The 65349-nt window shown below is 46.4% G+C and overlaps 1 protein-coding gene across 4 annotated transcripts; it reads left to right on the top strand.

Annotated features, from left to right (window-relative positions):
- Nucleotides 1-5888: 5888 nt before the first annotated feature.
- Nucleotides 5889-44369, top strand: C1QTNF12 (C1q and TNF related 12). 4 transcript variants are annotated; one of them, XM_084651965.1, is made up of 9 exons: nucleotides 5889-6008; nucleotides 6757-7236; nucleotides 22950-23069; nucleotides 24735-24846; nucleotides 26134-26315; nucleotides 31958-32066; nucleotides 33729-33819; nucleotides 42619-42697; nucleotides 44035-44368. In XM_084651965.1, the coding sequence occupies exons 2-9, from the start codon at nucleotides 7066-7068 to the stop codon at nucleotides 44131-44133; spliced, it is 963 nt and encodes a 320-aa protein (XP_084508091.1). In that variant the 5' UTR covers nucleotides 5889-6008; nucleotides 6757-7065; the 3' UTR covers nucleotides 44134-44368. The 4 variants fall into 4 exon arrangements, with proteins under 4 accessions (XP_084508091.1, XP_084508090.1, XP_084508089.1 ...); XM_084651964.1 differs by having other exon boundaries at nucleotides 5889-6185; XM_084651963.1 differs by having other exon boundaries at nucleotides 5889-7236.
- The last annotated feature ends 20980 nt before the right edge of the window (nucleotides 44370-65349 follow it).

Genomic DNA, 65349 nt, shown 5'->3' with positions numbered 1-65349 from the left:
AAAATGCATGTTTTTCTATAGGACCTTTTTTTTGGGGGGGGGAAAGGGAACATTGGGAGAAAAAGCTGGAGATGTTGGATGGACAGGAAAACTATTTCTAAGGCAAAGACAGCTGACTTTTTGCCACTGAGAAAACAGGTGCTGACGACAACATCCCCACTTAAATATAATGACTAAACATCTGGCATACTATTTTTAATGATGACTTTGGAAGAAAAGATGTTCAATAAACCAATTTAGAAATGACAGGTGCTTGGCTTCAATCTGGTGGTTTATTTGACATAGGCTGTTCAGGTGCACTAACCTCTACAAAGTACAGGAATTAATGTTTAGCAGCTACTTTAGTTCAGTGAATTACTCTGCCAAAAGTAGTGTGTGTGGCTGGCATCTCAAATTGTTGCTTTCCTCTGTACATTAGTGGAGCATCTCATGTTTGTTCTTCATGCTCTACTGTAACTAATCTGGTTTTAAAATGCAGAAATGCCAGCTCATATTGCTGATGCACGTTTAAATCCTGACGAGGAATAACTACAAATAAACGTAAGATTGAGCAAACTAGTGTCACATCTGCATCTCTGAATGCCAACAGTGTGTAGCCTGGTAAAGGTAAGGAAGAAATAGCTTCTTGAGGCTGGGTTTGGGAGAGAGAACTGCATTTCAACTTTGTGCTTCATTCATGTTTAGTCAATTCATGTCAGCCCGAACACTTCCCTGTGAAAACTTCTAATAAACCATATATTTTCCAAGTCCAGCTAATACCTTGTTCCTCTAGTCCATTTACGCCTGGAGGTGCCTCAATTCCTATGCAAACTTTATTCATCAATATCCTGTCACCACTGCAATGCAGCCACCTCTGTGGTTGGAGCACAGCATCCAGCTAGACATACCCATCAGTCTTTCATCTGAGAAATGAATGAAATGGTGCAATAAGAAAAAGGACAATGAGTTCTAATTTGTCTTCCGTCTGAGGCAATCCTTCTGTTGAGTGAGGGATAGCGTAGGTTTAGATACTGAGCAGAGTGGTCCTAGGTGACTAAAAATAAAACTTGAAAGCTTGTCTCTCGCCCACAGACGTTGGTCCAATAAAAGAGGCTACCTCACCCGCCTTATCTCTCTGAAAACACAACTTTCTCAGTCTGAAACAAAATATTTCATGTTCCCAGTATTCCCTCCTGCATCTATAGTAGATGGCTATTTCCATCCTCAAGTTATGTGCTAGGTAAAACAGGTTAATGGCATCATGTCACATATCTTTTAATTCTACTCTATAGAATTTAGCAGTTTGTAATAATGGGCTAATTCTAATATGTTGCATTTGTTACTCGAGAAAATCCATGGAAGTCAATACATTTGATCTGGATTCACACCAGTAAGACACTGTGGTCCATTTGTATCTTCCCCGGTTTCCTTAAACTAGTTCTTTCCTCTTCAAGATATCTGCATTCCTAACTTTTGTCCAAAGAATTGTATAAAGACTAGAACAGCATATGTGTGTGCAGAGCACTTAGCCCTGGAGTGCTTCTGAACTTGGTTGTTTAGAAGGACAGAAGCACCCATCACTTCGGCTGCCCTAAACAAAGGATCCAGAGCCTGCCAGTACTTGTGAATTTAATAGATAATGCATCCGAGACATTGAGTCCAATAGCCACGGCCCAAACATAAGGCCTGCTTCTGAGGTGAAATACATATTCATAACTATATCACTTGTTGTAGCCTCCCAAAATTTTGGGTCTTGTGGGAGGATAACCCCTCATGTCATTCTTCAAAACTACCCCTCTTTGCCACAAATGTGGGGAATAATTTTCCTTTTGCTGCAGCTGTATGAATGCTTAGATGTGAATCTAGCCAGTAGGGGGCATTGGTGACACACAACTAGAATCATAACATGGCAAGTTTCAGTTGCAGAAAGTCAGAGAGAGGAAGTAGAGGATGTGAGAAATTGATCTCCGCCTGCCTCCCTGCAGCAGAGAGGAAGAAAACCGTTAGGATAAGGAAGTTGCAGATACCAAGAACTGTTCCTGTTTGGTAAGGACAGTCTCAATTTTAAGAAAGACATAATGGTTTCCTGCAGTCACACTGGAAAATCCATCTACTTCATTGCATTTCAGAGGGGCTAAAAGTGTGTCCATCTTCTACATTCCAATTATCCCTGCTAATAGCTTTCACCTGTTGGCATCTATGGAACCAAACAACAGCAAAGGAACTGGTAGGGAAGGAAAAGTGTGCCTCACTCTAAATTCCTTGTTTGTGGGTTGTGTGTCCTTCCATCAAAAGCCCAGAATTTTTTTAAAAAGCCATAAATCATAAAAATAACATTCACCAGATGCTGAAACTGTTCCCGTTTATCAGAGAAATCTCTGCTTAGATAATTTTTTTTTAATGTGTAATACTCCAGGAGATGGGAACAGATCTTTTGATGCTATTCTGGTTTAATGAGTAAATGTTTACAAAGGGTTTTTAACCCCTTCCCCTCTTATTACAGGATTGTTCCAGTTTGGTTAATGGTCCAGTGAAGATGGAAAGACTCAGTGGGAGTTGGACTGGGCCCTAAATATCCCGCCCCATAAGTCCCATTTCCATAATGAACCATTCTGACCTGTTGTGTAATTATGTATTTAGGGTGTATGCTGTAAAATAATTGAGAATTTTTCTTGATCTTACAGTAGCTTTGAAATAGAAAGAATTTGGCAATTTCTCATTCTTGCAAGATAATAAAAGCTATCAGACTATGCGATTCATTAATTGCTTGCCAATGGTCCCTTTATTTTTTTAATTTAAATCACTTGTTTTTAAAGTTACTTGGGAACAAACAAAAGCACCTTTCCCTATTGCTCCTATAACCTTTAAAAACATTCCATTGGATTTCGTTGTCTTCAAAATTAGTAATAAAATAAAAACAGGGAGCCCTTCACTGAGATTCTCTAAGTCCTTTTCCCCATGCCAGATTCCTGATCGTGTTTTAAGGGCACAGAATGAAAAGAGAAACTCGAGAGTAATGCCAAATATCATAAGATTGAGTCTTGGCTTAGATGTGCCTTTTGAATTGTGGTGCTTTAGTCACCGGATGGCACTGTAACACCATCTAGGTCTTTCTAAATGAGATCTGGAACCAGATGGGTGGAGAATATAAGGGTGTTTATGTTAGAAGCAAAAAGAAAAGGAGGACTTGTGGCACCTTAGAGACTAACCAATTTATTTGAGCATGAGCTTTCGTGAGCTACAGCTCTGTAGCTCACGAAAGCTCATGCTCAAATAAATTGGTTAGTCTCTAAGGTGCCACAAGTCCTCCTTTTCTTTTTGCAAAGACAGACCAACACGGCGGTTACTCTGAAACCTATGTTAGAAGCGTACAAGGGATCCATGGAAGGAGACTTCCCGAAATATTGAATGTGGGGTATTCTGTCATGCTAAAGTATGTTATGAAAAGTGATTGCAGTAACCGAAACCCTTGACCTTTCTTTGAAGCTGCTGTTTGTTTCAGACTTTCTATAACCCTTTGACCTAGGACTGTGAAGCTGCTTGTGTAAGCACCCAAATTGTGACTGGGTTTAAACAATGGGATATGGGCATCGGTAAGCCAAAGACCTCAGCTTTCAGGGCTGATCCAAGTTGTTCTCCTCTAGATCTATATAGTCCATGCAGCAACAGTGTAACCTGGCACCTGCAGAAGTGTATGTATGGGGCCCACTAGCGCATTAGCATATGGAAAACAGGATCATTAGTACCCAGGCCTAGCGTCTAGGCCCCATTGACTATATCTGGAGCAAACAGTGCCTGGGGGATTCCAAATTTCTTCATATCTTTTGAGATTTGGAAATTGCCACCCTGTCATTGTTGGCAAGATAAAGTCACTTTGGAAGTAAAGGTGAATCACAGAGGTAAAGATTCATGAGAGTCGGGGGGGGGGGGGGGGTGTGGTGTGGTGTGGTGACCAGAGCACATGACTGTACAATTTCCAAAGGGGGTAAAGCTGGGAAAAATTCTCCCTCTCAACTAGTTTGGGTGGCTTTAATATTCAATAACATACGCGTCTGACAATGCACGTTCTTAGCTTGTTGCTTGCTAGCTATGTTTAGCTCTGCTATTTCTAAATTCCCCAACATTTGAGAAGCTAATGCGGCTTGCTCCAAATCCTCACTGTTAGAAATCCCATAGATAATGGCTGGGGACTGGGAGCCAGGGCTCCTGGCTTCTATTCCTGACTCTATGTACCAGTGCGTGGCTCCCTTCACTCTTGTGTGTGAGTTTCCCCCAGTGTAACATTGGTATAATGCTGCCTACCTCGTGGGTATGAGGCTTTGTGTTTTCAGGTGCTTTGAGATCCTTGGCTGGAAGGTGCCACGAGCTGCAAAGCGGTTCTGTTTGGGTGGGTGGCCTGGTGTTGCTTTGCGTGGACGCTGTCCTATGTCTGCATGGGTGCGCAAGGTTTGTGCCCTGGAGCTGCTGGGGTGCTCTTATACTGAGTGGGGCAGGCTGCTTGTGTCTCTGCATCAGCAAGAGAGGTTGGATGGGGGGTGGGTCACCTTATTGTGGAGAAGGGCATAGGCCATTAGTAGGATCTGTTAATGATTTGGGGTGGGAGGGTAGGATTCCTTCTCCAAGCCCCTAGCGGATTTCCCATGGGCATAGGGTGCCCTCAGCATGTGGCGCTAGGGATGAGAAAGGGGACACTGCGTGCAGCCCAGCACAGCCCGCACCAGCGGACTAAAAAAGAAATCGCCCCACTCCAGCCTCGAGAATGTCATTTCTTGCCATGGTGTGTGGATCTGTCAGGGCTGTTTAGCTGCAATATGACAGATTGTCCTATTAATGTGTCATCAAGTGCACTTTTACAAATTCATGGCTTGTCTACAACTAACCTGAAAAGGGGGCTTAAGTATGAGAAGGCGCCAAAGAAAGTTAAATATTATTAACAAATAAGACTGCCACATAGTTTTGATGGAATGTGAGCTGGGGGGGGGAGGTGATAGGTTGTTAACTGTTTAGCTTCTCTATCTCTGTGTTTCAAAGATCTGGGTTTGTGCTCCCAGCTCTGACACTGACTCACCCTCTGATTTGTGGGTGGGTGGGGAGGAGAATGTTGCTTTTATGCTCTCTGCCTCAGTTTCCCCATCTGCAAAGTGGTGAGTAAGGATCCTGGCCAACCTTTGTAAAGGTCTTTAGGATCTGTGTTTAAATGTGCTGTGCAAGTGCTAAGTTGCATTACTTGGAGGATAATCTCAGTCATGAAAGGGAGTCAAACTCAGGAAAATGGAAGTGCCTTGTACTCTAGTGGATAGAGCAGAGGACTGGGAGTCAGGGCATCTTGAATTTTATTCTTAGCTCTGCCACTGCCTTGCTGGGCAACTTTGTGCCACTTCACTGGTCAGTCCCTCAGTTTCCCTATCTGTTAAAAAAAAAGGGGGGGGGGTTGTTATTCCCTAGCTCGCATAGCATTGGTTAACACAATGTGTCCACACACCTACGCCCAGTGCTTCGAGATCTTCCTCGGGAAGGCCATGGGGAATGGCCACACGGCCTTTATTTAAAGGCACGGTGAATGTGAGGGGGTTTGGAGAAAAACGTTTGCATGGAGTGAAGTTGAATCGAGAGGAAAAGAGGAGCCCTGACATCTGGATGTGTGTCTGTTGTGATGCTGAGTTCAATTGCAAGCCACATACTTCTAATGCTGCCACATTCCCAGGGGCAGTTTTGCGATTTTTCTGAGATAATGAAGGGGAGTGTGGTGAGGGGTGCTGATTTAAATCTCCCTGGCACAAGGGCCAGGTCCACTTACAGGGCGTCTCTAATAGGAATGTGAAGAGAATAGGCTTGACAGCTCATTAGAATGTGATCCCGCCCCCTTGTTTTCTTTTTTTTTTTTTTGTCTCTTCAAGTGGATGGAAACACTCAGGAAAGAAGTACTTATTTGCTGAGGTAGAGCAAAGGCTGAGGAGGGCTTTGCCAATTTGCAGCTGGAAAAAGGAGCACGGAGAGAAATCAGAGATGATCGAAACTTAGAGAGAGAGGTACCTGAAATCTTGCATGGGGTGGAAAGGAGCTAGGAAAGGAGACACAAGACTCCACATCCTGACAGCTGTTTACAACATTGGAACTGATTGCTCGTCCTCTTATTAAAGCCAACGAAAGACAAAGCCAGACAGGGTTTGGCTTGGGACAAGTTTGTCTGCTCCTAATAGACCTAGGTATCTCGGGTTCCTTGTCTCTCCCAATTTTAACTCTTGATGCATGCGAGAGATCAATTCTCTCCCTAGAGGACTGAGTCCTTGGTTGGATTCTGACACGTTCTGCTTCTCCAGGAGAAGAGCAATTGTAGCAGCTTTGGGTTTTCGTTGTCCAGCATTGATGAAAGAAGAGAGAACCGATGGGGGCTGGTCATTAAGGAAGGGGTCCAACAACTAAGCTGAGGATGGGCGGACCCCATTGAGGCACCCTTTGAATGGTGCATAAGGGTTTAAATGACAGAAGGTGAAATCTCCCATTGAAAAGGAACAAACCCACAACCCCCCTCCTGGGCTCATGTGCTGTCACTTCTGGCCTGAGCTACAGTTGCCCTGAGCCATTTGACTTTCTAGGTTTCATAGTTGAGTGAATTTTAATTGAGATCTGAAGACTTGGTGGAGGTGGGGGTGGGGTAAAATTTTTAAGGCAGAGTTGGGGGGAAATCTCCACGACAGTTTCCATTTATGAAAGCTCTGCGGGGCTGAGCAGACTGACTTCCTTCTTCCCCCCCCCTTTTGCCTGATCAAACTGCAGCTGTGGATCAGAATCTGCAAACAAATAGATCCATGTCGGTTCAATGTATCCAACTTGAACAGAGGATCTCTCCAGAGACAAGCGCGTTGGTGCGTGCTGATTTGACATCATCTACCAGAGTGGATCATCTTCAACAGCAGTAACTTCAATAAGAAAGAAAGAAAGAAAGAAAGAAAGAAAGAAAGAAAGAAAGAAAGAAAGAAAGAAAGAAAGAAAGAAAAAGAAAGAGCCATCTGTATTTATTATTTCGTTTTGCTCCTGGAGAGTATTCAGCCTCAACCCAACACCCCCTTCTAGGAAAAAGCCAAAATGAGGGGCTGGATCTGGCTACTTGTGGCAACTTTACTGTGCCAACAGCTCTCTCTCTTTAGAGTGATGGCAGCAAAGAAAGAGAGAAAGAAGATGAAAGAGCCCAATCAGTATACAGAGCCCTTCAATGCGACCCTGTCCAACAGTGAAGAACTGCACGGGCATCCCAAGGTATGTATTACAGTAACCCATGTGTAGTCAATGCACTGAGTAGTTTCTGGATGTAATGTGTGGTTGGATTATTTTTTCATTGATCCACCCAGTCTTTTAACAAAGTCCCTTCCTCTTGCAAGAGAGAGGTGTTTAGAATATTCTTTCTGTGGCATGATTTCTCATCCCCCCCCCCCCCCCGCACGCCCTCAAATGACCAGAATGCTAGGGATGATGATGATTTATTACTTTATTTACTTGCATTACTAATGTGCCCATCCTGGTAGTATCTGATCATTTATTAAGGCACCTGGTTTACGGGAAGTTTGTTTTAAGTATGCAAATTATCCTTGCTCAAAAACAGCTGTTAGTTTCCAAGGGGATATCCGGGTAGCCCCGAGTCAATTGGCCATCCTGATGCTAACATTCCAATATCATTAGTGTGCGCCTGTTGCACGCAGGCTTTTTGAGCTTGGGATACGATGCTAAAGCAGACTTAGATGACAGTGGTCTGAGCCCCTGAGTATGTCTGAGCCCTGTCTGCACTACAGCTTCCACCAGGGAAACTGCACACATTGGGAATTACAGCTCAGAAAAGTCCTAATGTAGCTAGACAACCTCTGTCAGGAGATATCCAATCGCTGCTTGTGTTGGGAAGGATTTGAGACTGTAGTAATAATGCATGAAGGCAGATGTATATAGTAGGATCCTTGTGTGAAAGATCAGCATAGACTATGTCTAGTACATTAATGCCTGCTAATGCTGTATTACCAGGCATAGGAAGTGAACCAGTTCTGCAGGGTGAACCCTTTCCAGTAAGTGTCAGTGAGAATCAATCCCATCTGAAGGCTGCAAAAATTTGCAGGTCAATTGTTCAGGGATCCCAGAAACCCTTTAAGATACAGCCACTGAGAATTCACATTGAGTGATGGGGTGGGGGGTGGAATTAAAAGCAGGTCCTGGGATTAGGAGCAAGACAGAATGAAAGGGAACTGCAGCAGTGAGAAAGAAGGGAGTAACCTCCTCCATCACGCAGTCCCTTTCTCTCTGACACACACACAAAAATGTCCCTCGTTTCAAATGTAGATGACCTCTAAAATGTGACTTCTTTGATCACGAGCATTAGGGGCGGCAGTCACTATAGCAATGGAGGAACAAACTTGTCAGAAACTGGGGGATGGCAGGGAGGGTGCATTAGAACAATTGGGCTGACATTCTAAATATCCCATTCAAAGCCATTGTGAGAATAATTGGTTAAGGTTGGGCAGGTCTGGGAAACTGTCTTCTATATTAAAAAGCTGGTGGCTGCTCTTAAGTGATCATTAGGGGAATATAGGCTGTATTTCTTCCCTTAACCTTGCACTGCTTATTGCAGACTTTGTCCTTGCAGACTGTATTAATTCTTGGCGGGCTCATGCTCCTGATCTCAGTCCCTTCTCCCAGGCACCTCTTTAAATGTGTCCTTCTCCTTCTGCACGCTGGCCCAAATTCATCATGGTGTAACTCCGCAGCAGTCCATTCAGGAATGAATTTGGCCTGCTGAGTAATTTATCAGACCGTTAGCAGTGTGTGTCTTGCTTTCAAACTTAAACAAAATCTAGTCCGGGTTGAAATTGATATAGCAATGTAGGCATTATTGCTAGAAGTAGTGTAGCTGTTTCAAGGTAACACACACACACACACACACACACACACACATATATAGTAATTGTTTAGAAGCTGCAGCTTCTCAAATTGAACTACCTTGCTGCTTCTATGGCAAATCTTTTGGCTGCTATAACAGGTTGGTGGTGCAGTGAAGACAGCATCTCTGAAATAAAGATAGTGCCAAAACTAAATTCAAACACTCCAGATCTTGTTTGATATCCAGATCCAAAGTTTGCAACTTGAACTTCTCATATGGAGAGATCTTATAAAGTGAAGAAATCTCAGTTACTAGTTAAGGATTGTTTTGCAATATATCCAGACTGTGGCTGAGTGTATATTGTATTTACATTTATATAGCACCTTATGAGCCAAGGGGTTTTAGACAAACTATAAACATAGAGCACCACTGAGCTGCATCCACCTCTGGGGTGAATGTCAACTGCCATCTATAACAAGCAACACTTTGATCAAGGACACCAGGGCAAGCAATTAAGTAAATTGCCACAGGACCATGCAGGAGCTGAGTTTTTAAGGTCTCATCTGAAAGACCCCACACAATAAACAGCTTGAACTTTACATATCTACTTCTGAAGCTGACCCTGTCAGGCTTTGAATCTGTGGGCCCAAGGAGTCTAGAGGTTTCATACCTGATCTCGAGATCACAAGATGCTTTACAAGGTGCACTGGGTGTGCAGTGCCATTGAAATGAGTATCTTCAGCTCTGGAGAGGAAGGCTCTAGCTAACCAGTGCACAGCTTGCTGCATGAGAGATATGATACATGTTTTAATACAGACTGTGCATTAGATGCAATTGTACTAAGCTGCCTATCTGTAGGCACAGGCAGCTCAATGCAATTAAGACTAAGTATCCATTAGTTGAAAATAATATTTTACAGCATGGTTAAATTGCCAAAGCTTTTGTTTAAATCTGCCTTTAAAATCTGGTGCTGCCTAAGTGTTTCATCACAGTAGAAGTTCACTTTGTATGGAGAATTTGCAAAAGTATACTTTCCCCTTAGCCATGGAAATGCGGATCCCAGCACCCACTCAGCAGAAAATGTCAGGATGAAGTAACAGGCCCCTGGTTCTTCCTTTCAATTCAAAGTGATTGACTGTTGAAAGACAACTGTTTAAATACCCTATAAATAATATATGTGATGAGAGAGATGAGTAGCCAGAAATTAGAGGTTTGTACTTGTAATCCATACCTTACAGGGAATGGTAACTGGCATGGTTTGAAGAGGCAATTACTCTCCTTAGCTAAAAGAAAAGGAATACTTGTAGCACCTTAGAGACTAACCAATTTATTTGAGCATAAGTTTTCATGAGCTACAGCTCACTTGAGTGTAGAGATCAAGCAGCATGTAAAGGACTGCATGATTTGTCTGTATTGTTTAGAACTCAACATATTAAAACCCACTTCGGAAGTATCCCTTCTCATATGCTGGATGATGATATCCCTACCTCTAGGGGTGGGGTGTCAGAAATCAAAGCTTCTGGATCTCACTCATTTAGCTTGATCACTTGCTGGAAGCTGCTTTTTCATGAAGACTGAATTAGCCTCTTTGGCCACCACTAGGATTTGAAGATATTACCTTGGAGGAGTCTCATTTGGTAAAGGTGACCTGCCAAAGAAAAGAAAAAAAATCTGGCAGTGTGCTTTTTCCCTTTGGTATTGTGCATAAAAAAGGCTTAACCATTTGTTTTTGTTGTTGCTTTTTGAAAATCAGCGGTCTTTTACCATACAAATTAAGATCTTGTTTACCCTTGAAGACTTTGTGATCACCTGGAGAAGGCTCAAGAAAGTGAAATCTGATTAGCTGAGAGGAGAAGTGATTTTTATTAGGCTGCTTAAAACTCAAGTGTGTGTTTTCATGTGTTTAACTAGATATCTGGGAGGCCCATCTTTGTGCTGAGACCACACCCCGGCCTTTTCAATTAGGGGCTGAGAAAGCCCCTGAACATACGCGGCCTCTGAACATACACAGCTCTCTGGAATCATCCAGGGAGACCTCTAACTAACTCTGGGAAGTGGAGCACTTGACACTCCTGATATTCCTAAGGACGAAATACTATACATATTTTAAAAGGGCAAAATCCCATTTCCCCTTCCCCCCCCCACTCCAGCTGGGTCATTTTTAAAGTGATTTGTCTTGTTAAGTATGTGCAAAGAGCTCTTGTCTTTAGCCCAAGGATGGACTTTCCAAGCCAAGGACATGATAAATTGATAGAGATGGTCAGGGAAACTTGTCTATGAGGCAGTCCCATTTCAGTTTGGCTTGATGCTTTGGCCATCCCCATGTCATCCACCAGCCAGGCTTATACCCTCCTTTCCAAAGGCGGTGCAAGGCTCCCGCACCCTGATGTACAGGGACCACCTCCAGGAACAAAAGGGGAATTCTGTCTCCACAGTCCATTCAGTCCTTAGCTTCACTGCTGAGCTTGCCAGTGGTATCCATACCCACTCAGTATGGTGCTCGGTCCCCTTTTAGGGAAGGCTGGGCCTGCGGTCAAGGAGCTTTGGCTAACAAAACTGGCTCTTTCAGCTCAGCCAGAAGAGGCTCATGCTTTCAGATACAGAGGCCCTAGGTTCATTCCCTACTGTTGATCCACCCACATCCAACAATGGAGGGGTTCAGGAATAGTTACTTGTCTGATGGGAAGATGGCATTGCCAGGCTAAAACAGCCATCATGTGGTAGCTATTGACCAGTGCTGCTCTGGGATGGATCTGAACTGGCTGCCAGGGGAAGTTAATGCTCTTTATCCTATTACCAAGCCATTGAAATGTCTAGTGCCCCTATCCTAACTCCTGTCCCAAGATAATGGCTTTACATTAGCGCAAGTAACTGATCTATGTTTTCCCCCCCAAAGGAATCAGTTATTAAATCCTTTATTCTAGGCAGGATCTATTGTAAAAGGTTTTTTAAAAAATACCTGAACAGAGCTGGATCTGTACTTAGATTCAACTGCTGGAAACAAGAATTGTACTTATATTGCAGCACTCGGGTATGACTGGGCTTTAAACCAGAACCTCCTGCCTAGGTGTGTTGTCCTGTTTGATGGTTTTAAAAATCTCCCTGGGCAATTGCACTGGGTGCAAGAGAAGCCTTTTGTGAGCTAATTTCTGCCTACCCTGACCACCTGAAGAGTAACAGGTTATACTAAAAGCAGACTAGATTATTTTCACACACAACATGTGAATAATGATGACATTGGACTGCATGTTACCTGACAGAGGTTAGTGCTCACTTGGTCATCATCTTTTTGCCTTCACTGGCATCTAGCTAAAGTGCTGCCCTGCGTGCCCTAAGAATGCATGAAGCAAGCTGGCTAGGAAAGGGTCATTTCTAATAGGGCCTTTCAAATGGGAGGGTTTTACAGATTTGGCCCATGCAGGAGTCACATTCTGCTCATCACTGTGATGCAGCCACCTCTGGGGTTGAACACCTCTGCTGTTCAACAGCAGCAGTGTAGAATGAGGAGAATATTGTGTATCCCACTGAAATTGTGGGGAGAATTTGAGTTAAGCGGAATTTTACTCTGGTTGGAGTTGGTGCCAGAAGTGTCTATGTATCTTTTAATAGTCATGAAGTGCTGCAGGGGGTACCTGGTTTTGTATCTCCCCTGAGTGCTATTTTGGGGCACTTATTCAGCACCACTTCCTTCACCACTTTGGTCTTTCCTTGGCAGTCCCACAATGAGGTAGCGCCTAGGTGTGAACCTGCTTATCTTGTGAGATCTGATAAGATCAGGGCTGCAGGCAGAAAGCTAATTATCCTTGCACTCAGCTCCCATTAAAGGATGTTTGGGAAGCCAAGAGTGGGAAAAGGCTGGAGGTTGGAGCTAGCAGAGTTTGTATTCTTCCATCAGCCATAGGAATCGGAACTGGCTGCAGCCTAAGGTGAACAGGCAGATGCAAACTGAAGGGCAGCTATGTTACTCTGCTCAACTTTCAAGTTGTCTTTGGAGCTTAGTTTGTCCATGGCAAATTAATAGGATTCACACAGATGGGAATTTCAAAGGTTTGAGGGGTTTGTGTGTAATGGGTCAATCTTCCCTCCTTCCCCCACCCCTGAACAACCAGTGAACCAACTGGTTCGTGAACAATGTAAAGGCACGTCTGCTCCAGGCGCTAGGTCTAGTGAGAAACTAGACCTTGATCCTTCCCATGGACACTGTTAGCTACTGGAGCCTCATTTTGATCCACTTGAAGAAAAGAATCTAGGGGAGCCTTTTGATGGCAGAACCCAAGTCAGGCTTTCACAGCAGCCAGCAAAAGCAAATGTAGCGACCGACATCATGGGGCTACTAGCAGGGTCTGAACTTGGGATTTCCAGCACTAGACTCACCAAAAAAAAAATTTGTAATGTTTCGGGTTGAAGGTTTGGTTCAGTTCTTGTCTTAGCTGAACAGATTCACCAATTCCTGAAAAATAACCAGGACCTGGTCTACCTGGGCTTTTTCATTTAATCTCCTCCCCCCTCGATCTACTTCTGTGCCACTTTTTCCTTTCTGTTTCAATCCTGAACAAAACCCAACAGTCCTTCCATTTAGCCAGTCCGTTGGAGTAGCACAAAGCACATACCACCTGTGGTCGTGAGATGTGCATGTTTGCCTCACTTGGGAGATTGTGCACTCAATTAAAATTCAATTCAAGGAGACTTTATTGGCATGACAAGCTCTATGGGTATGACCCAAGCTGTCTGTCAGAGATGGGTAGAACCCACTCAGGCTAGAGGGTTGGTGTTTGATACCCTGTGTCATTACTGTCCATGCCTGACCCACTGTGCTGGGAGCTGTAACAGAGAAGAGGGTATTCATCACCCATTTGAGGTTGACTTAGAATGGTGTTACCAGTAACGCCCAGCCCTCAGCAAGTAATTCAGAGCAATGAAATAGTTGGACTTACTTGGTCTTTCAGTCTGCAAGCAGCTTGCAAGATTTTCTTGAACTAATATTATTTATTTCCCAAAGGACCTCACTTGGATTTCTCTTCAGGAGTTGGAATCCTATGAGCACAGTGTAGACAGCACGGCTTTCTGTCTAAACTGTCTAATTCTTCCCTTTCTGCAGTGCCTTTCCCAACCCGTGCTCTGCCTGTAAGTTCAGGGATCTCTTCACCTGCCACTTCAATACAGCTAGCTCCGAGTCCAACTCTGCCACCTTTGTTCACCCGGAGTAGCACTTACTCCTGTGAGTAGGCCTACTGACTTCAATGGGATTCCTTGTGGGAGTAACGGTGACAGGTGCATGCCCTCAAAGTGGATTAAGGCAACTTTCTGAGCAACACAACAGTGTTGGAGCAGGGGAATGAAGAAGAATTCCTCCAGTTAAAAGCAGAGGGCCATTTTGGAGAGGAATTCCAGTTGGGATTTGGCTAGGAGACTGAGCTTAACACCTCTGCTGTAGTGAAAATTCTCATGAGATCCTTCAAAACCACATGTGGTCAGGTCCTTGGTTTTACGTCTTGTTAATAACCAAGAGTGTGTGTAACCATGAGTTATTAGTAGCTGCCATGGGATTTGTCAGGCTAAAAAACAGCGATATATCATTTTTAACTAGTTCCAAACAAAATACTTTACTGGGGTAAGTCATTTGTTACTAATTGTACAATGGGCCTGATTGCACTCTTGCTAGTGTAAATCAGGAGTAACTGATGTCCAGAGGCTTCACGCTCCTGTAAAACTGGTGTCATCAATAGCAGGATCAGGCCCAATTTGTGGCTAGTCAAAGGTTAATTAATTTATTAAGAGAGCAGGGCTTGTTTTCCTAAACCAAGAATGTTAACTTCAGTTTACCACAAGAGTTTTAACACAAACCATAGATACTGTGGTTCTTCATTGAAAAAAATGCTTGACACTAGTGAAGATAGCTCAGTGGTTTGATCATTGGCCTGCTAAAGCCAGGGTTGTGAGTTCAATCCTTGAGGTGGCCATTTGGGTCAAAAATTGGGGATTGGTCCTGCTTTGAGCAGGGGGTTGGACTAGATGACCTCCTGAGGTCCCTTCCAACCCTGATATTTTCTGACTCTAAGAGGGGGACAAAGGAGTGGAGAATCATGGCCAATGGTGGGAGACAAGTTCATTAGCCTGTTCAAAGGTAAGGGGCACTGCCACTGTACAACCATTCTCTCCCTCCCCTCACGATCCTTTCCTGTGTTACTAACGATCCGTGAAGTTATTAAAGGAGCAGGAATGTATTTAATGTTGACTTGTCTACCTTGTAAAGTAGTTTGTTTACTTTTTTCATTTCACTCACTCAGCACAGATGCCGAAACAACACTAGCTGGTTTCATTTTGGTTTCCAATAGAGTTGCATCAACCAACTGGATCCCAAATGCACTTTAACTTCCGGGAAGTTCACATCTTGCTCAGGATACAAACTTTGATGCTTTGAGGTCTCTTCCAGTCCTACATTTCTATCACTCTGTGATTCAACCTGCAGTACTATCGACAGTTCATTCCATGATGGGTGAGGCCAGGCCAGGTTCATTCCATGATGGGTAAGGCCTGTATGGTGACAGCGGGCTACACAGGTTGTATTAGTCAGCCCTGGAGGTAGAGAGCCAGACGGCATCAGAGCGTCTGTCCGATCACCCAATTGCAGCCCAGTCTGTTTCTTATCTACCATAAGGGACACGATGGAGCTTTAAAAAGAAAAGGAGTACTTGTGGCACCTTAGGAGCTTTAGTTTCTTGTCTGTTTCACAGTCCGGTTCTCATGCACTAGCAGAAACACTTTTGTATCTGGGTTGCAAAGTAATGTTAAAAGGTCTGATCCAAAGTCCGCTAAACACTTCAATGGGCCTTTTGGATCAGGCCCCTAGGACCTGATTTTCATCCACGTCAACGAGAAATCTTCCACCGCCTCCAGCGGGGCAGCTTTGGGCTTATAAATAGCAAACCATGATGCCGGGCCCATCTCCTGCAGCAGCCTTTGCTTTGCCTGGATTTCGAGAGAGAGTGCTCTCAGTCCCGGGCAATACCTGAGTTGGCTGCAAGCTCTTTCTGGCTGCCGGAGCCTGCCTCTGCCAAGAAAAATAAAGAGGCTTGCATGCTTATTCCGAGGATTGCTCATGCATGCCATAGTAATTAAATAATAATACCACAAGGATGGAACATTCATTTTAACCGTCAATCACCCTTGCGCTGGAGAAATTGGGGAGTGCCACGGCTGCCTTGCAGAGGGATTTGTAATTCAAGGAAGCTGCTGGAGTGATGGTTTTTTACTTCAGGAGGGTTTCTTTGTCATTTCTTTCGCTGGGATGTGCCATCTGGGCTTTTTTTCCAGTGGGGTGTCTGCTTTCTGTCTGACTTCCGTTCAGCACATGGAAGGCTGAAGACAGTCATCCATCTTCACTGTAAATGGATGGGTCAGCCCAGAACCATCTGCCTGTCTGCTGATTATTTAAGCAGCAGGGAGAGGGCTTTGCACCTGATCTGCAGCCCAATGAAGTCAATGGGCATCCTTGGGTCGGGCCCTTATTTGCTAGCATGGCTCAGTGTATTCTGATCCCTAAGGAACCAGCCTGTAGGTGACACTGTTGAGCTTCTGCCACATGAGCCAGCCCGTTCCACCAGGGACCAAATAATCCTGCCTTCCTTTCCGCTGGAATCCAGTCGTGCTCTTGTTTTGTTCTGATGAGGGCTTGAGGGAATATACCGCACCACCTGAGCCAGGCACATTTATTAATAGGCCATTTCCTTCTGCTGTGTGAGCTGCACCACAGACCCACAAATCCCACTCACTGGGGGAAGAAAGGCACCAGTTTCCCTTGGCCGAATGTCAGGCAGACACTTGTCAGCCCTTTCATAGGGAGACTTTAACCTCCAGAAAATTAATAAACAAACAACAGCTGGGCACGACTGACCTAGAGTAAGATATGGAGATGCTGCATCCACTCAGTGTCCAAGATGGGCTTGAATTGGAATCTCAGATCTGAACCCCCTTCCATGCCATGAAGTTCAGCAACAACCTTTGTCCCTGTTCTTAGATGAGATCCTTATTCTTGGTGAAAAGATATGGACCAGAAGTTTTCACAGGGCCTCTCTGATTTCCTTCCTCCTGTTTCAAAAGGGGCTATGCAATGTAGGTACCCAGCTCCCATTTACTTTCAGTGGCATATTGGTGCCTAAATCCCTCAGGCTTCTTTGAAAATTCCGGCCATGATAGCAAATAGTCAAAGGTGTAGCTGGAATGAACAGTTTGCTAGCTGTAATTTAGCTGATAGGCTAAATTACAGCATGCAACTGAACTGCAAGTCAGGTTGAAAAATCAGAGTCTGCTCATATATAATTTGCGAACAGAGAGGAAAACGAAGTTCACTGAATAAACAAGTTCTTATGAATAGTTAGTCCTGCTCTCATTTCAAAGATGTCTGCTAAACCTGAGTATGTGGGGGAGTGTACCTGGCAGCCGTGACTCTGACACTAATTACTTGATGACAGCGGAATGCACGAACAATATGGAAAAATGATGCAGGATGCCCGCACTTTGGCTTACAGTACAGACACAAGCATTTTACAAGTGTCTACCTGGAGGGAAGGTGGGCTGCCGGAATAGAGCAATTCTGTGGGAGTGAATTCTGTCTGTGGATCATGCCCCAACAGAAAATCACCTGCAAGCATTTGTTGAGAAGATAGAAACATGGATTTGGTGCCAAGGTTTTCTGAGACACTGCCCTCCCCCCTCAATTCCACAAAACATTTGTCACTTTCTGATTGATTGCTGTGTAGAGGCTTGTAAATCTTCTATTGACTCATGATGTTGAAATAAAAAGAATGGTGGTGACATCATCTCTCTGATCAATGGATGGATGTACCCGGGTGCCAGGATTCATGCCTGGGGGGAATAGCTTTCTGGATATGCATCAGCTTTGAAACAACATTCTTAATAACCACAAGATGGAATTCCATCAGACTCGACTCAACCTGTCATCCTTCAGAAGGAGATGAACTGAGTTCCAGATAGTTTACTTTCCAGGGGTCTTTCAGATGAGACCTTACAAAATGTGGTCTTCTCTCAGGGTGGACATAAAGATAGGATTTGCCCTGATGTCTTTAGTCAAAAATTTCCAGCCCCTGCTTCCTTCTTCTACTGCTGTTGTGCTATATTCCAGTTATCTAATACTGTCCACCTCAGGGGGGCTGCATTTTTGGCAATGTATTTTTGGATTCTTCAGGGTGAAAACAATCTGTACATGTAAGACAGTTACATCGGTCTTATTAAAATAATGCACAGGGGCAGTACTCCAGAAAGGGCTTGTTGTGTTAGACAAGGTGGGGGAGGTAATATCTTTTATTGCACCAACATCTGTTGGTGAAAGAGACAAGGTTTCAAGCTCCACAGAGCTCTTTGTCGGGTTTTAGGCAGCTAAATGAGATGGAGCAGTGAGCAAACCTGGATGTTTTGCCAATGTCAAGCTATTTCCTCTCGGGAGCAAGAACACTGCAGATATTGAAGCATCCATATCGATTTACCCTGGGTAAAGCTGGCATGTCTGATCAGTACCACCCCTCCATATAGCATTGCAAATGTACACAATGCTTAGCAGACATAGACTGAGCCCTGGTCTACACTACAAAATTACTTCAGTATACCTACATTGCTCAGGGGTGTGAATGATCAATAATATACTGACCTATGCACCTGTGTAGACAACGATGTGCCGGTGGGAGAGCTTTTCCCAGCGACTGCCTCTGATGGAGGTGGAGTTATGAAGCCAATGGGAAAGTTGTCTCCCATCAGCTTAGAGTGTCTTCACCAGACAAATACAGCGGCGCACCTGCATCGGTGCAACTCCGCCCATGTAAATTTCTAGTATAGACCTGCCCTAAGCAACATTTCCTGAATGGGAGATTTTAACTTTGAAACTTTGAGAGACTTCTCCTTTCCTCTCCCACTTGTTCCCACTTTGTCCCTTTCCCACTCTCCATTATGTTGTCCGATCTGCTACTAGATAAATCGCTATTTACTTGTTTCAGACTCAAATGGACTCTTAGTGGTCTAGGAGTCCTATCTAATATCCTTTAAATTCACTGCTGTGTTTTACTGGTTTCCTGGTCCACACCCTGGCTTCCACCTATTCGGGAGGGGGAAGCAAAGCGCAAAACCACTCGCTTCTTGGATGAATTCCCAGGATCGACAATAGACACTTTTTTCAGATTTGATGCATTCTTTCCAGTATTTCCTCTCTTCAGCTCTTTCATTAACAAGTCTAAATTCCAAGGCATGACTCATTAATCTCTGGGCTGTCAGTTTGCTCTGATAGGGGCTGAGAATACTGGGGCTAGAGATGGACTTGTATTTTCTTCTCCTCGCTATGATGGAAATTTGCCAGACTGACATGCAAATGGATTGGGACCTCAAAAGTCAACGTCCATTTGTTCTTGAAGGGGGGGGATTGGACAGCTCAAAAAATTTGTAACAAAGGGGCCACTCTGCCTGCCTTTACAATGCAGCTAAAAATTCAATCCTAAGTCAGCTGAGTATCAACCAACAGGTGAGGCCATCTGCGGGCTGTTGGGCAGGCAGCCTTTGCAAGATGAACACGGAAGTCTTGCTCTAGCTCCCAGTAAACAAGGGGCCAAATTGCAAAACTCTCCATCAGGACAGACCCCATTTCTTAGAATACGGAAGATCCAGGATTGGAACTGGTAATGGATAAGATCCCTTTTAGCCTCTCAAAGTAATCCTTCCCGTTCATGACTGAGGCATGTTGGCAGGGAGTATTATGTTGCTGAGAAGTCTTATGGTACTTCCCATAGTGTATATGTTCTGTGCTGTATAAAAGGGCTTCATTGCTCATGGCTGTCAGTCCTGGCATCTTTCCTTACAAAACACCATTGCTGGGGGGGGTTAAGTTAAAAAAGATGATGGACCATTTCAAATAAGGCCATAGAATCTACCTCTCCATAACTCTGCATGGAACCAACCACTCCCACCAGAATGTCCTATCCTGCCATAGGAAGGCCGAGAGGGGTACCATCCTGGGGCTCAGAACCATAGCACACAGGACAACCATCCTGGGGGGGCCCCTCAGAACTTTCACATAGAAACCTCATCCTCACCAGCATGACATTTATGGCTTGTGAGGGCGATTTTAGCCCAAGATCAAAATGTCAACCGTGGCCCAGAAGGTGGAAACTGTATCCGCTGCTTGTTAAAAACGCCATGCAACAGCTTCTTGGAGGTACCCATTTGCGATGCACATCTTATTCTATTGGTTCTATAAAATCCAGGAACTGAGCTACATGTTCTTGAGCACCATCGACTGGCTCTTTATCTGTTAACTAATTATATGCCTATGTAACAGACACAGAGCCACTCTGGTAATGCTACTGACATGTCGGATGCCAGTGAATCCTCTAGTGCTATGGCTAGAAGGAGACTTGTCCAGTAGGTCTTTGGTTGCTTTTTATTTGTACTGGACTCTCAAAAAGGTTGTGCGTGTTCTTGGAAGCCTGCTGTTAGCTTTCTGTCCCAAACAATGGGGTGAGTTCCCTTCCCCTTCCCCACGCAGACCCAGATTAGTAAGGGACCTAGACATTAACACATCCTAATCAATTTGCCCTCTCCTTTTTGACACTGCATTCTAGCGCTTCCCAGAAAGTACATGGCATGGGCATTAGGGATTAGTGTTTAGTCTGGAGAGCTGGGGGTAGAATATTAACCTGTTTCCCCACCTGCCTACCTCACAGAAGTCTTCTGAGAATTAATTAGCAAAAGGTTGTAACAAAGCCCAAAATAAACGCTAAGGGCCTTATTTTCCCCATTTGGCCCTTTGTGTCGACATTTGCACCTGTGCAAAGTGGCTACTCAATCAGAGTGGTAGCATTTCACACCTACTTCATGCTCACTCTGTGCAGGTGTAAATGATGACACAAGGCAGATGGCAGTGGAGGATCAGACGCCAAGGGTTATTAATTGCTTGTTGCAGGGATACCACAAAACATTGTTTCAGTGTAGCTCCTGTCTGAACAGTGGCAAGGTTGAAAAAATTTCCCAGTGACAGAATGATAAATATATATATCTATATATACACACACATGCGCGTGCTGTTTGGAATCCAGAAGACATTCTGCAGCAGGACAATTTTGTAGTCAGATTATAGGCCTGACCCTGTCTCTTTAAATTCAGCCTTGTTAGCTCTAAAAGAATGCACATGTGTAACTGGGGTTGCCTCCAGTGGACAGTAGCAGTAATTTCCCCCAAGCCCATTTACTTATCAGCACCAGGTAAAGCTATAAACATTCAGCTTTGTCACTTGGTGCTAAGTACAAATGATTTGCAGCCTCCCAGCCAAACAAGAGGGGGGAAAGTGATGCCACAGGCTGTACGTGGCCCCCTGTGCTGTTGTGTTTCTTTGAAGCCAATCCATCGAGGCCATCTTTGACTCCGTGAAATAAAGCAAAACCAACGGACTGGTAAAACACGGGTGGAAACTGGGGTCAGGTCAGTCATTCTAGAATAAACCTGTGGGCTTTTATCAGACTCCTATTTGGCTGCTTGGCTGGCAGGGGGCCAGGTCTAGCCAGCTTTATTGCTGGTTGGGAAGTTTAGGGAGAAGATCCTGTGATCGCGCCAGTGAAAATTCAATTTGAATGTGAAATGTCGTTTGTATTGTAGCACATGTGCCCGCACTTATATGTACATGCATATTCCTCTGCATACATGCTTGTGGGTGTGTGTATACATATTTGTGCAGGCATTATATCACATGCATGTGCGTACATTTATGCATGTACACAGGCGACGTGGCTTTTGTATCCATGCACGTGTGTGTGTGTGTATGAACATGTGTGTACATATGTCTGCCGCTAGGATTACTTAGGTGTTGGTCCCTATGGACTTGGCAGTGAGCGTTTTATTCCTCGCAGCGACTCTGGGGCAGAAGGATGGTGTAGTTCCATCTCCATCGCTGACTGGTGGGTGACTTTCATCAGGTCATGTCACCTCTCTCTCCCAGTGTTTGGAGACTGATGGGTGAAATGCCCTTTAGGAACCCAAACCATGGTTGCTATTTTAAATAGCAAGGGGTTCTGGCTTTGGGATTTTCTCTTTTCTGATGTCCAGTGTTTACTTTTAGACACATTATGGCCCAGGGGGATTTGATCCTGATATGGGAAACTCTATGCAGATTGCACATTGGATGTGCATGAATGTAAAAGGATGTTGAGCCAGGGCTAGGAGGGAGAGTGTCTTGCTGGCCGGTGTTATGCAGACCTCCTCTCCAGCTCTGCCAATGCAGTTTGCTCCTGATGTTGCTTTGGTGGCAATGGGCCTTCCCTGAGTTGCTTAATTGTGCAATGGGTGTGAAGTGTAGACGGCAGAGAAGCCCCATCTCCAGAGGTCAAGAGAGAAGCCAGTGTTAGAGATTCACTACACCACGTGGAGTCCCCACAAGTGCTAGTTCAGTAGGAAATAAAGATTCATGCCTGGCTTGGTGCTCAGAATTATTTCAGGTGTCCAAATGGACTCTGTCTGAAACCTCTACTTATTATCTCTATCCTAGAAGGACCCAGCCAAGATCAGCACCCTATCCTGCTAACCCAGGGTTCCTGAGACTCAGTCCAGCCCTAACCATTGGACCACACTGCCGCTCAACACTCTGCACCTTCCTCCCACATTGTTCTTTGCATTAAAGCAATGGAATTTCTTGTGTTTAACAATTTATTATTTTTTTTATTCCAACTTTTCATAACGCAGCTTCTGCAAGCTGCAGCCTGCAGGCTCCCTCTCTGCTCTTATGATCTGGTCTGGAGTCCTTTTCCCCACCCTCCCTCTTGACCTCTGCAGCCAGCCCTCCATCCTTCCACAACGAAAACTGCCCCCTCACTCATCCGAGCTTCAATTTCTGACTTGCTCTTTATTGGAGCTAGGCCTTGAACTGCCAAGTTCAGTTCCATCTGTGAAATAAATGTCCTGCAAAGTTCAGGGTATTTAGATCCAGGGGGTTGGTTCAGGCCCCCTTTACTCATTAGGGCCCCTGTTGGATACCAGACAGTAGCACAGTCCGAGTTTAGGATTCTTGTCAATGGATGAAGACACACAATGACATCCAATCTTTGTTCTCGTTTCTCTTTAGATTCTAGAATCTCCAGATCCTCGAATCACAGATCCGCGGCGCACCTGGATCTCATTTGTACATCGCCCAGACGATGGCAACAACTCCAAAAGGAAATGCAAAGGGAGAGACAAGAAATTAGTAGGTTACCGCTAGATATGACACCGCATCACAAAAATCTGTGTTCTGGGCCCAAAATTTCCCCTCGTACGGCTGTTGTAAAAAGTGCTCTTTGTGTGCCTTCCCACCCCAGAGATGGCTGCATTTTAGTGGTGCTATATGTATATATAGTTTGTAAAGCGTTTTGGGAAACTAGGACAAAATGTGCTATATAAATGTAAAGCGATAGTTGTATCTGTATGCATGAGTGTGTGTTTGTGTATTCATATATGTGTTTATATATACTGCTATTCTCAAAAAATCTTTTCAAATTACCTATTTCTTGTGCTGAGACTTTCCCTTTAACTGACAGGTGTTAAGGATCCATAACAAAGTGTTTTAGCCTCCACAGGCACAAGATATAGCAGTATGACCTAGTGGATAGAGCACTGGACTGGCAGTCAGGAGACCTAGGTTCTATTCCTGGTTTGGCCACTGCTGTTCCGGGGAGCTTGGGCAAGTCTCTTTACTGTTCAGTGCCTCAGTTTTCCCATCTGTAAAAAGGGGCTAATGATACTGACCTCCTTGGTAAACTGTTTTGAGATCTACTGATGAAAAACGCTGAATAAGAGATGGGTATTATTATTATTTTTCAAGGTTGATGTGTTAATCAGTTTAGGACCCAGGTCTCTCACGGAGACCCGCTTCCAGGGGTACAGAGTAGTTATTTCTCCTTTCCGGGAGCCCTAGCTGACATCCTTGACAGTCACACCAAACGCCCAGCCTCAAGTATTTATGCCATCCTTATGTCCTTGCCATATTCTTAGGCTTGGAAGGAGTCGATTTTTATCAGTAAATGCCAGTAAACGTCGATTTCACCATCCACATGCAGATCCAGGGGAAAATATTTCCATCCATCGTGACTGAAATTTACAAATAGGCACAGTCAGAAAAATGAAAAGGAGTACTTGTGGCACCTTAGAGACTAACCAATTTATAAGGTGCCACAAGTCCTCCTTTTCTTTTTGCGAATACAGACTAACATGGCTGCTACTCTGAAACCAGTCAGAAAAATGCCACTTGAGAACTAGTCCCACCTTGACGTGTATGAAACGTATTGTCGTGCTGGTGTTAGCAGGGTGCCCGTTAGGTAGGTTTGACTTCTTGATCTCAACATCTACTGCCGTGAAATAATTATCGTTGGGCCCTCTCTGCGAAAATTGAAATGGAAATCGATTAAAAATTCTGCCAAGTCTAACGGATTTTATGTATCTATGCAATAGGGTGGCTCTGCTGTTGCCCTAGGGAGCCAGCAGGTGGCGCACATGGAAATTAACAAACCCAGCCCCCAAAAGGCTGGTGACATGCTACCATCAGTGATGCTGGAAGGTGAAAACAGAAGCAGCAAACCCAAGTGTCCCCCGCCCCCAGTCCCCAGAGACCCAAAGTAAAGGCCTGGCCTTGCAACCTCTTACTCGCATTGCTACTCAGGGGAATAGACCCCTGGGTGGCATTACCTGCTGGGCAGAGAGCCAGCACGAGATCTAGGTGCCACATCAGACCTTTACTTGAACCTGTTGTGAAGAAGGTCTACTCAGGTGACTGGTAGCTCTGCAGGATGTAGCTCTTCATTTCCAGGGGGCTTTTGGCGTGTTGTTGAGAGTTACTGCCTGGATCTGATTCCCATTGTCTTGGCTCCTTCCTTAGCGTGGCCTTGTCGGGCCCCCTGGGCCGCCGGGCCCCCAGGGACCTCCAGGAGCACCAGGGGCTGAAGTCACCCAGGAAGTCCTGCTGCAGGAGTTCAAGGAGATACTAAAAGGTAAAGGCGATTGGAGCCGCATGTCTGTCTCTCCTTCTCGCCCGCAAATGTGGCACTTACAGCAGAGTCCCAGGTTAGCAGGAGCTCTTCTTGTTAAGGCCCCGTTTCAGCACAGTGCTTAAGTATGTGCTTAAATCCCATTGACTTGAGTTCACAAAGCCAATGGGGATCTGGGCAGGTGCCCAGCTTAGCTTGTGGGCGGAAGGTTGCAGGATTTGGCCCAAGTCAGTCAACCTTTCCCCCTCTTCCCATCAATGATACTGGGGAGAGGAATGGCTTAGGATGGTCCAGTTAAGTGTAATAGGACGGAATGAACAATATTGCCAATGACACATGTTCATAAATCAGGAGACAGGTGTAAACATCATAAGACTGGGGGGTGGGGGAGATTGTGAACACTTTTTATTCACCTTCTGGATTTGGAAGCATCAGGGTGCAGTGGGGTCACATTTTCAAGTTTTATCCGTGCAACCATGAGGGCTAGAAACATACTTGTTTATCAAAAAGGAAAGCGCAGATTTTCCCATGATTCCAAGAAGGCCAGGAACTGGCGCTTCAGGAACAACCCCAAACATCGTGAGATTGGTGCTAGAATCATGAGAGTTGGCAACACAGAGCTAAGCCAAGTACCTTTTTAGGCAGCGCAACTGCAATAAAGTTCCAGAGTCAGATCTTTTAGACTGAAATGGTCTGTCCCAAGGGGAGTAGTGAGAGTTCCTTCAACTGGGTCATTTAAATTAGGACTGGAGAAAGCTTTGGAGAACACGTGTAGGGAACAATGTATGGACTAGAAGATGTAAGCAGGTCTGTCCATACTGGCCACGTTAGGGCCTCTTACTATTATTTATTATTTGTATCGCACTAACATCTAGGACCCCATTGTGGAAGTTGCTGTATAGAAGAAAAAGATGGTCCCTGCCCCAAAGAGTTTATAATCGAGTTTAAGACAGGAAACAACAGAGGGTTACAGATGGATCGGTGGGGGAGCACAAGGAAATAAGACCATGCCAGGCAGTGGTTTCAGCAAACTAGCTTCCTAGCTGTTGTCAATTTTTTTTGTAGGCATTATGATAAAGGGGGGATCTGAAGGTGGGACAATGAGGTGGCTTTGCAGATATGTTTGACTATCATTGGCTGCCAGCATAAAAGTGCCTCCGTGTAAATAAATATTAAAAAAAAAAAGTTTTTATTAAAATTGTGTAAATTAGAAAAATGCTCTCTCCTTACTGCTTGGATTGCTTTGTCCAAATCCAAGCTGGCCTCCCATTCAATCTCTCTTCTCTTCAGAAACCATTGAACGGCGGGCATCTCTGGCTGTCTCAGCCCACCCCAGCCAACTGCCTCCACTCCTGCTGTCACTGGAGGAGACCTCGCCCTACAAACGGGTGGAGGAAGCATTCCACTGCAAACTGAAAGGGCAGGTCATTGTGGACAAGAAGACCCTGGTTGAACTTCAGAACTTCCAGTCGGTGAGCCAATGCCACAGCCTGTACTTGCACTGTCCTACTCAGCTCTTCTGTGATGCCTTTTGCCCGCAGGGCTCTAATGGAGAAAGGGAGAACTGATTCCAGGAACCCATCTTAGGCCTGGCTGCTGGGAGTGAGCACTTGTCTTAACAGCTGATCATGGTTGGGAGAAGTAACATCTTCGTCCCCACCATGGCCAGTTCTACCCCACTGAAATTAATGGGGTGTTTTGTCATTGACTTCATAGTGAACAAGAGTGAGCACTATATCTGCTTCCTGAGTGCCTACTTTGATCCTAAAACTCCTCCCCTTGCTCACCTCCTACATCCAAACAATTGTCAGTTAGGTCCCCATTGTAGAATCTTTATTACAGCTAATTCGGTTCTGTTCTCTTGTATCTAGGTTCTTACACCATGCTCATCACTGTAGTCTCTGATTGCCTGCCAGTAGTTATTATAAGGGTTTGTCTGCACATGGAGTTATTTAAGACTAGCTATTCCAGACTAACTCCATGTGTGGACCCTCTTATTTCCAAATTAGTTAATCAGGAATATCTGTTCCATATTATATTCATATTTTACCCTATCCCGGAATAACTTTCACGTGTAGGTAAGCCCGAAATGGCAGCAAGGACCTTCCTGCACCTTCCAGGCCCCTGGTGTGAATGTATGACTCCAGCAGTTACAAAAATCAGCATTTGATGTTTTGTTCGATGGGTCACACTTTAGATTAAGCTCCCATTTATAAATGGCTTAGAAAGGGTCACTAAAGGGTTAATCAATGTGATAAGGATAGTATAGATATGAGCAGCATGTTACCGATGGTTACAAAGCCATCGGTAGGAGGTGCTATTGATGGTTTTAAACCAGAGTTATAGGCAACCTGTTGGCAGTTGATTACCCATGTATTAAAACATCTATGAATCCTTTATACATTATTTGTAAATGGAAGGGTAATGTAAAGCTTGCCTGTTAGCTGCAAAGGCGGGAGAGAGTGCTAATTATTCTCATTATTACAGCTGGGCAAACTTGATGCAGGCACAATGGACATGCAATTCCATGACGCCATTTTTAGAGTCATTTTCCAGAGCCCGACCGAGATTTTTAAGGATCTTAACTGGCAATAAGTAGGGCTGTTGGTTGCCATCAGTCACTCAGTCAACAGTCAGGTGTGTTCATGCTGTTAATTAGTGACTGTGCTGCACCCCAGAAGTGGCTGCATTTGCATGGCAGCTGTACAGACTCCTGTCTATGAAGGGGCCTATCCAACAGATCTTATTCAGATGAGTAGTCCCATGGCTAATTGGACTCCTCAGGGCTGCAGGATTAGAGACACAGGTTGCAGACCTGCAGTGGGGACTTCTGAGGCAGGGTGAGACAGCTGCCCAGATTTTCTGCAGGTGCTGGCACAGAAGCAACGTTGTACTTGAAGTGTAGGTTGTACTTGAAGCATCCCAGCGAGAGAGAGGTGCTGCCTTGTTAATTAGGAGTGAGAATGTGAATAGACCTCTCAGCAATCAATGTGTGGGCTGGGGCTTCCCAAGCCTTGTTATCAGCGTGGTGAGTCTGATTACTCCTGGCTCCAGAGCTGATGTGGGAAGGCTGGTAGGTCAGATGGGCCTCTGTGTGCCAACGCTTCATTTCCGCTTCTGGACAAGAAGTGCCTGGGTTTAGCTTGTTATCTAAGGCAGTGTCTCTCAACCAGTGGTACGTGCACCCCTGAGGTACGCAGAGGTCTTCCAGGGGATACATCAACTTGTGTAGATATTTGCCTAGTTTTACAACAGGCTATACAAAAAGCACTAGCAAAGTCAGGACAAACTATAATTTTATACAGACAATGACTTGTTTATACGGCTCTATATACTATACCCTGAAACGTAAATACAATATTTATATTCCAACTGATTTATTTTAAATTATATGGTAAAATGAGAAAGGGGGCAATAGTTCAGTAATAGTGTGGCTGTGACACTTTTTTTGTATTTTTATGTCTGATTTTGTAAGCCAGTGGTTTTTATTGAGGTGCAACTTGGGGGTATGCAAGACAAATCAGACTCCTGAAAAGGGGTACGGCTGTCTGGAAAGGTTGAGAGACATGGCTCTAAGATATTGCTCTTGGTGATGGCGGACACTCTGAGAGCATCATCTCTGGGGAAGTCGGGGTGAGAAGAAGGAAGCCTATTGTCACTGATTTCATAAAACTAAGATCTCAAGGGTTTGATGCTTACCCAATTAAAGTGGGGAGGAAGCAACTCAGCTCCTGACCCAAAGCCCTTTGAAGGTCATGGAAAGACTTCCATTGGTTTCACTGGGCTTTGGATCAGGACTTAGCTGTTCTAAAGTCTCCAACACTGGAGAGCGTCTCCTGACCTGGGGTGCATTCAGAGGGCAGCAGGGCTTTCTTCTCCCTGAGGCAGAGACTTCATAAGTCCCGTCCCTCTGTACTATAGTGATTCCCCAGTGATATTCCCCGGTCTTACTATATCCTCTCCCCTCACACACACACACACACACACCTGCTGCTGCTCTTACAGTGCCCTCAATCCTACAGCATCTGAGATGAGCGGGTGGTATTTTTTCCCCTCCCTCTGAGCATTGTCTACAATGCTCCAAGCACTCTGCTCTCCCAAGACCATTGCCTCCCCTGGATGCGTTGCTGGGTGGGATCTGAGTTACTACAGAGAGTTCTTTCTTGGGTGTCTGGCTGGTGAGTCTTGCCCACATGCTCAGGGTTTAGCTGATCGCCATATTTGGGGTCGTTAAGGAATTTTCCTCCAGGGCAGATTGACAGAGGCCCTGGGGGGTTTTCGCCTTCCTCTGAAGCGTGGGGCATGGGTCACTTGCTGGATGATTCTGTGCACCTTGAAGTCTTTAAAAAAAACATGATTTGAGGACTTCAATAGTTCAGACATACGTTAGGGGTTTGTTACAGGAGTGGGTGGGTTAGATTCTGTGGCCTGCATTGTGCAGGAGGTCAGACTAGACGATCATAATGGTCCCTTCTGACCTTAAAGTCTATGATTCTATGATTTTGCACAGGGAAGCTTAGATCAGGCACAGCTTGTAGTGTGCAGTGAAATTCCGGCTTTACGTCTGATTTGACTGAGGTCCAGGGAACATCGCTGGAGTGATGCCAGACTCACCAAGGCTAAGAGGGTTCTCAATGTGATGAGAAGCCTTGGGTAGGTCCAGGAGGAATCCTGGTATCTCTCATGTTTTGAGGTCAGGCTAAACTCATTCTGACAGCTGAATTTTAACACTGGCTAGGCGGTCAGAGGGCTTTGCTGTGACTGCTTCACAGACTAGTTTCCGTGTTCTTATTCTAAGAATCCGTCAATTTAATTTTTAAAAAGAAAATCTTTCCATCAGGCAGCACCCAGCCCACATCTTAAATGATGCTTGATTCCCTATTCCCACCGGCAAATTACACAGTGCGTGTGAGGCAGGGGGAAAGAGAACCTGATCTTGGATTGTGGAGGAGGGCTGGCACTAGCTTGTTATTTACATGCTTTGGGGCTGCTTGTTGAAATTAACTGAGAGCAAGTTGCAAATTTCTCGCGGATTACTCCCCGCAGCAATTATGGCAGCTGTGAAATGAGTTGTGCTAATGTCAGGCAGCGAACTCAGCAGGGAGTTATAATTGGTGTGGCGTTTGCTGAAGCATACTGTCCAATGAGTCCTCTTCCTTCCAACATTCCAGATTGTCTGTTTCCCCTCACAAAGAGTAACAAAGCCGCAGAGGACATGAAGAAACAGGAATGTTTTAACGGCAGTAATTTACTGGTGCCTGCAGTTGCCTTCCAAATTCAGCCAGTGGTTTTGGAATTAAGTTGCTTCTTCTGTTAGTTTAATTGCTTTAATGAGAAAGGAATGGAGAAACTCCCTGGCACAGTTCTACCTACATACACGGGGCCTGACTCTCCTCTGCTTACAGGAGTATAGGTCAGGCGTCACTCTGTCAAAGACTACGGGGCCACATTGAGATAAAACCAGCAGCAGGGAGAGTAAAGCGCTTTGAGAGCTAGGAAATACAAGTGACTCGCACTTGAGAAATGTTGAGAATGATTTTTATTTCAGTTGGTTTTTATTTTCTTTCTGTTTAGAAACCATAAGAAGAGCTCTCGGGCTCTGTGCGCTCTGCCAGGGATTTAAAATGGCCACCTCCAATGCATGTTTCAGTCAGCTCAACCCTTCTACCACACAGCAGCTCTTCATACAAATACCAGCATATCCATATGTCTGCCACCGCTGTGTCACCTCAAAGATGAGGCCAAACAAACAGGCCCTGGAGTGCACTGGAAAAGCTGGGGGCGGGAGGGCATTTGAGGTCCCTGGGGTGCTTACAGAACATCCTCTGTTGGACAGCTCTTCCTTGTTGTATGGAAGGGGATCTCACATCAGTGCGGTGATGGCAACTTTGGCAGTGTATCATGGGGAGAGAGACTTTCTCTAAGATAGGTCTACTAGTGTAAAGTCATAAGCATAAATACCAGGCAGTTCAGTTCTGTCAAGGTTCCTTAGTTCTATGTGGGTCTGGATGTGTGTACAGATAACTTAGCTGTGGTACGTGTATTTACATATATAAGCACCGGGACACTCCAGCAGCCTGCTAGAATGGTGCAATATAAACCTTGCAGAGGTAGTGGGGATAGCGCCTGTCCCGACGCGTTTCAATTTCACATAATGCCCTTGTGGTGGAGGCAGAGTCTCTGAGTAATTTGCTTTGTTGGCCCATCAAAGCTGTTTCTGATTCTCCCTGACTCCAGCCAAACCGATCTTGAGTGGGCCAAAACTAACAATAAACACGTCGCATTGAGTTTATTTTAGCTTAAATCAGATAATCCGCTGTGAGTCTGACTTGAGACCACTTCCTTGCGCCAGGAGACGCTGTGCTTCGCTCGAGTTTTGCCTGCTGTTTTCCTCTCGGATCCAAACTCTGAAGAAAATTAAGCTAAATATAGATTCCGTAAGAACTCAGCAAGGCTGTGCAGTGCTGCTGGCGTGAGAGAATCAGTCCTGTCTTATCAAAGCCTAGAGTGGTAGGAAACCTCTGGAGGCCCTGTGTTATTGTCTCCTCTGTGTCTGCATCACAAAACCCACACACAGCTTGGCACTGCAGAGACCCAGGACTGCCGTAGCGGGGGTAAGGCTGGTCAGGAGACTCGGGAGCACTAGGGAGTCCCAGGACTGGAACAGTAGGGGGCATTACAAGTTCAAGATGTCAGTTCTTGGCAGAGCGAAGGGGCTCCAAGGACTGGAAGAGGGGGCGGCAGTACTGGTGTTGGAAGGGGGGGATGCAGAACTAGAATAGCAGAGAGTCCGGGCCAAAGTGCATCAACAGAGCTGCGTGGGGGAAACCTGCACAGCACTCAGCTGCCTACACCTGATACTGGCCAGTTCTTTTAAATCCTCCCCTTTCCTGGGCATGAAATCCACACAGAAGAAGAGCCCTGCCCATGATAGGGTAAGTTTCTAGGGAGAAAGGAGAGGCCTGGCAATCCCTTCCCAACCTTCACACTCATCTGCTCCTCGCTCACACACACTTTTTCTCCCTGCGATGGGTAGAGATAACGGTGGTTCTGATTGCTGGGGGATTTTGTTCAGCCGTTCAAGGTTTGCTGTTCTTTTTTTTTTCCCCTATAGCCTTTGGCCAAAGGAGCTTTCCTCCGGGGATCAGGCTTGAACCTGGCGACTGGGCGCTTCACAGCAACTGTGTCTGGCATCTACCAGTTTTCAGCCAACGTTCACATTGGTGAGTGTTGTCCACTGGAACCTCTTCCAGTTTGGCATGGTGAGGGACTCTGGAGCTCCTCAGACTGCCTCATGGAGGCTATTCAATCTGAAGCATGTGTAACGACCACCCATTGGCATGAGTCGTCAGTATCATACACTTGAGCTAGCAGAGTAACTCCATTAGGTGGCAGCAGCAGTAGGGTGTTATCCTCTAGCGGACCAGCCACTAATGGTATGGGGGGCATGGCATGCACTTTGCCACTGTATTACATAGGGGTTACACCATGTAGGGGTTCCTTCCCCACTCTGAACTCTGGGGTACAGATGTGGGGACCCACATGAAAGACCCCCTAAGCTTATTCTTACCAGCTTAGGTTAAAACTTCCCCAAGGCACAGATTCCTTTCTTGCCTTCGGATCACTGCCACCTCCAAGTGATTTAACAATCAGGGAAAGGACCACTTGGAGTCCTATTCCCCCAGAATATTCCCCCAAGCCTACACCCCCTTTCTTGGGGAAGGCTTGAGCATATATTCTCACCAATTGGTTACAAAGGGACTACAGACCCAAACCCCTGGGTCTTAGAACAATGGAAAAATCAGTCAGGTTCTAAAAAAGAAGGATTTTATTTAAAGAGAAAAAGGTAAAAGAACCACCTCTGTAAACTTGGGCTGGTAGTTAACCTTACAGAGTAGCAGAAAATTCAAAGAGCACAGAGGAACCCCTCTCTAGCCTTAGTTTCAAAGTTACAACAAAACTGGGATAAACCTCCCTCTAGCAAAGGGAAAATTCACAAGTTGAGAAAACAAAGATAAACTAATACCCTTTGCCTGGCTGTTACTTACAAGTTTGAAATATGAGAGACTTGTTTAGAAAGATTTGGAGAACATGGATTGATGTCCGGTGCCTCTTAGTCCCAAGAACAGACAGTCCTCTCTGCTACCATAGGATGGTGCAGTCTAACGAAGGGATGGCATTTCATAACTCTACAGACATTTTCCTGCCTGTCTATAGGTAACTGTGCATCAGACCTTTACGTGGTTTTTGGTGCTGACTGGAGCTGGCTGAATTATTCAGAGTGAACAATTTCCCCGTTAACTCTCCAGAAAGCACAGTGTCCATGGACAGTAGATCACAACCTTGACTCATTTTTTTGCCAGTTGGAATTTTCTGGCAGGGCTTTTGTATGAATGTGTTTTGCCCTTGGGGTTGCTCAGGAACTCTTCTCTGAGAATAGCTGTGTGAATTCGCTGTCTGAATGGCACAGGACTTTCTCGGACTGGGTGGCTCTAACTCTTTACCAGCTGTCCTGCTGCCGCCCAAAATAAATCTCGTTTCTTAATCAGCCAAATCTCGGTTATGAGCCCTAAATTCACTTTCGTATGAAGAGAACTTGTCCTCCATGAATGATTGTGGAAAGCATGGGCTGGGCGTGTGCAAACAGAGTCAAACACGGCTAAATTGAAAGGACATTCAGAACCCACCGAAATGTTCACTGATGCTTTTTCCTTTTATTCACTCAACAGTGGTAAAGGGCAGTTCAATGAGAAACCGGGGGGTACTTCTCTTATGGAACCATGACATTCTGCTTACAGCCTAACGTGGTTGAAGATTCGCCATGTTCTAGAGGGAATTTGTTTGTTTGTTTGTTTCTTTCTTTTCATGGTTTGCTTCTTTCCAAGACCACAGTGAGCTGAAGAGCAAAGTGCAGCTCCGAGCCAGAGACAACGTCCGTGTGCTGATCTGCATCGAATCCCTCTGTCATCGATACACGTGAGTCACTGCAATGCGGTTGTTAACCTGTCACAAACTGCCCCTTTCTCAGCTACTTTTGGCAAATGCCATGGATACCCTCTGTGAATGCGGGACAAATCAAAAACCTACTGGACCAAACATCTCAAAAGGCCCAGGGTGTTGATCCTTTCAAATTCAATAAACAGAATGGCTATTACCCCTGGATCTCCTAACAAATAAAGCACTCATCCCTCCTCTATGCTGTCAGGGTTCAAGGCTATGATGAGCTATGGCAATGTTGTCTAGTGCCTGGGGGAGGGGACACCAAATCGGGACTGGAGTCTTTGTGGGCTAGTTAATGAATTTGAATGCATGGACTCTATGAGCAATGGGGCCAGGATTTTGAAGTCGATGGGAGTTTTGCCATGGTAATGAGGCCAGGGTTTCCATATTGCTGCTGTGTGAGATGAGACAAAGGAAACTGACCTTCTTCTTAGCCCTATGGCTTTTGGCCTCTCTTCAGGGCTGGGGTGAATCCATCCATGTGGCAGTTTTAACTGAAGCTGCCTGACTTATTACCTGATCTGCTCGTTAGACAATAGAGGCCTTTGATTTTCATCACTGCCCATGTGAGACCTTTACAAGCCCTCAAGAAATTCACGAAAAGGCATTTCAGACTTAGATGAAAAACAGCGAGAGAGAGTTTCCTTGAATTGGCCCTAATAAAAGCAGTGAGAGGAAATTTCACGGGGAACTTCGGCCCAAGTAAACTTGGCAGGTGGACAATGTAATATATTTTGTACTTGCCCACAAGGAGCATCAGCCTTGCTGCCCTACCAGATGAGATCATAGATATAACATGTTGCCTCCGTTACTGCATGGCACTCTCTCTTGGGATGGCTGAGGGGTGTGTTATTAAAGCCGTGGGATACTGCTCACCAACCTCTCCCTCGGTCAGAAAGGCAGCATTCCAGCAGCAACCTGGGGCTGCAGAACTCGGCTATGCAAAACGAGATCACTGTTAATTTTATAATGCCATGGTTGCCCTTCTATGAAAGCTCTGAATCCAAGGTCACCTAGCAATTCATGAGTATCTCTAGGCTGCACTTTATAGTTACTCAGAACATCTCAGCAAGGCTAGAACTCAGGTCCCCCTGTTCCAAATATTGAGTCCCCTACCACCTGAGTAAGCAGAGAACCTCTGTTAGTGGCATAAGGGCTGATACACAGGTAAGCAGTACGAACACCATCCAGGAGAGGAGCTTCCCCCTTCAGCTTTAAAAACATGATTTTCTACCACTTGAGCCACTAGCTGGCAGCACTAGTAGACTCTTTTCTTCTTCTGTGGACTAGTCACTAAAGAAGGACAAAGATCCATGATCTTCTAGTGTGGGTTATATAAGCACCTACGCATAAACATGCCCCAGTCAGAACATTCATGGGTGGTGTTTGTTGTGGCAGAGAGAGTTGGTTTTTGTTTCCTCAGAACTGAGAGTGAATTGCTGGGCTGGTGCCTTTTCCCATTGATCCCCAGCTTTGCTAGCTACAGGAAGGCTTTTTGCCATTCCATAATTGCTGAAAAAATGTATGCTCCACCCTATGAGAGATCCTGACCAAAAAAACCTTCAAACAAACTTTTTTCCTATTGGATTGAGGTGCCCGGCACCAATCCGAAGCTTGTGATCTTGAGCCGAGAAAAAGTGACTTTGATCTTTAAGACTAATCGCTTAGGGTGAAATTCATCCCTGTGCAGGTCAGCACAAGGGCTATGCCCCACTTAAATCCTATTTTGAGGACTGATCCTCTGCAGAGGGGTACATTTCATATGAATTAGGGATGCTCTAGTTCAACCAGAAGCCATGCCCTTGATGTAGGAATCACTGGGTGAGGTTGTCTGGCCTGTGTTACACAGGATGTCAGACTAGATGATCAACATGTTTCCTTCTGGCCTTAAAATCGATGAATCCTGGGTGATTAGCTGACATGAAAGCATGTTTCCTCTTTCCCTACCATGCACACGGAGAGGTCCATTCATCTTCATCTGTATCCTTGGGCATGGGACACTCCAGGAGGCAGGATAATGGATCTATGGACTAATTATCTGACTGGTTTAGAAATCCTTGTGAACTAGACTTCACCAGGGATGAATTTTGTGCCCAAAGAACCCCCTGGGAAATAGGATCTGTCTTCGAACAGAAACTTGGTCAGCTTTGTGTACATTTTCCCATGAGCTCTTACTGCTTGTCAACGGATGGTGCTAACCATTGTGTGTACCTGAGTAAATATTCGGTGTGTCCTAGACAAAATGGGCTAGAATTGAATTTGGCCGAGAGTGCTGAGCCAAGTGTCAGAAAGATACTGTGTTTCCAGGAGGCAGAAATGAGATTATGGGTCTGAAATACAGGCACTGCTGTGGCTTTTACAAGTTTTATTAGCTGTAAATGGAGTTCCTTCCCTGCCCTGCCTTCAGACAACCCACACCCACAAACTGCTTCCTAAATGTAATAACATAAGTGCCCTGCTAAACCCTGGGGATGTACAAGTTGTCATTATGGTAACCGACCCAACCCACGGGCCTATCAATCTTTCCGAGGAAAGCCTCCCACAGACGCATCCCTCAGACTTCACTGCACATGTGCAGAGTGGTGCTAGCATGTTAATTTGGGGTCAGGGAGACTATGGTTTTATTATTTCACCTGCAGCCCATCTGGATAGAGCTTAGCATCTCAATGATGCTGTCCTTCAAAATGCTAGACCGATCAGGAGGGTGGGTGGGTGTAGAACAGAAGGTGATAGTTCCTGATGCTAAATGTGCCAGGACCTCTATAAAAGCATGTCCCCCACCCCCAGGCACCCATGGTCACTGGGATAAAGACACGGAGAGACCCCGCCTTGCAAACTGAACCCCATAACTCAGGGTGAGCATTGAGTTTTGATATGGTGCCAATGATTGTTAAATTCAGTGGCCCCCTTAGTATATGCCAGGCCAGGGAGGACTTTCAAGAGATGTCATACTGTTCCTCAGCGACCGAAATAAAAACCCATACCATAAAAAGACTCTGGGGTAGAATGTTCTAATATGCCTCAGTGATTTAGGAGTCCACGTCCCATTTTCAAAAGTGACTTTGGAGCCCACGTCTCTCAGAAAGTCAATGGACTCCTGAGGGCCTACGTCGCTAGTACGCCGACATCGCCCCTAGTGAAGAGCATCAGAAAAACAATTACTAGAATCTGGGGTGGGAGGGAAGTGCACGTACACTGTTCTCTTTGCAGGATCAGGGCCAACGTGTGCGTACAGACACAGGCTCCGTTCTCACCAGCTAAACGAGTCGCCAAGGCCCTTACAACCATTATCTCTGAAAAGGCAGGCTTCTCCCTAGGGAGCTCGGACAAACATACAAACAGGCCTGGCATTTTGCCTGGCAGAGGGCAGTGCTTCTCCCCGAGGGCAGCCAGTCCCTTTCAGGGTTCGCTCTGGTCGCTTTTCACCGTCGGAGGATTCCTGTTTAGAACTTTCCAGGGTTGCTAGACCCGCCCCAGCCCGCCTGCACTATTTGCCCCAATTGTAGCAAGACTTGGGCAATTAGAGCACTGAAAATGTGTCAATAAAACAACGTTACGGGTGTGACTTAAAGCCACTAACGCCGTTAAGCGTGTTGCCGAGCTGGAACCTCCACTTTCCCTGCCCTGTGCCTGGGATGGTTGTAAATGGATTCGACCTCGCCTCAACTTTATTAGAGAATTAAATTGAAATGAAGCCTCGTACCATAAATACCAGGTGTCGGTCCTGTGTTTCATTGGGCTGTGGAAAAGACTCGGGTTGGTGCCCAAGTACCCATTAGTAACCCAGGTAACGATGAGTGCAGAACGCCTGCTGACCTGCTGGAAAGGCGAGGATCTTGCTAACCAGGGCAGCGTTGTTTTGCGGTCTGCTGTAGAGTGGTCCTTGGTGATTTCAGGGCTCAGAAAAGTGAGGAGCTGATGGGGCCTAAATGAGGGATGAGGGGAAATGTTTCCCCCAAATGTTTTACTGGCCCACTCTGGGCAGCTGCAGGACTCAGAGCCTCCCACTTCTGGACCCACTCCCCACACTTTTTTGTATGTGGTTGCGTGACCTGAACCAGCTAGAATCAGGCATCTGAGCAAGCTTCCTTCATAAGTGCTCAGTGCATCTCTCTCCCAGCCTGCAGCTTAGCCTTAGGGTGACCAGATGTCCCGATTTTATAGAGACAGTCCTGATTTTTGGGTCTTTTTCTTATATAGGCTCCTATTACCTCCCACCCCCGTCCCGATTTTTCACATTTGCTGTCTGGTCACCCTCCCTGGCCTCTCCTTGCTGTCTTATCATCCTCTCCCTACTAATTATATTTTGGGTGCAGGACTCATTCCCTTAGCCCTGAGACTCTTATGGGCAGAGACTACCTGTCACACTGTCTCTCGCATACTTTTATTAGGTGGGAAAATGTTCCTGATGGAAGAACCCGAATGGTGGCCAAGGTATTTTTCAATGGAGCCCTCAGCCAGTGGGTATCAGTGGTATCATCTGAAACTCTCAGCCTATTGGTGTTGCTCTCTGAGGGCAAAAGGCTATTTTTACTTCCACTATGATGCTGGGGTGCCAGTTGTTCCCATGATTTGCTTTCTTAATAGTGTGGCAGAAGATGGATCTGAGGACTTTATCCAACGCCCCATTATCATGGTATCTGAGCCTCACAATTCTTCGTGCCTTTACCCTCACAGTGGTACCTTGGTAAGGTATGGAAATAGGACTATCCCCATCTTTTCATCTCCAGCACAGTGGCTTGCTCTGGGTCGCGCAGGGCATCTGTGGTGGAGCAGGAAATTGAACCCACGTCTTCTGAGTCCCACATCAGCACCCTGACCGCTGGACCATCCTGCGTCTCTTGGAACAGCTGAGTTCCCTTTCCAGTTTTAGTTCCAGTTCTTAGTGCACATGGGGCTGTCCTGGATTTCCCCAGTCATGTTTTCAGTGGTTTTTAAACTAGAGTGACCAGACAGCAAGTGTGGAAAATTGGAACAGGGGGTGCGGGGTATTAGGCGCCTATATAAGACAAAGCCCCAAATCTTGGGACTGCCAAATCTCGGGACTGTCCCTATAAAATTGGGACCTCTGGTCACCCTATTTTGAACTGAGCTCTCCTTACTCAATGTCCTTTTTGGATTTATTGGGCCCAGGAGACCATTATCCTTGTTTATTTAAAAGGCTTGATAGTTTCAGAGCCAAAGGCACTTGGGCCTGATTGTCACTTAATGCCTTTTAGAGAGGGGAAGACAGATAACCCATTTGTAAAAATTAAAAAGGGTGGGGAGCTCTCCTCCCTTATCAGGTTCTCCACACTCCTGACTGCTTTGATGAAGGCACTTGTCTTGAGAGAAAACAAAGTGCTTTTCATCAGGGAGGCTCACTCACCTCCCTCAAGGACCTTGTCTGTCTGTCTCTCCACACTACAGCATCAGCCATGCGAGGAGCAATCAAGTATTGAAAAATGGCTGTCAACAGCAGATCTCTTTTGACACGGCTGTCGCGAGCAAGGCTGGTGCAAGGCTACCTTGTTTTCGTGGATTTTCTTCTGAGAGCTTAGCCAAAACATGCCACAGACTAATCCTTCCCCCAACTAGGAAATTAGGCCAGATGTCATCGAGAGCACTGCAACCTTCTAGGATATGGCACAGCTGTCTTCAACTGTAATTTATGGCCACAAGCCCTGGTCCTGCAAAGGGGAGCCACGCAAGGCAAGCAGACCCATCCACACACGCAGTCCCACTGAGGCTGGTGGGATGCCATGCTTAGCGTAAGGGTCCTTTTTATAGGACTGGAGCCATAACATGGTGAGGGCCTTTGGCTCTAAGTAGCAGCTGCCATGACCCCTGCCTTGTTCTTGCTTAGTCAGAACTGATCGAAGGCTTAATCACCACTCCGTAGATTAGATTAAGATCCTGTAGGGCCATGTCCACTAGGAGGCAGAGCTGTGTTTCCACTGGGTGTCTACCATGGCCCTCTTCGAATGGTGTTGAAAACGGTTGTCCCATCAGGGTCGTTCTACAGCAAAGCCTGGCAAACGCCAGGTTCTAGCAGAGGCTGTTCTCGCTCTCTGACAATGGGTGAGGACCCGACTGTCCCTTGGAGTGGTGAGAGAATGGGAGGAGGGGTAGGGGAGCTTTTCTGTCATTATGGGACCTGTTCGGATGAGCATTCTGCTGGCACTGGGTGAACTGCAATCGAAGCCAGCCTGTGGAATTTGCTAGGGATGCCTGCTTATGCAGTCATTTGTTTTAGGGAGCTGAAAGAGCCTCGGGGCTTCCAGCTGAGACTGGGCGAGAGAGGGAGGGTGAGAGAGATTAATGAAGGAAAGTTCCGGCCCAGGTTTGGCATTTGGTAGGATATGACACACAGAAGTAACTCCCTAGTCGGCTCTTGGTGCCAAGCGGTTTGTGCTCTCTGGGGCAAATAGTCCCCTACGCAAGTTATCTCCATGTCTGAGGGCTGGAAACGCCACGTGTAGGCACTCGCTGTGTTTCTTCACCACCTCGCTGTGGAAAGGAGCGGGGTGGGGTTGGCCTCACGGGGGAAGAGGCTGGAGGTGCTACCCACTGAACAGGGAAGATCTGGGAGGATCCAGCCAGGTGGAGGCCATGTGTCTCTGTCCTGCTTCCTACCTCCATGATATGCTGTTGGGATGGAGCTGTGCTCCTGTGGGTTATCCCCGTAACCTCCCCTCAGGGAGTGTTTTAGAGCATGCAGGGTGACATGGAGGGACAATGCTGGCTAGGTGATACAGAGCTTTCCAAACAGGCTCTGACTTATTGGCACTCAGAGGATGGTCTGGCCCTTGGAAATGATTTTCTGTCCATTACGATTGGGCCTGTTAAAAACACCAGGCCAACACACCCGTCCCATCCAAAGAGCAGGCTCCCACTACAGAGCACTCTTTTCCATGAACATACTTTTCTTTGTGACCATCATGCCTACAAAGCAATTAATAAACAAGGAGCAATAAAAGGATGCCATAGAACCTGCCTACAAAGCAATTAATAAACAAGGAGCAATAAAAGGATGCCATAGAACCTCCCACCCATAGTGCTTGGCAAACTTGACAAGCTGATTGGAAGCAGAGTCACTCCACTCATCACTGAAATGCAGCTGGTTCTTGGGTGGAAGGAGGCAGCAGTTTAGGAGCAAACAGCAACACTGCATGATGGTTCAAGAGAGAGGAACAATAGCGTTTCCAGTGGAAACCACAGGGGGTGTTTTCAGATTTCATCTGAAGGATGGCACTTGCAGCTCACCCCCTTCTCATTAAGGTAACCAACAAACAAACAAATGCCAAAACAAAGCTCACCTCCCTTCTTACCTTAATGTTACCCCCCTTCTCTGCTTCTCTAACACTACTTTAATGTTACCTCGGTTTCCCGATACTGTCTGGGGCTTCAGGAGAGTATGTTCTATCACCTTAAAAGTGTCTCCATTCTTCCTAAAGAGGCTTTCTTTCCTGGAAACACTCCCTGCATTCAGGGGATTGGCCGCTTCTTAACCTTACATGTGTTCCATCACCCAACTTTGTGTGTAGTCGATAAATATAAAGGATCATTCAGACCACAGTGACCAGTTAGTCTAAATATGAGCACGTCACTGGTCCTTTACGAACTTTGGAGTTGTGCATTATCCTCTATTTCAGGGCACGCTTCATGGACTCTTCTTCCTCTCTTCTTCTTGGTCCACAATTCATGTCATTCCTTTTTTGATGTGTTTTTTTTTTCTTCACTAAAATTCTAAATTCCTGCTTAGTCAAAGGAATCCTTTTATATCAATGTCTCCATGTTTTAAAGCATTTTTCACTTCCTTATCTGCCACTTCTTTACCAGGTATCCCTACAAATGCTCGAATCCTTGGTAGTAATATGTTCACCCGGTTCACATGGTTTCGATGTCCAAACATCCTAACTATGTTGTCAAAAACAATATTTCATTTATTAGATCACGCCTGCTTTCTGAGGTACCCTGGGAATGGCCAGAGTTCCTGGTGACGAATCTGAAAAGATAACATCGGTGGTAGGCCGGATATCCCTTATCTAGTTCAGTGCTAACATTAGTCCCACCAATTCAGCTATCATAACGGCTACAAAATTAGATCTTCTTTTAGGTTTCTTAACTCCATTCTCAGGGATGCAAAAGGCTGTTTCCACTCAATGTATTTTTTTCAATTTAGGATTCGCCTGTGTGTGTGTGTACATACGGCAATGGTGACTTCATTTGCCATATATAAATGGATACACTTTACCTGCGCTGTTGTCCACAAATATCGAGGTGTATTGCCCAGCCTGTATGTTCAAAACAAAAGGGGGGAAAGGAATCGGATACGGCTATCCAGTGTGTAAGGGAAAGCGAAAAGCAGCAAAGGCTGTTGTTAGGCTGGACTCGGGACACCAGGACGGGGTGGTTTCAGGGAGCTGCTCAAATAAGCTTTTGTAGGTTCAAACCCACTTCATCTGATGAAGTGGGGTTTAGCCCACCAAAGCTTATGCCCAAATAAATTTGTTAGTCTCTAAGGTGCCACAAGGACTCCTCGTTGTCACCCCAGGGTTTCTTGCAGCTCCTTCTGAGGCACCTGGACTAGATGGACTACTGGTTTGATCCAACATAGCAATGCCTACGCCAACACTGGTTCCCCGCCCCGGACCCCGGGAGTGTGGAAGCTCTTTGAGAAGGGGAGGACTGTGACTTAAGCTGGATGTCTGTGTTTCTGCGAGGATGTTTAGCTGATGTGACCAACTGGCTGAGTTAATGTGCGTATTCTGTTCTTCTTTGGCTGCTGTTTAGATCTTTGGAAGTTATTGCTGGTCTGGAAAGTAACAGCAAGATCTTCACTGTTTATGTGCATGGGTTGCTACAGCTACAGGTAAGAGGGCTTGGAAGATAACGATGATACAGTCCGCACTCATTCAGTACGCAGTGTAGTTGTAGTTGTTTTGGTCCCAGGATATTAGAGGGACGAGGCGGGGGAGGTGATATCTTTTCCAAGGCCAACTTCTGTTGGTGAGAGAGACACGCTTTCGAGCTTATATGGAGCTTATTTCACTCACACACACACACACACGTGCATGCACACACATGCACACTTTTCTGTCTCACGGAGTATGGTGGGATCACAGAGACCCAAAGCCGCAAAGGTATTTAGGCTCCTAGCTTCCTTTGTGGAGTTGGGCAAGAGTGCTTTATAGCATAGGCGCTGACTTCGTCTCTACCCAGGGGGTGCTCGACCCCCACCCCCGCCCCAGACCCGTCCCCACTCCACCTCTTCCTCCAAGCCCCTGGCTCTTCCCGCTCTGCCACAGGCCCAGCCCCCTCCATCCCTTCCCCCAGGCCTCCACCCCCACCTCGCCTCTTCCCACGCAGTTATTCCTCTTCCCCTGAGCGTGCCCCATCCCCGCTCGTCCCCCTCCCTCCCAGCGCCTCCTGCACGCCGCGGAACAGAGAGCGGGAGGAGTTGATCAGCGGGGCCAGTGGCAGGTGAGAGGCACTGGTGGGGGGGGGCTTGGCTGATGGCCTGGAGCACCCACGGAGTCAATGCCTTTGCTTTATAGGCATTATTGAATTAAGATTCTCCACTCAACTCCCTTCCCCTCCCTTTCACCCCCAATGTAGTAGGGAAGTGTTATTAACTTCATTTTAGGATTAAGGTCCCATGAAATTAAATGGTCACCCAGGGAGTCTGTGTCAGGGCTAGAAACAGAAACCTGATCTCCTGGGTCCAAGTTCCCAACTTTAACCATACAATTAATCTTCCTCCTACAAAACTGTGATATTAATTATAGTAAATACATAAACTCTTCATCCAGCCATTTCACAGGGCTTTACCAAAGTGGTTAAGTATCATCATCCCGATTTCATAGAAGGGAAACTGAGGCACAGAGCGCCACGTGTCCCAGGTCACCCAGCAAGACAGTGGCAGAGTAAGGAATAGTCATCTGATTGGCGCTTGGCTGCTCTAACCGCTGGACCGCACTGCTTCCACAGTCTAACCATGTCAAGCCCAGAAACGTGTACAAATAGAACTGAATAGTAACAAGCTAGAAACACAATGCTGCAATGAAAATATTTGACCAGCTCCCTGAAACCACCCCGTTCTGGTGTCCTGAGTCCAGCCTAACAATAGCCTTTGTTGCTTTTCGCTTTCCCTTACACACTGGATAGCTGTATCCGATTCCTTTCCCCCCTTTTGTTTTGAACATACAGGCTGGGCAATACACCTCGATATTTGTGGACAACAGTGCAGGAGCCCCCATCACCATTCAGAATGGATCGGATTTCATGGGCATGTTTATGGGCGTCTAACCTGGATTCCCACCACAGGTTGGGTGGGGAAGGACATGACTCAAGGAGCCTTGCAACATACATCTGACTGAAGAACCCTTTAATCTGACCCGAGAGGACTGCTGCCTGTTACCCATTGGCATCTATTTTTAATACAGTGAAGTAAAGAGCCTTTCCTTCTGCAGACACTCAACTTGCTTTTCAAAGGTTGCTGCTTTTAAATGTCTACATCAGTTCTGCCTACAAATATATTTTAAATAATAATAATAATAATTAAAAAAAGAACTGTATATTATTTAAATTGTCTGTGCTTCACCAAAAGTGCACAGCGCAATATACCAAGGTCTGGAAGGGTTACATTGTAACTATCTGTATAATACGATAGCGCTTGTATCCGGCGAGTCTTGGGGATCAATGGGTTTGGTTTGAGTTTCTTTGCAAAGTATCTAACAAAGCAAATATATATATATATATATATAGACGGATTCTGTGTATTTGGGAGGAAGAAGATAGGGATTTTCCAGCAAACTCTGCAGATGTCACGCTCTGGACAAGTCGAAAGCCCCACTTTCCGTCCTGGATGACTGATACACAGCGTGCTGACTGCTTTATCTAACATCAAGCCCGAGTGTTGCCCAGTGTAATTCTGGGGGCCCAAGGATGAAGTGACATTGTTACTTTATTTCCAAGGAGTTCCTTAATCTCTTGACAAAGCTGAACGTTTCATATTGGCCGCGTGATTACTTTTTTATGTTAGGGTAAGACAAACAAGCAAGGGCAACAGTTCTGGCCAACTCTCTGCTTCCCTGATATTCTTATGTTTTAATAAGATATATATGTATTTTTAGTCACATCCATATATGCAGCATCCCCTGGGCCCCACATATTAAGTTGTAAACATGTCAGGAGCACAGTTGCTGGTTGCCAACAGACCTGGAAAAGGCTGGGGACTGGAGGCCCCAGACTGGCAGTGTGAAAGTTGTCTTTTTGTATGGTGCTAATTTGGTGATGAAAATATCTGAGCAACAACAAGGAGTGCAACTCCCCTCCCTATAGAAGGCACCATTGAAATCCCACCTATTCCCTACTTTTAGGTATTAAGTGCTTCAAAGGCCTTGTAAATGTCACCTGGAAGGCACCGAATGAGAAGGTCACAGGATCAGGGCTTGTCCAGACCCCAGTTTGCAAAGGTAGGTGCATAATAGGTCCTGCCCCTCCCAAATTCCATGGTTGCCTGGCGCTAAGGTGTGAAATCCTGATGCAGGTGAAGTCAATGGGAGTTTTGACTTCAATGGGGCCAGGATTTCACCCATGATCTGGAGACTCAGATAACCTCTGAGGTACATAAAACCTCACTGGATGCACCTGGGTGTTGATTCCAGAGTCAGTAGATGGGATTTGGATGTTTTGTTAATGCAAACTCTATAGAAAAATGGCCCTGACAGATAACTCTAAAGAGATCCTGGCAAGGTAAAGAATGGGATCGATGTGCCTTTTAACATTGATCTAAACTGATGATAAAATAAATGAGAGATTCCAAATACCTACTTTGGGGGTCTTGTACTTGTTTAATCTACCACCCTCCTCACCAAGCAATGAACGCAAAGAATCCATGGATACCATTTTTGTGATACCCACAGAAACGCTGTCCACTCCTCCCTCTGCTGGCTCTATGGGAGGAGATAATCAATGAGCCTCCATGCTCTAGTGAGGCTGCAACACGCAGCTGATCGATTTAAGGCACTGGGGAAAAAGTTGCGGTAGAACAGAAATTGATTCTTTTGTATCAGCTACTTTCTAAACCCAGGGAGAAAAATATCCAGCACAGAGGCAGGGGGGAGAATATTATTTTCAGTTTGCTAGGTGTCTATTAAAAAGCAATAAAGAATTGGAAAACCTGGTCTGAGGGCATCCCTTTAAACACAGGCCATATTCATCCCTTTAGTCAGCAGAGTTCCCTGGGGAGGAATCTGTCCCAGGCTGGCTACAGACGTATGAGACTATCTCTGTGACAGATACCAGCTGCCAAGGTGTGTTGTACGCTGTTATCCTCTCAATGCACAGTAGTTTGCTGGTCCCTGAGATCAGGCAACTGGTGGCAGCCCAGGCCTTGGTGGAAATGAATCAGTCCAGCGGTGAGGACAGACTATTCACACTGCGTGATTACAGAGTACAGGTAGCCCAGGGAAGTAGCCTGTAAGCCAGCGTCTATCCCTAAACCACATTTTATAGTGTGTGAATACTTGTACTCAACAGGGTTTTTTCACATATCTTGCTGCAGTGTACTCACTGAGTGTTGTGCCATTCAAAGTGGTGTTATACATATGAATCGTGAACAGTCTTCCTGATCTTGGCAAATTGGAGTTGAAATATTTATTTTGTCGTAGAACTAAAATGCTTGTTTGACTTGGCTTTTTTGTTTTGTTTTATTGACTTGGTGGTTCCCCCCCAGTATTTGCCCTTGGTTGGATTTTACCTACCTGCAGTGCCCAGAAGGGAACAAGCCCCCCGTGTTATTTATTTGTATTACGACAGTACCTAAAGGACCTAGCTGAGTTCTGGGCCCATTATAGTGGGCGCTGTACAAACACATAGCAAGAGACAGTCCCTGTCCCCCAGGAGCTTACAATCTAAATATACAAAGGGTTGAAAGCGTGAAGGGAGAGGAAAGTGACTTGTCATGCAGTAAAGCCAGAAATAGAACCATGGTCTTCTGTCTCCCAGGCTGATGTACCATCCATTAGACCAATGTTTCTCAACCTCTTTGGTCCTAGGGACCGGCTTGCTGCCTTCCTAAACTGTGTCAGGCAGATCTCCAGGACCAGAGCCGATCCACGGACCGGCCGTTGAGAAACGCTGCACTAGACCACAGTGCCTCTCCAACAAGTAAATAATTTGTGGTATGAATTTAGCGCTGGTGGAATGGCTCCCATTGGCAGCCCTAGGGGGATTAAAGTTCTCTCCAGGAGCCTGATCCCTAAGGCCGCTGAAGTCAATGGGAACCTTTCTCTTGACTTCAGTGGGCTTTGGATCAGGTCCTTTATCCACAGCACAAACCAGGGTGGAATAGCCCCCCCACGCATTGCCCTGATGTCACTGGAAGGCTGCTACTCTGTGCCTCAGGGGCCTTGGCCACCCATCTGATTAGACACGTTAGAGAGAAATAGTCTGTCCAGTGGTCAGAACAGGGGAGAGGCTGCGAGGCGTGTTGGTGGCAAAGAGCCAATACACAAGGGGTCTAGCAGTGAGCTGGGAACATACCAGGCTCTGGAATAAGAGCCACTTAAGTGAAAACAGAAGACTCCAAAGCAGGACGTGGCGGGGGGGTGAATGCATCGAACGGCCTGAGCGCCCTTTGGATGCTGTGCAGATTGATGGTGTGAGAAGCAAAGGCTCAGGGCTTCTCTGTCTGTTGCCATAAAATGTATAGCCAAGGAGAAATGCGAGGGCTTGGGAGAACCTGAGTTCAGTGCGAAGGAGACGTTGTTTATAACAAAACCCGAGCACCTGAGCTTGTGGTTTAATGGCCAAGAGTGTAAATCCCACCCGAACAGCCCCCAAGGGAAGTGGAGTTGTGGCAGGACAGAAGGAAAAACTGAAACAGGCACAAAGGAAAGGGCTTTGTTTTTCTCCTCAGACCTGCGGAGATGTCAACGTTTGCAGGCTGTCCCTTGTGTGCAGGACCCACAGGAGAGGCTTGAACCAGGGGGTTGAGTGGAAGTGGGATTTATCAAGGCAAAGGCAAGTGACGGAACAGAGAACAGGAAGGGGGCTGCTGGGTCGTCAAGACCTCCTATGGCAGGCAGCCCCATGATCTCATCCCATTCAGACACTTTGACAGCCAGTTGAATGGTGGAGCAAAGCTGTGCTAGGCATAAAATCATAGACACTAACCTCCTCTTCACCAGTGAATGATACCACTTACTGCTCTTTGTATCAGGGTAGCACCCAGAGACCCCAACCCAGATCGGGGCCCCATTGTATTGGGTGCTGCACAGCCGTGTAGACAGACCGGAAGAGCTCATGGTTTCTGCATTTAACATGAAGGGCCCCAACCCATACCGTGTGCCATGCTGTGTTACCAGTGTTTGGGGTCATTACTGAAGGTTACTCTAATCCATGTAGGGGTGTGTGGGGTAGGAGGTTGTTATAAGCAGACAACTGGGCAAAAACTTGTCTTTTCAGCTAAAGCCATTATGCCCAGCTCTGAACATCCCAGATCCTGTCATTAGAGAGCCCCTGAAACTTGCCATATGAATAAGGTTTTGTCCTAGTGTCTGTGGGTAACATTTCCCCACTCTGCATTTCACTAGTACTGTATGCTATGGGACGAGAGGCCCTCTATAAAATATGATGAATAATTATTTAAGCTCCCTGGTCTGGTCTGTTTCTTGTACCCCTTCCTTTTTGTGTAGCTTTGCTCTATATTCTGTATGTTTTACATTCAAGCTGTGCAGATTGAAAGAGAGGTGCTTGCTGCATGACCATCCCAGCTAGGAGGTGTTAGCAGAATGGGGAAGGCTAGGAACCATTCACTGTATTTTTTTTTTTTAAACCTGTGAAAAGTCTTGGGTTGAGTTCTGGACAAAATTTCAGGGAAGCGGCAGGGGATGTTTTTGCTTTACCTGCATGGGTTTACCTTTCCCTAGTAGCGAGGCGTCCTGAGGGTGTACTGTCTCTTGAGACAGGCACGGTCTCAATCCCAGCTCTGACACTGGCTCACCCTATGGCCTTGGTCAAGTCACTGGAATGGCCTGTGCCTCAGTTTACCCATCTGTAAAATGGGGCAGGGTGGGGGGATTACTTGCTTGCTTCACAGAGTGGCTTGAGAGAATGAATCAGTCAATGCTTTTAAAATGTTTTCAAGAGTAAACGCTCTATCTAGCTATCTATTCTACCCAGCACCAATCACGATAGTATCTAGGCACCAGACACTAGTCTAAGAAAAGTTCCATGAAGGACTCCCCTATCTCCTACATGGTTTACCTATTACTTAAAGAGATTTTCTTTCTTTCTTTTTCCTGCCCTCCTGTAAGGCTAATCTTCTGCCCCCACCTTTGCAATAAAATGCCCCATGCATTGTGCTCTAAAGACAATTAACATATCAATGCTAAGGGTCACCCACCCACCCCGCAGCATACATAACTCCACTGAAGTCAACGGCTCTGTCACTCCCCCTGCCCCCCCCGCCCCCGGGCTCTTCGCTTTCTGCAGAAGTGAGTTGGTGGCTCCCTGCAGCAGGGGTACTCCCCAGCAGGTGTGTATGGGGTGGGGGGTGCTGGTAACCGCTGCCTTGCTGTCCCTCTGCATTGGGCCTGCAATGCTGAATCAGGCCCTTTGCAATGGGGGAACTGCACTGAGCCCCTTCAGCTAACCTGACACAGAGCAGCCCTTGGATGGTAACCTCACCAACCTGAGCTGTGTTAGAACTGACAGTGAAAGGCTCTGTAACCCCAAGGCTGTCCAGTCCCCATCCCCCTCCCTTACTAGCTGCTTAGAAGAAGAAGGGGAAAAAAGCAATCTCCCTGGCACCTAGACAGTACAAGACTCCAATTTCAGGCAGGCTGTGAATATTTTCCCTGGCTGGGAGCTGACAGGTTATGGGGTTTTAAGCCCTATTCAAATTTCAGGTTTTGTAAATGATTTTGATGCCACACTTCAGACTGACTCCACGGGTATTTATGTTGGATTAGCAGCAGATTGCCTGCCTTTCCTCACTTGATAGAAGAAAGCCCAGCATATGTAAACTCCCCTTGAATGGCGTGCTATTAACCTTCAAGCAAAATGATTCGTTTGTCTTATAAAACTCTGTTATAAATAGGGACGGACTATAAATCACTCTCGGGGCCCATGATGAAATCGCACAGAAATGGAGCGCATTCCCAAGCCTCTGTACAGTGGGGGAAGACGGTACACAGAAGGAGGGAGAGATGGTTAGTGAAAGGGTTAGCTAGGCAGTCTGTTGGGAAATATGAAAGCTCTTCTGAGTCTGTGACAGGAATGAAAAAGCGGGGTAGATCAGCCCAAGATGTGCTTTAGACATCTCATCTTGTATCACATTTAAGAATGACATGGGGAGTATAATAGAATGAATGTACTTTGGCACTGTAACTACCTTCATGGAAAAGTCCTCTGGATAGGATTTCAGAGGGCTCTACAGATATTAAAGACGGGGGACGGATTCTATACAAATAGCTCTTCCTAGCGGGCGCTGCTTTGTGCCATCCTTTACACCTGCCCAAAGGAAGTGCAAGACGCTACCATTCCGATCTGGTAGCATTTTGTTGTTGTTGTTAAACACTCATGCAGCACGCCGGAAAGGAGAACACAAGGCACAAGTCAGGTGCGTAGAATTCAATGGAGAATCAGATCCTGGACCCGTTCCAGCAAGGAAGGGGTTAAAATCCTTCCCCAATAAGCCAGCCTCCTCGGCTGGCTGGGCAGGAGTTCCCAACAGGAATGCTGATGAGTGGGCAGCTGAGGCCCTGGGAGCGGGGTATTTAAATCCGCAGGGTGCTGGTCCCCTGGGGAAATGTGTATGCCCTTTCAGCCTGCTTGGTGCCTGAAGGAGCCAGCTCCCTATGCTCTGTTACTGCAGTTCAATGCGTCTTCAGCCTTTCTTAGGGCCTTAAAAGGGCAAAACATTTTTCCCTTTCTCCTCTGCAGCCAACTGTTGTAAAATAACCTGCACAGGTGCCCGTGTGCCCCCAGGTAGCTAGAGAGGGCTGGGAGAGGCAGAAATGAGTCTTCCCCTCTGCCTTCCCTGGGAAGGGGCTCGGAGGGAACCCATACCCCTCAGCTAGGGGTAAAGCCCTCTCTTTACCTTCTGTCTTTCTCCAGGGCTCTAGGAGCTGGCTGCAGGAGAGGAGGAGGTCTTCCAGCTGGGTAAACAATTCTGGCCACCGTTCACTAAGGGCAAGATTTTTCTAAAGTGCTGAGTGATTTTTGGAGCCTAGCCTGAGGCACCTTGAAGAGGCCTGGTTCTCAGAGGGCAGGTGCTCAGCACTTCCTGAGATCTGGGCCCCAGAGACACAAGTCACTTTAGGAAATCTTGGCCTAGATGAGGTCTGAGCTCAGACGGGGGTTATTTCTCCTAGCGCCAGCACCGAGTTCCCAGTTGTGACAGGCCAGCCAGGATGACAATTATCCTGGGGAAAGGGGTGTGTGTGTGTGGGGGGAAATGTAGGCATCTCTTGTTACTGCAGCTCCTCACAAGGTCCATGAAACAGGAGGCCAGCAAAACTGAGTGATTAACCTCGGGGGGTCACCCAATCTGCTTGTCAAACCATTTTTGTGTCTGAAACAATTTCTGTCTAGTGTCCCCTCCCCAGCTTCTTGCTGCTGTGTGATTGCAGAGTGAAAATACTCTTGTAACCAGGCCCTTTCATCTGGCTGTCCTTATGAATTATGCCAACCCAGCCAGCTCCTCTGCTCTGGATGGCAGAACATGGCTTTGCTCTGCCTCCATAAATAACTAATATATCTGTAATTGTTTACATAAGTAACAATCCCTGGAGACATTCCAACTGACATATTTGTGTGGATGTATGAGTGTGGGTGAAAAGAAAAGGAGGACTTGTGGCACCTTAGAGACTAACCAATTTATTTGAGCATGAGCTTTCGTGAGCTACAGCTCACTTCATCAGATGCAAAGCTTATGCTCAAATAAATTGGTTAGTCTCTAAGGTGCCACAAGTCCTCCTTTTCTTTTTGCGAATACAGACTAACATGGCTGTTACTCTGAAACCTGAGTGTGGGTGGGTGTGCATGGGGTGTGGGAGTGGGAATGTATCTGTTTAGATGTGTGTGTGTGTCCGTGTTTCTGCATGACCATAGGGTGTGTGTGTGTGTGTGTGTATGCCATGGATGTAAGTGTGTTTGTTCATCTGTGTGGCTGTATACAAGAACATGTGTGTGCATGCTTTTTTATACAGGCATATGTGTGTAACTGAGATCCTGCTGCAGGCGTCTGCCTGTGGCTTTGGGTGAGCAGGTGACTGAGTGTGTGTCATAGAGGCATGTGGTTCTGTGTCACTGTGGGGACTGTGAGTATGTGTCATGGATGTGTGTGGTTCTGCGTGACTGGGTGTGAGCACCTGCGTGTATCGGCTGCATGTGTCTCTATAACTGTCAGGGTGCGTGGGGGCGGGGAGACAGTCACCCGCTAACTGTTTATAAGAAAAGGAAAATTCCTGACATAAGTAGAATAAAACCAGCATAAATCTCAGAACAAAGCAACCAAAAAGGCAATTTGGAACATGCTGGGATAAACAATGTGGACACAAAGCCCGTGATGTATTTATCTCTGTCCCACATGCCTCTAGGAGCACCATGCATTCTCCACTTTAAAAGGCATCAACTTCATATGTTCATCCCTAATTCTCTTCTTCCCCTCCATGACTCCCCCGCAAGTAGCTCCCTTGAGCTTCACCCCCTTTCCTCAGCCTCTGCCGATTTGGACAGTGACTGGATGCAACTATTTTGCATGTGAGCTCGCCAAGTTGAAACTTGACGTTATTTTGACTCAGTTCCCCAAAGCTCTCCTGTGTCCCAGGGGACAATGCAGTGAGTGAGCCGTGGAGATTGGGATCTCCTTTTACTAAGGAGTTGAGCTCCACATGGGGGATCTCTACACTGCAATGTAAATGTGGGTCTGTGGGAACTGTGCTTGTGGATTTGGATTTGCCAAACCTTAGTCTTCACTTGAGTGTCCACACTGCATACAGTTGCTGGACCCAGGTGTTATAGCCGTGCTAATGCATCCACACTGTGCTATGCAGAGCTTCTGACTCAGGTCTGGGCCTTGAGCTGCATCCACACTGCAAAACGATAGGGCTTGGATACTAGTCTCAGCAGGACTCGGGCTCTTACCCACCCCCCAGCAGAGTCCTAGGACACAGGTCCCGAGCACTTGCTGATCCAAATCAGACTGATTTGTGGGTGGACGGAATGGGGGCCGTGTAGACATAATCAGTCTGGTCTGATACCATCATGGAAGTGCCAATCACAGTTCCATAGTTAAGGCTGAATTGAGCTTTGCATTTAGGGCAGATATTTAACCACTTGGTTACATATAAAGGACGCAGGGTCCCTTCCCCAGATGTAACAGCATTTATACTTTGAGTACACAATGGATTTTCTGAGGTTACTAGCTGTGCCCTGTAACTTACAATAATTGGTTGCTACCAACCCAATGCTGCCTCTAGATTTTAACTAACTACTTGTGCCTCCCACATAGCAGTGAGACGAATTATCTCCCCATTCCCTCAGCCAAACATGACCCTAAATGGACCCCTCCACCCCACACCCAGAAGACGCTATGGAGATATCTGTGCAGAAGTGGGTGCATTTGGTGTTCTGACAGTCTCCCGTCTCCTACCAGGGAGGCACTTTTAGAAGCTTGTTGTGTTTTTCTCCGCATTAATATTAATACAAATGTTAGTAAAACAGACAGAATATTCCAGCTACTGCTGGATTTTGGTTTAACATAAGAATATTTTTGTCTTTGTGATAACCAGCCCGTCTATTTCCGTCTGGGGCTCTTGCTTGCCTAAATAACTTGTGTGCTTAGCTTCAAGTTAGCACAAAGGCCTAGAAAATAGTCAACTACCATGATGGCAAGAAAGAAAAAACCATAGATATTTAAAATACATGGAAAAAGAACAGGAGGACTTGTGGCACCTTAGAGACTAACACATTTATTTGAGCATAAGCTTTCGTGAGCTACAAAATGCAAATAATAAGGACTGCCTGGCACTGGGTTGCTATGCAGTGCCTAGCATGACGGGGCCCTGATCTCAGTAGCACAGATATTTAGTAATACAAGCCAACTTCAGATTGGGCTTTAGCTCATACTCCTGTGAAAAGCAAGAAAAAAATAGCCCCATGCCTTCAGCCAAGCACAGAGCATTGGCTTGTATTTCCAGGCATTGCCACACATTTTGTTGCGGCTTTTGTTGGGCTATAAATCAGGCTCTTAAACTCTTTTACAAGGCACCTGTTTATTTATTAGGCACGTTTATTTTTTATTTAAAGTCATGACTGTGGAGCGTGTTTCTGGCCAATAAAAAGTACAGCTTTGTTTTGTTTTCGCAGCAGCGGGTCCAGGATCGTGTCTTTGTTCCTTGCCCATCTGACATTTGCTCTCCGCCCCAGAGGTGGCTGCATTCAGCATATGTAGCTTGGAAAGGTCTTTGCATAGAAAAGTTCTATAAAGAGGTAAAATATTAGCATTACGAGGACCCTGGTTTACTGGGAAATACATGCTGCTTATAACCAGAGCAGAATCTGACCCTACAAATCAGGACAAGAAATTATTGTCTCTCTCTCAGTCTTGCTCCTTTTCATGGGTGTTCTTTGCAGTACACTTTCTTGGAACTAGTTTTCCTGAAAGAGACAAGAAGAAACGTTTAGGACGCTAGCACTGCTTAGCTGAATCCATACTAGGTTACTGGAAGGTAATAAAATACATGAAGCATTCAGCAGGGAGGGAGGGATGCTGAGTCAGTGCTCACGGCTGAAAGAAAGAAAAGCACTCAGTCCTAAATTCCTGGTAACAGCACTGTCTCTCACTCCATGGCCAATGACACCCCATTTATTTATAAATGCATTGTAACACCTTCTAGCACTTTTCTTAAAGGCCCAGCTGTGACACTCTCCATCCGAGAGGTACAAGGAAAACTGAGGAAAATGTCTCAGTCCAGCCAAACCAACATATCTACCTGGATCTAAAGCAGATGGGAGAAAGGTCCTGGCCTCTTACACTGAGGCAGTATAGCCTAGTGCTCAGAGTAAGGATCTCAGAGTTGGGACTCTATCTAGGACTGTAGTGTCACCAACTTGCTGGCTGAACATGAGTGCCTCAGTTTACCCGCAGCAAATGGGTGTAACAATACCCATCTGCCCCATGGAAGTGTTCTGAGGCTTTATTAATTAATGTTTGTAGGGCACGTTCTGTAGGATCCTTGGCTGGGTCATGCTACAAGTTTCAATACAAGAAAGAACATGCTTTATCTGGGGTAAATCAATGTAGCCCCATTGGCTTGCATGATAGAATGGTCAAGTTACAGCAGCTGAGGATCAGGCTCCTAACACTGTCTCAGGTCTCTCCTTTGACAGGCTACAGCAGGGCTGGTGGAGAGGGAGAGGTGTGCATTTTGGACTTGGAATCTAATAAAATTGTACAGCCCGATGGAATCATTTTTTTTAAATCAAAGTTCTCGTGGGCTGTTGTAATTCTCAAAGCCTCTCTTTCCGAGCAAAGGGTACGGAGCGCTGCCAGTAATCTAAAAACCAGGAGCAACCGTCAATCTCGGGAAAATGATCTCAAACAGTATAAATATCCCCCAACTGGTTTTAGTCTTGCAGCTTTACAAAGAGTAATGGAAATTCTAGAGATGTTTTCAGCTGGGGGTGGAGGGTAGGGGGGATGGCGGCTGGGCTACGAGCCTTTGTGGTAGAAGCCCAAAGGGCAGAGGTAATGCCACGGATGTAACATCCTTATAGGGTAGCCTGATGATCAGGTGAAATATCAGCTAGTCATGTGGGAAGGCAGCATGGCTCACTGGCACTGGACTGGGAGCCAGGAGACGAGCGTTCTGTTTGCAGCTCTGCCGCTAACCTGCTGTAGGAACTTAAAAGTCACCTCATGTCTGTTTTCCCTCCCACCCTTTCTCTGTATCAGGCCTCACAGATCTTGAACCCAGCTCTATGGGGTTCTGGAAGCCAGCACACGGCAGTCCTCCACACAGCAGCTCCCAGACTGTCACTGGGACCTAAATCCATGAAGCCCATCTGGGGCACAAGCCCCACCCCTATGCTATGACTGGGAGACGTCCAAGGCTCCTGATTGGGCTGCAGCCTCTATTTAAGCCAGAGGAGGCCAGAAGAAGTTGTCCATCTCTACAAGTGGGCTTCTCCTTGCTGGTCTGATGCTTACCTGGTTCTTCTTTCTGATATCCTGACACTTGGTAACTGGTTCCTGCCCTCTGGTCTGTGTCTCGATTCTGATCTCCTCGTGTTCCAGCCCAGCCTGGTAACTGGCCCTCGGTCCATACCTGATGCTAATGCCTTGTCCAGGCCACTCATGCCCTGATCCTGGCTTCCTCTGTCCTTAGCCTGTAACCTCTTCAGGGCAGAGGCTGTCTGCACTCAAAGCCTGACATGAGGGAGCCACAGTCTCACTTGGGGTGGCTCGGTATTATCGAAATCAGTTCAAGATGTGTGTCCATAACAGGCAGGCGCCCGTGTGTGTGACATGCAGAGGCTCATGCTAATGTTGGTGGAGTGTATGAAACCTTAACACAACCACCACATAACTCAGTATCGCTCTGGGGCACCGTTCTGTCTCGCTCACACCAGTGTCGCTCTGTTCACATGGCTGGAGTTCCTCGCTGACAACGGGGTGAGAGCTGAACCAGTCCCTGTGTCTCAAAGTTCTCCTGCTGCCTAAAAACAGTGGTGGGCTGCTTATCTAGCCTAAAGTTCTGAACCATATGCTGTTCAGATGGGCCCTATCGTTCATTTCTGTTCCTGTTGTCCCCTTCAACTGCAATGACTCTAGATCCAAAAGCAGGATTTTCAGACTTCTGACCTCTGAGTCTTTTATGATCTTATTTTTGCCCTTTTATAGTTGCATGATTAAAGCCAAACGCTACTTTATAAAGGTGGTGGTGTCTGACTAATGAAATCCGAGAGGCATGCATAGCTGCTTATTCTCTCCCTCTTCTTCCCCTCTGATGGCTGGACGGTTTTATTATCACCCAATTGTGTCAGAGCGTCCGAGTGCCTGGGGCAAAGAGGGGTTAATATTTTATGCTGTGTTGAAAGCAGTTAGTTTTACTAATCAGTTTAATTTCTCCCATGAGCAAAAAGTGTGGGACACCCGAATTCTGCACATTAAATCCCATCTCGTGGTAATCAGATATCTTTAGGTTATTTTTCTGGAGGCTAGTCCGTGAGCAATACTAGAGCACCTTAATTGGCTAGTGTCTCAGCTTCTTAGCACACAGCTTGGTGAGTGTGAGTTGGCCATATCTGAAATTATCTAAAGAAAGCCATGAGCTGTGAGGTCTTCACCCTTCAAAATGGCAGGTTTCAGAGTAGCAGCTATGTTAGTCTGTATTCGCAAAAAGAAAAGGAGGACGTGTAACACCTTAGAGACGAACCAATTTATTTGAGCGTAAGCTTTCGTGAGCTACAGCTCACTTCATTGAATGCATCCGATGAAGTGAGCTGTAGCTCACGAAAGCTTGTGCTTAAATAAATTTGTTAGTCTCTAAGGTGCCACAAGTCCTCCTTTTCTTTTTACCCTTCAAAATGTGTTCTCACAGAGGCATTTAAAACCAGTTGCAAACGTGGTGTGAAGAGAGATGGGCAGTGGAGTTATTTGACAAAGTGAATGCAGGAGACCTGTTGAATTTTCCACGTTAGACTCACAAGATGGTGCTCTTTGTTTCTTTCTCTTGATAGACTTGGGGCATTGGTGTCTTGCAAGGTGAAAGTTCCTTCCCAGCCAGCATACATAAGAATTTACTGACAGAGGTGCTGATGTTCTGCAGAAACCAGCAAAACCTACATGGAGAACCTTAATCCTTTGGCATTTGTCCATGTTCTCAGCACTCTCCTATCTCTCCTGAGGTGTGGCTAGTATTTGTCAAAGAAATTCATGTGGAATGAGAGAGCAAATAGCAAGTCAATTCTACAAGTGGGCCTCCTATCTATTCCCTAAAAAGTGGTGCAGTGTTATACCCCCACCAAGGAAGAACTAAGGATGGTCTTATGGTTAAGAAACTGGCCTGGGACCCATCCATAAATTGACCTTACCTGTTGTTGCTTAGCTTGGGAGACAGGATCTCAGGAGGGAGGATCACAGGTGTAATCAGTGGTGGATTAGCCACTGGGGCCTGTGCCCAGGGGCCCTGGCCATTGGGGGCCCCCCCAAAATGGGCATCCCACACCCCAACCTGCTCCTGCTAGGGAGCGTGGGAAGGCCCCACACCCCAACCCCACTCCCCAGCAGGAGCACCAGCTGGGCAGAGGGAGCCCCTGCACCCCAACCCTGCTTCCTGATAGGAGCACTGGGGGAACTGCAGGCAGAAGGGGCAGGGAGGGGCCCGCACTTGCTGTGGCCCAGGGCCACACAAACCCCTAATCTGCCTCTGGGTGTAATGACTTCAGGCTCCTTTGACCTTAATCATTGTTGCTAAACTATGCATGTACCCTGGCCAGTGAGGGTGCTTGAAATGGATGGAAGGGAACAAGAGGGTTTATCTTGTACACCCAGAGACACTAAAGGGATTCTCAGTGGAAGGGTTTTTGGTCTCCTCTAGTGTGGGTGTGGTTCTGCCTTTTAATCATGCAGTGTTGATACCCACTGGCTCATTAATTGAATCGCAGGTGTGAACAGCATGTCTGCCTGCCTCACAGGGGAAGTGCCCTCTGAACTAGATAGCTAATTTAAGGTGGCAGCTGTCCAACTGATCTTTTTAAAGCTTGCTAAAGCCTTGACCTGCCTAATACCTTGAGGAGCTAATTGTATGGGCTAATTCCACACTCACAGATGTATCCTAGCTGTTCATCTCACAGCAGAAGTTGTTGCTCAGTTCTTCTGCTACAGAGAATTCTTCAGCAGGGTGTTTTTGTCATAGACAGACACACCAGCACAGCCTTCCTCCAGAGAGCGGAAACGCAGGTGTATCAGAGTCTTCTGTTTCTATAGCAGTGGATCTCAATTTTAGTAAATGGCTAAGCACCAGAAATAAAGTGGGACTCACCTCCCTACAGCCGTGTGCGCTTTTGGAAAAGATTTCTCTCGGGCATATTGAGAAAGGGGCAGGGAGATTCACCCCCATGCAAAGGGCCTATGCAAGCCCCTCTTAAGAGGGGCATACACCTCGTGCAGGCTCTGCGCATGGGGTGACTGTTACCCTTGGAAAACCTGCTGCTGCTTTTTATTATCGCTGGGCCTCTGGCCGCAGAACAGCCAGGGTGGATGGCCAAGACCAACAGCAAGAGAGAGGACTGCAGCCAGGCTGGCTCCCTGCGAGCAGGTATTTGTGGAATTGATTTGTACTTAGGCACACGCTCAGTTTCTTTTCTCTCTCTCTTTTTTTTTTTTAATTTTTTTTTTTAAAGAAAAATGCCAGTGAGACACTGTCCTGCTAGACATCTCTGTGCCAGATCTCCAGCTGTTCCCCTCCTTCTCAATGACTTACATTCTTCTGCCCCTTCCCACCTATTTTAACAAATAGGAGCTGGAGCCTTAAGGTATATTAAGGAGCGATAGGGATCTTTGCTGATAATGCTGCATTGGGCTCTGCATGAGGAAGCCATTAGCTTAAACCTCACAATGAACAGCATCTGATTGGTAATGAGGGATAGGGGGAGGAAAGAAGAGTTGATTTGGGGCTGTGGCAGGGTATGAGTCCAGATACTTATTCCACATCAAAGCCCCATAGAGTGAGGGGGTCCCTCAGGTCTGGGCATGAGGGGATGGCAGCAGTGAGAGCATGTGCCCAGCTGGCCAGCAGCTGCCTGAAGCAGGTGTGTGCAGGCCCAGGAGAGACACTGGCCCTAACGTCTGGTGGGCTTGTCTTCGCGACAAGCATTAACTCAAGCCTTGTCCCTAACTCTAATCCTGCCCTGTGACTTGAATGCCTTGGTGCTTTTAATTCAAGTTGGCTGGCCTGTCGGGCTATGTCCACGCTGCAGCTGGGAGGTGCGAGTCCCACCAGGGAGTGGCAGTGGCTAGGGCTAGCCACCAGAGTGCAAGCCTCCCTGGCCCTGATGTCCACACTGCTATTTTTAGCACACTAGCTCGGGTGCAACTAGCACAAGTCTACCCGGGAATTCTACCCCGCAGCTGTAGTGTAGACGCACTCTCAGGGCTAGCCCCTACCCCTCCAAGTAGCACAGCTCATCGGCTGCTCCTGTAAGCACTCTGCAGTGTGATGGCTATTTCGCAGAGTAGGTGCTCTCACCTGGATCTAGGCCAACGTGAGGGGCGTTCACTCAAGCGTAGAAAAATTGTGTCAACTCTGCAGTGAAGTGAGCATTGTGGGTGTGAGAGAAAGACAGCTGGAAAGGTTGCGTGGCTCGCTTTTAACACACATCGAACTGTGTGTCTGGGTCTCTTGCTGTCTCTCTGTCTCACCCCACCAGAGTCCAATGCGTGTAAGGTTCTCGCGTAAGGTGGAATCTCATTAGGCTAGTTCATGCTTGAGTTGTCAGGGGAGACGTACAGACTAATTAAAAAGCATGAGCTCACTTAGCGAACAGGTGGGGATTTTTTTCCCCCTCTGCTTTTCAATAGACACCTTTAGGCGTTCTAAGAAAAGTGGCCAATGCAAACCTTTCCACGGCCAGGGCCCTGGCTAGATCCTCCTCTTCTCCATTCACCCCTTCCCCCTTTCCTCCTTGTGGGTGGAGAGAGGAATCTGTCTCTGCGCTCAGTATTATTTACATGACAGTAATACCTGGAGCCCCCCACCACACTCCGGGCCCCAATGTGCAAGGTGCTGTACATAGACATAGTGGCAGGCAGTCCCTGCCCTGAAGAACTAACACTCTCGACAAGACAGACAAAGGTTGGGAGGGAAAACCGGGCCCCAAAAAGGGCAAGTGTCTTGTTCAAGGTCCCAGCAAGTCAGTTGGGAATAGAACCAGGTCCTCTCACTCCCAGCGCAATGCCCCAGCCCCTAGGCTCTACGACCTCTCCTAAAAATAAACCTGTCACATCATAATTTGTGCTAACGATGGGAATGGTGGTGCATTATTTTAGGGAGCGCATTTCATAGCCGCCTCTCAAAAAGCTTTACAATAAACACACCGAATGGCACTGTAGTCATGGAGCAGTGCCTGGGGCCAGCTCAAACAAATATGATTGTTCTTGTGTCTCTTACCCTTGCACAATAATAATAGCCTGAAGAAACCACGCAGGCAGGGTGAGGTCCAAAGAACCATGTTTCCTGGATAGACACACCACACAAGGCCTAAGTATGTATAGACACACGGTTGCTACAGTTGGCTTCTGGTGGATTCTAAAACCCAGAACATGGTGAGGGCCATAAGAAGACTCACAAGCTATTTAAAGGGCTGCTGCCCTATTCCTATACCCTGCAACAGTATTTGAAAGACTCTAATACTTTCTACTCAAAGCACTTTTCACAAATGCACTGAGGCTGACTAACCGTGGGAGGTGGGTCAGTATTATCGCTGTTCATACTTGGGGAAGCTCAGGTCTGTGCACCTCTTCTATGCACAGTTTTCATACTGCTTGAATTATTTTGGCTTAGAAATCAAAATCGTTCGGTCGGTACAACCCCGAGCCTGGATGCAGTTACACCAGGATTGACCTGCTTACGTTGGTATAGTTTATTCCTGTCTGCTTCCTCTGTCTGTCTGCTTCTGTAGGCATTCCCTGAACATGTGTATGTAGGGGGCGCGTCTGCCAATTCTGAATAGGTAGCCTGGATTTTGGGCTTTGCTGTAGTGTTGGGGTGTTTTTGGCACTCCATGACCCCAGAGGGGAGCCAGAAACACCAGCTGGCTAGGGCACTCATGCCAATCCAGGTAAGGGGGTGGATGAAGGCTGCTAAGCTATGCATGGGTGGATGTGTGGCCAGTGGTGATGGAAGCCTTGTTCAGCACTGCCCAGCCTCACCCTTACAAACAGCTCTTGGGGCTTGTCTACATTTGGACATTTACCAAATGGCTATTCCAGAATCGTTGTCCACGCGGGGGCCTGTACCAAAATAACTACGCCAGACTACTGACAAACTCCTTCCTAGTGTTTGCCACATGGAAATGAATGCACCCTGACTTCAGGACTCCTCAGAGACCATTTCTTCTTACCCAGGCTTGAAGATACTACACAGCTGGTTTTTATCCTATTCTTCTGAAAGGGCCCAACACTCCTTTGCTTTCTCGGGCACTCATGCCAATCCCAGTAAGGGGGTGGATGAAGGCTGCTAAGCTATGCATGGGTAGATGTGTGGCCAGTGGTGATGGGAGCCTTGTTCAGCACTGCCCAGCCTCACCCTTACAAACGGATCTTGGGGCTTGTCTACATTTGGACATTTACCAAATGGCTATTCCAGAATCATTGTCCACACGGGGGCTTGTACCAAAATAACTACGCCAGACTACTGACAAACTCCTTCCTAGTGTTTGCCACATGGAAATGAATGCACCCTGACTTCAGGACTCCTCAGAGACCATTTCTCTTATCCAGGCTTGAAGATACTACACAGCTGGTTTTTATCCTATTCTTCTGAAAGGGCCCAACACTCCTTTGCTTTCTCTTGCTCCTTCCCTCTTTTCCAAGCCACTGCTAATCAGATTAAATCTGTCCAAACATTTTGGTTTTTTTTCTTGTCGCTTTCATCGCTAGTGGTAAAAACAGAGAGCCAAGCATTTCTCAAGACGACACGGTGAACTCCCCTATGAAAACAAGATGCCATCCAAAAACCAACCCCCTTGCCGAGTTCTGTCGATCTGCAAAGTTTAAAGAATGAACACGCGAGACGTTCGTGTGTGATGCCCACAAGAAACAGAGGAAGGGGAAGAATTGGTTCCTGGTGGAACCCCGGCCCTTGCCTGGCATAATCAGCTAGTTGACAGTGAGAGGAAGCTACACAAGCAAGGCTCAGGATTGTGGTTTCCAGTACTGACAGGTTGGAAGCTGTTGTCAGGATCATCTCCAAGACAGGGAGTTCCAAACTGGCTCTGATTCCAGTGGACTATCGAGACCAACTTCCTCCCATCAGCTGTCCCAGCTAACTTTAAAGATTAGTCTCTTTCCCCCTCCTCCTCCTGTAGTCCTCCTTTATTGCCCAGTGGAATCACACAGGCGTTTGGGGTCGCAAGGAATGTTCTGTTTTGACTCCGACAGCCGGTGGGAGGGAGGGGGAATGACTGTGGGAGCTTTTTTAAAGCCGCAGCATCACAGTTCTCAGCATAAGTTGTACAAGAACCAACCCCCCCCACCCCAAAAAAAAAAGGTCCATGAAAAAAATACACAAATTTGCTGTTTCCAATTATGCTATGAACTAGCTTTCGTGTGTGTGTGAGAGACTGTGTGACTGCCTTTTACTGGATTGAATCAGAATCCCTCAGCTGTGTCTCATAGATGCTATAGTCTTACTAGGTAACAGAGATTCTTTCTTTAGCTCAAGGAACAGGCTCCTGAGCTTTGGGAGCAAGAAGTCCTTGAGTTCCCTCTCTTCTGTTGCCGTGACTCTCCCTTGGAAACGAACCGTGTGGCTCTGCAGAGGGGAGCCACCGACGTCCCCTGCAGGAGTCGAGTCTTTGGGAAAGTTGTCAGAGTGGGGTTTGTGGAAAGCCTGCTTTCCCTTTTCACTTTGTGTGGGGTTAACACTTGAATTTGGGGGTTCAACAAAATCCTCAAATATTCAGCCTCATCTTAACTCTGGACTCAGGATGTCTGGGCCCTTTTCCCAGCCAGCTGGCATAATCTGGGGGGCAGGGCAAGTCTTTTTACCTTCCTTGTGACTCACTTTCCCCATGGGGTCAATGAACCCTTTAAATGGCTGAACATTTTGTGTCAAAACTTTTTTTGTTTGTTTGTTTTATGGGGGGGAGTCCATTTTCATGGAAAAATGGGGGAGTGTGTGAAAACTTGAAAAAATTAAATGAATTTTTAAAAACAAAAATGGAAAAAATTGGATTTTGTCTAAAATATCAATGGGACAAAAAATATTTTCCAACCAGCTCTGCCCTACGCTCCCCAGTGACTTTGGTATCTCTTCTCTCTGTTCCTGGATGTGAATTGTCTGGGGAAGGGTAAAATGGTCTTTGGCTTCCATGGAATACTTTTAGACAAGGAAGCCTCACAGTCCCCAGGGAATTTATTTTAATTCTACATCTAGAAACCCCGATCCTGCAAGGGGCTAGCACTTTTCGCTTCCATGGGAATTGAGGGCCTGATTCAAAGTAAAGATGGAAAGACTCAAAGGGAAAGACTCCTCATTGACTTCAATGGAGTTTGGATCAGGCTCTGAACTGACCTACGCAAGCTCAGGCCAAAACTATTATACAAACTAGTCAGGTTTCAGAGTAGCAGCCGTGTTAGTCTGTATTCGCAAAAAGAAAAGGAGTACTTATGGCACCTTAGAGACTAACCAATTTATTTGAGCATAAGCGCATCTGATGAAGTGAGTTGTAGCTCACGAAAGCTTATGCTCAAATAAATTGGTTAGTCTCTAAGGTGCCACAAGTACTCCTTTTCTTTTTACAAACAAGTCAGCTATTACCTAACATAACATAACAACTCATCGGCTCCTGGACGTGATGGGGTGGCTAAGGGATGAAAAGAATCTTCCCAGGCTATTCAAAGGTAAAATGACTCTGAGGATGCAGAGAGATAGGACTATCTCTGTCTCTCCAGGGGGTGACAATCGGCCATCTGACCTCTTGAGAGGAGTGTCTCCACCTCTCTTAGCTTCTTGGCATGAGCCATCACTCACTTCATAACCACCAGCCAGACTAAGCACTCTGGCCTTCCATTTCATTTCCTAGCCAGTTTCCGTAGCATTCGTTGCTGGGGGGAGGAGTGACTGTGGGAGCAAACCTTGGCCATAGGCGAGAGGCTCATAGATATGTGGAAATAAAATACCAACCAAATGGAATGTGCTTTTCTGCAGCACCTTCCAGCCTCAAATACCAAAGGGCAATGAACTGGATGCTGGCAGAGCAGGGTCTGTGCAGGGAAATGAAGCAACCACTCTGTTCTCAGAAGGGTTCACGTGCAGTTTGGACTTTAAATTTAAGGTGCTGCATAAAGAGAGAATACGCAGCCCTTTACCTACATAAAAAGAGACACATGCTCTGCCTTGTATTCCATTTCCTCAGCTGAGGCACATTGGCCCAGCTTTCCAATTAACACCAGGGAGAGATCTGGCCCAATCACTTCACTCGGCCAGCTCCTCACAGCTCCACTGATCTTACTGGAGTTAAGCTGATCTGTCCCAGCTGAGGAGCGGGTGCATTCAGTTCAATGGTGCTATGGCAAATAATGCCAGCTGAAGATCTAGTCTCCAGACAGAGGGAAAGAGAGAGAATAAAGAGGGGATGTGTGTATGTGGGAGGGGTGAGGCCTGGCTTAAACAGATGTGTTTTAAGGAGGGAGTTGATGGAGGAGAGAGAAGCCACGTGGGCGATGAGGAGGGAAGGCATTGTAGGGGGCTACATGAGAGGAAGCACAAAGCCAAGAGGCAG

Source organism: Lepidochelys olivacea (assembly GCF_965140295.1).
Source record: "Lepidochelys olivacea isolate rLepOli2 genome assembly, chromosome: 18".
Taxonomy (NCBI): domain Eukaryota; kingdom Metazoa; phylum Chordata; order Testudines; family Cheloniidae; genus Lepidochelys; species Lepidochelys olivacea.
This window is presented reverse-complemented; position numbering and strand designations above follow the sequence as displayed.

Coding starts and splice junctions, on each gene's coding strand:
- C1QTNF12 (XM_084651965.1), top strand. CDS start 7,066: ATGAGGGGCTGGATCTGGCTACTTGTGGCAACTTTACTGTGCCAACAG. Junction 24,847..26,133: donor GTTCAAGGAGATACTAAAAG/GTAAAGGCGATT, acceptor TCTTCTCTTCAG/AAACCATTGAACGGCGGGCA. Junction 42,698..44,034: donor ATGGGTTGCTACAGCTACAG/GTAAGAGGGCTT, acceptor TTGAACATACAG/GCTGGGCAATACACCTCGAT.